Source organism: Gorilla gorilla, chromosome 6 (assembly GCF_029281585.2).
Source record: "Gorilla gorilla gorilla isolate KB3781 chromosome 6, NHGRI_mGorGor1-v2.1_pri, whole genome shotgun sequence".
In the NCBI taxonomy this organism is placed as follows: domain Eukaryota; kingdom Metazoa; phylum Chordata; class Mammalia; order Primates; family Hominidae; genus Gorilla; species Gorilla gorilla.
This window is the reverse complement of record NC_073230.2, coordinates 148,556,504-148,627,312: the sequence shown is the minus strand read 5'-3', so window position 1 is coordinate 148,627,312 and position 70,809 is coordinate 148,556,504. Positions and strand designations below refer to the sequence as shown.

The window sequence follows — 70,809 nt, the reverse complement described above, 5'->3', positions numbered from 1 at the left end:
GAGGGCTCCTCATTCTTCCAAGGCTGTGTCAGAATCCCCAGGGCTTAGGAGGGAAGGTCTACCGTGGCCATAGCTGACATCAAATCAGCGTGTCCCTCGAAGCCCAGCAGGTCCTGCTTCCTGGCTTTCACAAGATATGGGGTCTTTGCTGGTGCTGGGGTTCTGGGGACACAGGCCTGCCTCCCCTGGCCACTCTGCCATGTGATCCCTTTCAGGAGGCTATCAGTAAGTGGTGGATGGCCTTGTGGCACTTGAGGGGCCTCAGACCTTTCTGCCCTTCTCAGGCAGGGTGAGCCCCCTCACTTCACCACCTCTCCAAGGCTCTCTCCCGTTTCCTCTCTTTTTCCAGGACACCCTATAATCTCCTAGTGGCCTTAGGTTTTCAGTACAGACCAGCCTCATTCTCAGGCTGCTTTGCTGTCTGCCCCACTGAAATCCTGTAGGAAAGGAGGTACAAAGCCTGCCAAATTGCTTACAGTTAGGAAATATGTAGAGAGACAAAAAACTTTTTTTTTTTGAGACAGAGTCTTGCTCTGTTGCCCAGGCTGGAGTGCAGTGGCATGATCTTGGCTCACTGCAGCCTCCATTTCCCAGGTTGAAGTGATTCTCCTGACTCAGCCTCCCAAGTAGCTGGGATTATAGGCATGCACCACCATGCCCAGCTAGTTTTTGTATTTTTAGTAGAGACATGGTTTCACCGTGTTGGCCAGGCTGGTCTCGAACTCCTGGCCTCAAGTTATCCATCCACCTCAGCCTCCCCGCCTGCCTTGGTCTCCAAACACTTTTATATCAATGAATTATCCTGCCACCTGCCAGAGTGTGATGCTTAGACCTGAATCCTTTGTCTTTTCCCAATGAGTCCTTGAGCATTTCTGGAATGTTGGTGTTTACTGGACCAGGAAGGGGACAGCGCTGCAAGCTGAAATCTCCCTAGACATTTTATAGGAGGGAGTAAGTCCCCCAACCTCTGCTCATGTCAGCAGGTCATTAAAAACACTGCCCCACTATTACCAGAACTTTCCGTTTTCCCAAAGGAGCTGGGAATCTGAGTTGTTACATGAAGCTTTGCAATTTTTAATGCCGGCAAATAATTCAGATTTTTAATACAAAACGTCGTTTTGAGCCCAAACAAAACAAAACACATCTGCAGGATGGATTCAGCTCCTGAGCTGTCAGGTCACAATCCCTGATTTAAGCAACGCATTCAATGGCAGGGTGTCAGCGACTCAGCGACCCCATAAAGCACAAGATGCCATGAGCCCGAAGGAAAATGGTCACTGGATGGGACTCCTGAAGACAAATGACTCCGAATCAGGCAAAGGCCTTATTGGCTGGCCTGTTCCTCCCATGTGGAAGGAAATGTTCTCACCGCTTGCTAGGTGAGCATAGTGGGTGGGCCGTTGGGATGATGAGGAGGTGCAGAATGGGGAGGATGCTGGAAAAGGTATTTGCATATGAATGAGAACTTAGCCATAGGTGGGTTATAGGTTTCTCAGCCTATTCCTTTGGACTGGGCTTGAGAAATCACATGGCCTTCCCCCCAGTCTGCCACGTGGCAGAAATTAATGAAGCCACCTAAGATCTGCAACCAGGCTGCCCTTGTCTTCACGTTACTGTGGGACGCCAGGGAGGACTTAGTTCTTGGGAGAAAGGGCTAGGAAGAGGTGAATTATAATAACAAATATATTGAACCCAGGAGGTGGAGGTTGCAGTGAGCCGAGATTGCACCACTGCACTCCAACCCAGGCGACAGAGCAAGACTCTGTCTCAAAATAAATAAATAAATATCCACTACATTTTAATAAGTTAATCAAGTAAAACAAATTGTGAAACCAAGACAAAGAGCAGAAACACTAAGTACTGGAAGTGGAGGATGTTTTATTACATGATCGTATTTTGACACGTTCTCCTTCCTCAGTCTATTTTTGGCTGTTAACAATCCATTCGGGACATAGAGAGTTGCTGGTCAAAGGGCACAAAGTTTCCCTTAGGAGAAATAAGTTTTTTGAGATCTAGTGCACTGCGTAGTGACTATAGTTAATAATAATGTACAGTATTGTATATTTCAAATGTTACCACAAAAAAATAAGTATTTGAGGTGACGGATGTGTTAATTAGTTTGAGTTAATTATTCTACATTGTATACATATAATATCACTTTGTATCCATAAATATATACAATTATAGGCCAGGCCTAGTGGCTCACGTCTGTTATCCCAGCACATTGGTAGGCCAAGGCAGGAGGATCACTTGAGACCAGGAGTTCCAGACCAGCCTGGGCAACATAGCAAGACCCCATCTTTAAAAAAATATTTGAAAATTACCCAGGTGGAGGCCGGGCGCGGTGGCTCTCGCCTGTAATCCCAGCACTTTGGGAGGCCAAGACGGGTGGATCACCTGAGGTCAGGAGTTCAAGACCAGCCTCAACATGGAGAAACCCCGTCTCTACTAAAAATACAAAATTAGCTGGGCGTGGTGGTGCAGGCCTGTAATCCCAGCTACTCGGGAGGCTGAGACAGGAGAATTGCTTGAACCTGGGAGGCGGAAGTTGCGGTGAGCCGAGATTGCGCCATTGCCCTCCATCCTGGGCAACAAGAGCGAAACTCCGTCTCAAAAAAAAAAAAAAAAATTACGCAGGTGTGGTGGCATTGTCTGTGGTCCCAGCTGCTCGGGAGGCTGAGGTGGGAGGACTGCTTGAGCCCAGGAGTTGAGGCTGCAGCGAGCTATGACTGTGCCACTGCAATCCAGCCTTGGCAAAGAGCAAGACCTTATTGCTAAAAAAAAATTTTTTTTAATTAAAAAAATTCCAGCCTGGCCAATATGGTGAAATCCCGTCTCTACCAAAAATACAAAAATTAGCCAGGTGTGGTGGCAGGTGCCTGTAGTCCCAGCTACTCAGGAGGCTGAGGCGATCGTACCACTGCACTCCAGCCTGGGTGACAAAGTGAGACTCCGTCTCAAAAAAAAAAAAAAAAAAAAAATATATATATATATATATATATATATATATATATATATATATATATGATTTGTCAGTTTACAATAAAACAATTAAAAAAGCAATCAAATTCCCATTGCCAAAACCATGTGAGTATCACTATATGACCTACTGCTCTGCTCAGAGCCACGGAGGCTTCAAGGCCCTTCTTCCTGGGGTTCAGGCGGACACTGTCCTTTCTGTGGAGTAGCGGTGGGCGCTGCTGTCTGTTGAAGAAATGCCTCTCCACTGGCCCAAGCCCGTGCCTCTGTAAAGCCTACCTCTGCTTCCCTCTGGACCCTGGCTCTTCTTGCTAGAACAAGTCTCCCTGGCAGTTAAGGACCACACCTGGGTCCTGCCTTTGCCATGGGTTCCCAGTGATGTAACTCTTCCTCAACTCATTGCTATCATCCTCCTCCCAGGCCAGGTGAAGACACAGAAGCCTTTCCACCCTCAGCCCAACCCTGATACACAGCCTCTATGTGCAACCCCAAGTAGGGGACACAAATAGATCACTCAAAGCAGAAAGAGTGGGGATCGTCAGAAGACTCGGGCCAAGAGCTGTTCAGATCCCAGAGCCAACTGTGGGAAATGTCGTCAGTGATATTATAGCCCAGGGAGTGAGCCTTGGCTGGGTGAGTTCTTGGTCCACGCACATCAAGTGGTTTGAATCAGCAGATAATTTCTCATGGTCAAATGTTTTCCTCAGCTGCTCCAATGATTTTTCTAGAGAAGGAAGAGTCTGGAGGATTTAAAGGGTGTGGGAATGAGGGAAAGATCTCCTGAGGATGGGCAAGGTGACATGTCTTGTCTGCAGAGCCAGAGGCACAGCCTGCTCCTCGTTGGTGCCACAGGGCTTGGAGATTACTCTGTGAGGTTAGCAAACCCCAGCCTTTGTGAGCCAAATGCCAGTTCCTCTGCTGGCACAATTCGCTTGGGATTTCAGGGCTACACTGGCTATTTGCTTCCAGTCAATGCACAAAGCCAGAGATCTTGCCAAGGGGCAGTGTTTGATTCCAGGATCTGCCGTGGAAACTTCCATGTCTTGAATCAGGCCTCAGTGCTCTGATCAATCGCTAAGTATCCCCATCTTGGTCTCTGCCTTGAGGTACTGGTAAGGAGGTGTTTAGAAGACGCAGAAAGGGCTGGGCGCAGTGGATCACACCTGTAATCCCAGCACTTTGGGAGGCCAAGGTGGGTGGATTACTTGAGGTCAGGAGTTCGAGACCAACCTGGCCGACATGGCAAAACGCCTTCTCTACTAAAAATACAAAAATTAGCCAGGTGCGGTGGTGGTGCACCTGTAGTCCCAGCTACTCTGGAGGCTGAGGGACGAGAATTGTTTGAACCCAGGAGGTGGAGTTCATAGCGAGCCAAGATCTCACCACTGCACTCCAGCCTGGGCAACAGAGTGAGACTCCATCTCAAAAAAAAAAAAAAAGAAGAAGAAGAAGAGGAAAAGGAAGAAGAAGAAGAGCCCAGATGTTGAAGAAGAAGGGCCCAGATGTTGCAGAACCCACGTGGTGCAAAGGTTAGAAGCTCAGGCCTGACCCAGACTGACTAGGGCACAGCCTGGCTCTGTTACCTACTTCATCAGGATGGATTCATTTAACTTCCCATACCTTTATTTTCCTCATCTGTAGAACAGTACCAACTTTGTGGGGTGTTATAAGAAATAGATGAGGTCATATATGTATTTTTTTTTTATTTTTGAGGCAGAGTCTCACTCTGTTGCGCAGGCTGGAGTGCAGTGGTGTGATCTTGGCTCACTGCAACCTCTGCCCCCTGGGCTCAAGCGATTCTCCTGCCTCAGCCTCCTGAGTAGCTGGGACTACAGGCGCATGCCACCATGCCTGGCTAATTTTTTGTATTTTTAGTAGAGACAGGGTTTCACCGTGTTAGCCGGGATGGTCTTGATCTCCTGACCTCATGATCCACCTGCCTCGGCCTCCCAAAGTGCTGGGATTACAGGTGTGAGCCACGGCTCCTGGCTGTAAAACATTTATAGGAGACACCGAAATGTTATCATCCTTATTCTCCTAAATTCCACCCTTCTCTCTTGCTGTGTTTTCTGCCTCCCAGGCTTTGCTCACAGTAGATTTAGTGCACTGCAGATAATTCCACTGTTCTAAGGCAGCATCGCTAGACAGAAAGGGCCTTTCTTAACAAAGCTGCATTTTCCCCCTTCTGTGTGTGTTGTCGGGTTTTTTTCTAAATTGTGATAAAATACACAGAACATAAAATTTACCATCTGAATCCTTTTCAAACGTACATTTTAGTGGCATTCCTTCAGTATTTTCATATTGTTGTGCAACCGTCACCATCTCCTAAACTCCTTTCATCTTGTAAAACTGAAACTCTGTCCCTGTTAAACAACAATTCCCCATCTCCCCTTCCCCGGCTCCCTTGGCAACCACCCTTCTCTTTTCTGTCTCTATGAATTTGACTACTCTAGGGACCTTGCACAAGTGGAATCAAACAATATTTGTCTTTTTGTGGCTGGCTGATTTCACTTAGGATAATGCCAAGATTCAACACGGTTGTAGCACGGGTCAGAATGTCCTTGAGGTTTGTTTCTTTCACGTAAGATCTTACCCAAAGTGGCAGAAGAAGCTCATCAACTTCATCTCTTCAGCCTCCTAGCTCTCCTGCATTGGTAAACACCTGGTTTGAGGGGCAACAATTTAATTTGTTGCTGCATTGTTACATAACAAGAATCATCAATGTGCTAGCCAAGGATAGAAGGGTCTTCATCTTACCTTGACTCGGCCAATTCTATACTTTAGGGTCACTGCAATCCTCCATTATTTTATTTTTTTCTTATTTTTGGGGGGACAGAGTCTTGCTCTGTCACCCAGGCTGGAGTGCAGTGGCGCAATCTCAGCTCACTGCAGCCTCCACCTCCCAGGTTCAAGCAAATTATCCTGCCTCAGCCACCCAAGTAGCTGGGATCACAGGCGCATGCCACCACGCCTGGTTAATTTTTGTATTTTTAGCAGAGAGTGGGTTTTGCCATGTTGGCTAGGCTGGTCTCAAACTCCTGGCCTCAAGTGATCCACCCGCCTCAGCCTCCCAAAGTGCTGGGATTACAGGCATGAGTCACTGTACCTAGTCAATAATCCTCCATTCTTTATGCCAGTTTCTATATCAGGACTCTTCCCAGGGTAAGCAACAGAAAGCCTAACCCACGTTGGTTCTGGCAAAAAAAAAAAAAAAAAGGAATTCATTGTCTTATGTAACTGAAAGTCCAGCGTGAGAGGAAGGGTTCTGAGTACTGCCTGAACCAGGCACGTTGGCTGTGTCGTCAAGACAAGCACCAGGCCGGGCGCAGTGGCTCACACCTGTAATCCCAGCGCTTTGGGAGGCTGAGGTGGGTGGATCATGAGGTCAGGAGTTCGAGACCAGTCTGGTCAACATGGCGAAACCCCGTTGCCACTAAAAATACAAAAATTAGCCAGGTGTGTCGGCGGGCGCCTGTAATTCCAGCTACTCAGAAAGCTGAGGCAGGAGAATTGCTTGAACTCAGGAGGTAGAGGTTGGAGTGAGCGGAGATTGCGCCATTGCACTCCAGCCTGGGCAACAAGAGCAAAACGCTGTCAAAAATAAAATAAATAGAAATTAAAAATTAAAAAGAAATAAGACGAGCACCGTCTCTCTCCATATGTTGGCTTTGTTCTTCACCATGCGAGCTTTATTCTCGAACTCCACACCATGAGAAATTGGCTTCCAGCACTCCAGGCCAGTATCTCCTCATGTGTGAAGCCAGCAGAAAAAAGAACTTCTCTTCCTTTAATACTTCAAAGAAAGTCCTGGTCATGACTGGCACTGCCCCAGCATGGGTTCTGTGTCCATCTCTGAACCAATCATGGTGGTAAGGCCTGGGTCATCTGCCCAACCCTAGGTCACCTCCACCTAAATCAAAGAACTGAAAATGGGGAAGACATGATTCCCCCCCAAAAATCAGGCTGCTATTATAAGAGGAAAGGGGAAAGCTTCCTGGGGAAGAAAAGCTACATATGCACTGGAATAGTATGCATCTGTTTAAAAAGAAAAATGCTGATGTGTATATCCTGATTTGGAACAATCTCCAAGATACATTAAGTTAGAAGAAAGCAAGGTACAGAAGACATGTGGGTGTGGATGAGTGTATGTGTTTGTATAGATTTTTGGAAGGATACACAAGAAACAGTTAATGGTGTTTATCTCTATAGTGCAGACCTGGCAGTAGTAGGTCTGGAATGAAGGGTGGAATGAAGACTTTTTTTTCTGTTTTCTATCTTTCTGATGTTTAACTGCATACATGTGCATTTTCAGTGAATATCAACTAACCAGGCCCAACTGTTTAGTCCCATTCAGAATATCTATATTAGAATTTTTACCCTACAGAGAATGGAGACCACTAGGTAGGTGTGTGTAGGTATAGGTGTGTGGAGTCTGTGAACTGGAAGAGATTTTGATAGCAAGGCCCAGGGGCCTAGAGCAGGAGCTGGGGCAAAACAGAGGCCTCCATCACATTTTTTTGGTTGGAGGCAGAGGCTGGGGATACTTTCAGCTGAAAAGGGTAACTTGAGGCTCAGCTGTAAGAGCTCAAGACTGGGGATAGGGAGGGCTAGTCTCTGCGCAGGCCTGGATTTGGGGTCCAACGGGTCTTTGGAGGAGCTCAGAACAGCTGTAAGCCCACCCAGGCCCTTCCTTGGTACCCGGGCCCCAAAGCTGCCCCAGAAGTGCTTATTTTGCTTTGGCTATTAACATCACTCACCATTGCTTACGCGAGGTGATTAATGTTTATATGTGAGGTGGTTAATGTTTATGTCTAGCTATTGGGTTTTTTAAATAAAATTATTTTCTTTTTTGTTTTGTTTTGTTTTGATTTTTTTGAGACAGAATCTCGCTCTGTCACCAGGCTGGAGTGCAGTGGTGCGATCTCGGCTCACTGCAACCTCCACCTCCCGGGTTCAGGCAATTCTCCTGCCTCAGCCTCCCGAGTAGCTGGGACTACAGGCACGCGCCACCACGCCCAGCTAATTTTTGTATTTTTAGTAGATACGGGGTTTCACCATGTTGGCCAGGATGGTCTTCATCTCTTGATCTCGTGATCCACCCGCCTCTGCCTCCCAAAGTGCTGGGATTACAGGCATGAGCCACCATTACCCGCCTATTTTCTTTACAAAATGAAATAGAGACAGTGTCTCACTGTGTTGCCTAGGCTGGTCTCAAACTCCTGGGATCAAGCCATCTGTCCATCTCAGGCACCCAAAGTGTTGAGATTACAGGCATGAGCCACTGCACCAGGCCTATGTCTAGCTATCATGTAGCAGAAACATTCTGGAAATTGCTAAGAAATGTCAGATCAATTCCTGGGTATTGTTTCTGAGCTCAGGCCTAGGCATGGCGTCTGCTCCTGTGTGCTGATGTCATAAGGTGCTTCTCGGGTGGCAGGACCCTCTGAGCATAACCTTACAAAACAGGGACCCCTGGAGGAAAACCTGGACTCACCAGCCAGGAACTGCAAGCCATCTTCACTGACACCCCACTTCCCCAGACACATGAGAATCAAGCTGACAGGACTCAAAGGTTCCTTCTTCCTTCCACAAATTCATTCAACAATTAGTGTCGGCTAGGTACCGGGAATGCAGAGATGAATGACGTACTCAGCTCAGGCTCTCAGCTCAGTCGCCTGGTAGGCTCTTGTTCTCATTAGAAGTTCCTGAGGGAGAGACCCCATGCCTCACTCATCACAAAGGTAGACTAGGAACCAGCTCTGCGAATCAGAGGGGAATATGTTTAGCATTTCCTGATGGAAACAAAATCTACAGTCAAGAAAAAGCTGGGCCTGGCTAAAACACTGACTTTTGGAGGAGAATGATGCCTTAGGAACCATCCTGCCAAAAACCACTGCCTCATGCATTAGCCTTCTCCCTGGAGGGTAACAGGACCCGCGAGTCACAGAAAACTCAACTCACACTACTAAGGAAAAAAAACCAAATCTGATCAGATTTTTTGTTTCTATTATAAAACAGCAAAAATAAGCATGGATTTTCTTATTGTAAAACTAACACGTAGGCTGTTTTCATGTAAACAACATATAAATGTTTAAAATAATTTTTCTTTAGAATTTGGCATACTATTTACATGCTTCTAAGTACTTCTTAAATGTATGCAAAATAAATCCTTATGAACTTTTTTTCACACAAATGGGGTGACTTAATACACTCTGCAAACTTGCCTCTTGTGTCATTTCATATAGCTCCATCACATTCTTAACCTAGAATTCCAGAGCAGGCCAGGAACAGTGGCTCACACCTGTAATCCCAGCACTTTGGGAGGCCAAGGTGGGAGGATCGCTTGAGCCCAGGAGTTCGAGACCATTCTGGGCAACATAGTGAGACTCCTGTGTCTATTTTATTATTAAAAATAAATAAATGGGGGGGAGGGGGGAGGGATAGCATTAGGAGATATACCTAATGTAAATGACGAGTTAATGGGTGCAGCACACTAACATGGCACATGTATACACATGTAACAAACCTGCACGTTGTGCACATGTACCCTAGAACTTAAAGTATAATAAAAATAAATAAATAAACAAAAAATAGAATTCTAGAGTATGGAGTTACCACAATTATTTCATTATTCTATTTTGTTGTTGTTGTTGTTGTTGTTTATTTGTTTTCTGAGACAGGATCTCACTCTGTCACCCAGATTGGAGTGCACTGGAGCAATCATGGCTCGCTGTAGCCTTGACCTCCTGGCCTTAAGCCATCTTCCCGCCTTAGCTTTCTGAGTAGCTGGTACTATGGGTGCACATCACCATTAGCCCCATTGCTGATTTTTAAAAATTATTTTTTGTAGAGATGGTGTCCCACTATGTTGCCCAGGCTGGTCTCAAACTCCTGGGCTCAAGCAATCCTCCTGCTTCAGCCTCCCAAAGTGCTGGGATTACAGGTATGAGCCACTGTGCCCATCCTATTCTTCTACTGATGGACATTTAAATTGTTTTATTTATTTATTTATTTATTTATTTATTTTTTGAGAAAGGGTCACCCTGTGTCACCCTGGCAGTCTGGAGTGCAGTGGTGTGATCACAGCTTACTGCAGCCTTGACCTCCCAGGCTCAAGCAACCCTCCTGCTTCAGCCTCCCGAGTAGCTGGGGCTACAGGCAAGTGCCACCATGCCCAGCTCATTTTTGTATTTTTTGTAGTGATGGGGTCTCGCTATATTGCTGAGGTTGGTCTCAAACTCCTGCCTCAGGAGATCCTCTTGCCTCAGCCTCCCAAACTAAATTTTTACTACAATGCTGCAATGAACATCCTAGCACACACACTTCTGTGCCCTTGTGGAAGTGTTTCTGTGGAAGAAATTTCCAGAAGTGGAATTACTGGGTCAGAAGCTGTCTGAAATGGTAGAATTTGATTTTGAGGTAAAGAATACCCTATGAGTGAACACTCTGCAGACCAGAGGGGCAGAAAGTGATACACATGATTAATTATTCATGGTGAACTGTGAAGTGTGCTGGAGGGGATGCCGTTGGCTGGCCTGCTCAGAAATGTTCCAGTCACTGCCTTCCTGCTAGGACGGGAAATCTGCAGAGAAGGGTCCCGGCTCAGCATGTCCCTGATCCCACTGCTAGACCTCGGGAAGGCGTTTTTTGGGGGGTTTTGTTCTTGTTGTTTTTGTTTTCAAGACAGAGTCTTGCTCTGTCACCCAGGCTGGAATGCATTGGTACCATCTCGGCTCACTGCAGCCTCTGCCTCCCGGGTTCAAACAATTCTCCTGACTCAGCCTCCCGAGTAGGTGGGATTACAGGGGTGCGCCACCATGCCTGGCTAATTTTTGTATTTTTAGTAGAGACAGGGTTTCACCATGTTGGCCAGGCTGGTCTCAAACTCCTGACCTCAAGTGATCTGCCTGCCTCAGCCTCCCAAAGTGCTGGGATTACAGGTGTGAGCCCCCGTGCCCGGCCTCGGGAAGGGTTTTGATGGCGGCCTCAGGAGTAGTCATGAAGTGAACACACCACACACTGTGAGCACACAGCTGATGGAGAAGCCCTCAGAATCGTAGTAGGTGCTGCTCTGTAGAAAGAACAGCGCCCCCAGGTGTCGTGCAGATGCCACCACCTGTCCTCACGCAACCAGCGGCTGGCCTTTGCCTTTAGAGGAGAAGGCAGGGTTCAATTTCTCTTCTTCTGAAACTTGCCAGCAAATGTTTGCTGTCTAAACTTCTTCTTAACTAACGTTAATACAATATGACACAGTAAGACACCAGGTGAGTCTTAGTGAGTGAGTGTTCTCATTTGGGGAGTGACCAAAGGCCCATGGTATGGAATGGTGTAGAAGGACACTCCCAGAGCTAGCAGGTGGGCCTCCCAGCTAGTCAGCATCCACATCTCACCGTCGTTTCACTATTGCACCCACATTACTGAACTCTCCGTGCTGCCCCGAAAATGATAGGAACTGGCACAATGGCTTGAAAAATGGTCAAACAGTTGGGAAGTTTGTTGGAAATGGAAATGGAAAGGTTACCTACTGTGCAGTAGGAGAACAGGCAAAGGAACAACTCTAGACTGCAATTTTTATTTTTATTTATTTATTTATTTTTGAGACGGAGTCCCAGTCTGTGGCCCAGGCTGGAGTGCAGTGGTACAATCTTGGCTCACTGCATCCTCTACCTCCCGGGTTCAAGTGATTCTCCGGCCTCAGCCTCCTGAGTAGCTGGGATTACAGGCGCCTGCCACCATGCCCGGCTAAGTTTTGTATTTTTAGTAGTGACCAGGTTTCACCATGTTGGCCAGGCTGGTCTCGAACTCCTTACCTCAGGTGATCCGCACACCTTGGCCTCCCAAAGTGTTGGGATTACAGGTTCCAGCCACCATGCCTGGCCTGGACTGCGATTTTTAAAGGAGCCAAATAAATATTCTCATATTTCAAGTTTCCTCCACTTCCACACTCTCCATATTTTTGACTAGAAACTTCCTCGTTTTAGGGGGCTGTCCTGTGCATAGTAGGATGTTTGGCGGCATCCCTGGTGTCTACCCACCAGCTGCCAGTAGCAACCCCTGGCTTCCAGTTGTGACAACCAAAAATGTTTCCGGAATCACTTCCATATTCGAATGTTTGGTTTAGGAAGGTCTTGAGAAATAGCTCTCTGGAAGACCAAGCAGCAGCTGTGTGTCCTGCCCACAACCGTATTGGACTTTTGGTAACTATTTTTTTATGTGGAAATAATATGAAACATTTATTAGATATACTGGACAAGAACAGAACTAAATAATCCAACTCTACCGCAGCATTACAAAAAAATCATCCCTTCACCACAGTGTAAGATTTAAGGGCAACTGCTGAAGGATGCATGTTTTCTTTTTTTTTTTTTTTTTTTTGAGACAAAGTTTCACTCTTGTTGCCCAGGCTGGAGTGCAATGGCGCGATCTTGGCTCACCACAACCTCCGCCTCCCGGGTTCAAGCGATTCTCCTGCCTCAGCTTCCCAAGTAGCTGGGATTATAGACATGCGCCACCACACCTGGCTAATTTTGTATTTTTAGTAGAGACGGGGTTTCTCCATGTTGGTCAGTCTGGTCTCGAACTCCCGACCTCAGGTGATCGCCTGCCTTGGCCTCCCAAAGTGCTAGGATTACAGGTGTGAGCCACTGTGGCCAGCCAGATACATGTTATATAAAACACAGCAAGATTGCTGCGGCCCTGCCAAGTACTTCCAGTCCCTACCCAGGTCCTACTGAAATACTGGTGTTCCCAATTAGTTTTATTGAAATAATTTTTTTTTGAAACGGAGTCTAGTTCTGTCTAGTGCAATGATGTGATCTTGGCTCACTGCAACCTCCGCTTCCCGAGTTCAAGTGATTATCCTGCCTCAGACTCCTGAGTAGCTGGGATTACAGGCATGTGCCACCATGCCCGGTTAATTTTTGTATTTTTAGTAGAGACTAGGTTTCACCATGTTGGTCAGGCTGGTCTTGAACTCCTGACCTTGTGATCCGCCTGCCTCAGCCTCCCAAAGTGCTGGGATTACAGGCATGAGCCACCGTGCCTGGAGTAAGGGCTCTCTTTATCAGAAGGGCATTACGCTTGACCTCCAAATTTGGCTGACAATCTACTGATAAGATGCATAATCTTTGTGTTGCTCTGGTATTTTGACATATTTGCTGGGTCCTGAGCCACATCCTGGAAGGCCACCATAACTTCTGGATCCTGCATGGCTGCAAGAACCTCTGGATCACTAAGAATTTCATCGAGTCCAGGGATTCTGGCCATTCCAGCCATGCCCCCTCCCATTCCAGACATTCTTCTGGGACAATTACCAGGCACTCCCACAGGAAAGCCACTTGGAAAAGAGCAGTACTGAGCTCCTGACTGTCATCTGGCTTCTTCCTCCCTCTGGGCTCTCTCATGCTCTTCTTGAGCCTTCTTAACTCTTTCTATTCTTTCTTTGATCTCTTGCTCTTCACGTTTTCGCTCATACTTTCTCCGATGTTCTGCAATTTTCTGTGCCCCAGGTTGAACTTCTTTCAGCATTGCACTAGCATCTTCACCATAATCCAATTGAAGGGAAAGTCTGTGTGCTTTCTCTCGACACTTGTAAGGCTGAGCTGAATCAGGAATTATTTCTTTTCTTTTCTTTTTTGAGATGGAGTCTCGCTCTGTCACCCAGGCTGGAGTGCAGTGGCACGATCTCAGCTCACTGCAAACTCCGCCTCCCGGGTTCAAGCAATTCCCTGCCTCAGCCTCCGGAGTAGCTGGGATTACAGGCGCCTACCACCACACCTAGCTAATTTTTGTATTATTAGTAGAGATGGGGTTTCACCATCTTGGCCGGGCTGGTCTTGAACTCCTGACCTCGTGATCCACCTGCCTCGCCCTCCCAGTGCTGGGATTACAGGCGTGAGCCACCGTGCCTGGCACAGTCTCGGATGGCAGCATTTGGCTTCTATAATTTGACAAAGACACCAGCCCTCTTGGCATACAAAATGGCCAAGTGATGATTCAGCTTGATGGCATCTGTGAACAAGTCAATGGCTGTCTGCAGTTCACCATCATTTAGGGCTTCAATAGCAGCCACTTTCTCATTTGCCTGATCCATCATCTCTTCTGTTATCTCTGCATTCTCATCTCCCATTTCTTGAGGGGCATCAGTGCCTGGTTCAATCACACCTTCATTATCAATTTCTAGATCACTTTCCTCACTCGGTGGTTCGTCTGCCTTTAAGTCTTCCTCCACCTTCTTACTATCAGGTTTTTCTTCCTTGGTATTTTCTTCTGATTTAGCTTTCTGAGTAGCAGTTGGTACTTTACCCCCCATGCTCTCCACCCTTTCCCTCAGGAAATGCATTTTCTCGGCGTGCGGAACGCTCGGATCCTGCTTACACGTTTTCACAAAGGCCCGAAGCTCGTTCACTTTGCGGGGGTCCGTGGTCGGGAGGCGGTGGGCAAGGCTGAGGGGCTGCGGCCCGGTTCCGGGCCCAGGCGCTGGCTCGGCGTGACCGTGCAGAAGGCGACTTTTGGTAATTATTATTAGGCGTTTTCCCTCGTCCAGACCTGAGACCTGAATTCAGCCCCCATGGGACAGAGTGAGGCACCATCGACCTCACGGAGATATTTCAGGGCTGACGTTAAATGATGCACATGAACATGCATTGCGAATGAAGGTAAGGTAAGGACTAGAGAAAGCTACCTCCAGATTGCTTTTCAAATATGCCCAGACCTTGATTCACATTTTAGGGGATAAAAGCAGGGTTCTTTTTTTCTTTTCCTCACATTCTATGATCCAATTAAATGGGTATCCAAAGTTGTATGAATAATCATTGTTTCCTGTAGTTTTAAAACTGTATTTTCATTTTGGTTATTTTATTTATTTATTTTTTGGAGACAAGGTCTCACTCTGTCACCCACGCTGGAGTGCAGCGGTATGATCTCAGCTCACTGCAACCTCTGCCTCCTGGGTTCAAGTGATTCTCCTGCCTCAGCCTCTTGAGTAGCTGGGATTACAAGCGCGGGCCACTAGGTTCAAATAATTTTTGTATTTTTAGTAGAGATGGGGTTTCACCATGTTGACCAGGCTGGTTTCGAACTCCTGGCCTCAAGCGATCCACCTGCCTCGGCCTTCCAAAGGCTGGGACTACAGGGGTGAGCCACCGCGCCCGGCCCTGTATTTTCATTTTGATTAGGGCAAAAATGCAACCTTTAAATCTTTTTTCCAACTTTTATTTTAGATTCAAGGGGTACATGTGCAGGCGTGTAAGCTGGACATATCATGTGATGCCGAGTTTTGGAGTACAAATGGTTCCTTCCCCCAAGTGCTGAGCACAGTACCCTATAGTTCTTCAACCCTTGCCCTTCTCCCTCCCCCATCTAGGTGTCCCCAGTGTCTATTGTTCCCATCTTTATGTCCATAATTACCCAATGTCTAGCTCCCACTTAGAAGTGAGAAGATGCAACCGGCCAGGTGCGGTGGCTCACGCCTGTAATCCCAGCACTTTGGGAGGCCGAGGCAGGTGGATCACCTGAGGTCGGGAGTTCGAGACCAGCCTGACCAACGTGGAGAAACCCCGTCTCTATTAAAAATACAAAATTAGCCGGGCGTGGTGGCGCGTGCCTGTGATCCCAGCTACTTGGGAGGCTGAGGCAGGAGAATCGCTTGAACCTGGGAGGCCGAGGTTGCCGTGACCCGAGATGGCGCCATTGCACTCCAGCCTGGGCAACAAGAGCAAAACTCCATCTCAAAAAAAAAAAAAAGTGAAATAATGCATATTTGGTTTGTTTTCGGTTCCTGTATTAATTCACTTAGGATAATGGCCTCCAGCTGCATCCAGGTTGCTGCAAAGGACACGACACCTTTAAATCTTTATTTTCCCTGGTTTGGCTTTGGAAACAACAGGTTACAGCCTTTCTGAAGCCCCATCCCATTCTTCATTCTTTCCCAGTTTATTAACCCACAGGTGACACCAATGGCCTCTGAGAGCCTCGACCCTGGAACCCTGAGCAGACGCCCAGGAACCTGTGCCCGGCACATTCGCAGGGCAGAGCGAATTCACATCAAGCTCCCAAACACACATTGTTGTTGTTGTTGTGTTATGTAATTTCAGTTGTTATTTCATTTACAAGCTGTGAGCACACAGAGCCACTCTGGTTCTGCCCTTGGATCGCTGCTCGCGCGCTGCCGAGGCCCCCTGGGCATCCTGAAGTGTTGGGATTACAGGCGTGAGCCAACGCCCCCCGCCGGAATTGCTTTTGTTTTTTTTTTTTCCGAGACGGAGTCTCGCTTTTTCGCCCAGGCTGGAGTGCAGTGGCGCGATCTCGGCTCACTGCAAGCCCCGTCTCCCGGGTTCACGCCATTCTCCTGCCTCAGCCTCCTGAGTAGCTGGGACTACAGGCGCCCGCCACCACGCCCGGCTAATTTTTTGTATTTTTAGTAGAGACGGGGTTTCACCATGTTAGCCAGGATGGTCTCGATCTCCTGACCTTGTGATCCGCCCACCTCGGCCTCCCAAAGTGCTGGGATTACAGGCGTGAGCCACCGCGCCCGGCCCGGAATTGCTCTTAAGAGTCACACCTCCTGAGTCTCCTGCTCTCTCCAGCCTTGCGTTGCCTTTCTGGCCTCAAGGCCCCCCCGCCACCTGGAAAAAGTCCGCGTCCCCACGCAGTCTCTGCAAGCCTGGGTGCGAGCGAGGTTCCGCAGCGCTTTGCTTTCCTGTTACGCGCGGTCGCCCTCTAGTGACAACAAGGACGCACTGCTACGTTCGGACGCGAAGCCTTCCATCGCTGCGGCTCTGGGCTTTTGGTCTGCGCAGGAGAGCTCCGCGGCCCCAGAGTGCACCTCATCCGGGCCCTGGTGGGGAGCATCATTGGGTGCCCTTGGCTCTTCTGCAACACGCGGCCTGGGGCCGACTCCCCAGAGGAAGGCTGGTCTGATGCAAACACTGGATCATGTTGACTGAGCCCCCAGCGGCTCCAGAGCAGAAGACTTGTCTGGAAGTCCTGCGGGCTTAGGAAACCCCATCGTTTGTTGGCAGGTGGGAAAAGTGTTCAGAGATGGGGCCGGGTGCGGTGGCTCACACCTGTAATCCCAGCACTTTGGGAAGCTGAGGTGGGCAGATCACTTAAGGCCAGGAGTTCGAGACCAGCCTGACAAACATGGCGAATCTTCGTCTCTATTAAAAATACAAAAATTAGCCCGGTTTAATGGTGCACGCCTGTAATACCAACTACTTGGGAGGCTGAGGCAGAAGAATCGTTTGAACCCAGGAGGTGGAGGTTGCGGTGAACCGAGATCGCACCACTGCACTCCAGCCTGGGCAACAGAGCCAAATTCCGTCTCAAAAACAAAAACAAAAGAAAACTGTTCAGGGAGACAAGGATATCAGAGGGGGCTCCACCAGTGACTACGAGGCCTGTCCCCTGCCCTCCTTGAGGGCATCTCCATTATAGACCCTGAAGACAGGGAAAGCAGAACTCCTAGGTCCCAGAACAGTCTCCTCAGAGCTAGTCAGAACTACCTTGCCCCCCACCACCCTTCCCACAGGCACAGCCACAAGGAGCAAGCACCTTCTGCACCCAGCAAACCCAGCAAGCATCCAGGCAGGGTAGAGACTCCCAAGGGGAAGGAGGTTTTGGTGGCCAAAACAGACCCTGAGTTAGCTTAGTGGCCAGAGAAACTGAGGTCTGCAGAAGGCCAGGTGGGCCTGGTCAGCGCATCTGAGTCGTCACAGTCTTTGCCGAGGTCACCCCTTCAACTTTTGAAATACATTTTCTCCATCATCATTGTGAAGATCTCTCAAAACTGACAATAGCTTCAATGCCTGTTTTAGTTGATGTGTTTTGCCTGCAGAAACGTGAAAGTTTTCTGCCTGAATATCACAGTGTGCCATTCGCAAGTGCAATGATCAGACTAGCTGTCATGCTGGCTGAGTCAGGGTATTTAACTCTGGTATTAAATCTGGATAAAAGTCACCCATCATCTCAGTTTGGGGCTCTGAAGAATCAGGTGGAAAACAGCCCTCCCATGGCCTGTGAAAGCGTCCTGGGCAAAAATGCAGTGGAATCAATAAGCCAGCTGGTAGAGCTCCCGCCTGGAACCAGGGCTCCTTATGTTGTTGTTCATGAGTGGGCTTCAGGTTGTGACCCCCTGAAACTGAAATGTATAGGTATTTATTTACTAGGGAGAGGGTTCCCAACTTTTACTGGAGTTTCCAAGGAATCTATATACAAACCAATTTGGAACTACTTCCCTAGAAACTCCCATTACCCACAAGTGAAATAATAAACCGATTTTTCCTGAAGTGTAAAAGGTTCATCACGAAACTAGAATTGGTAGCAATGAAAGCAAAGCTTTAAACTTGACAATGGTCGATCTCCCAAGCTGGGCCTTGAAATTCCCATCAAGGTTACATATGTGGATTTATAAAGTGCAGTCTGAGCCCCCGTGATCACAAAATGGCAAATGATTTTGTCCTCGGGGGCCTGGTGTCTCTGATGGGTACTCAGTAGTAGGAGTGTCTATTCCCTTAGGGAGGAGAGCGGACCTCAGTGGATCCATGGACTTGGTCCCAAGATTGTTAGAGATGTTAGATTTGTCCCTTATTAGATCACCTCTATATATCGGAGGCAGTGACTCATGCCTGTAATCCCAGTACTTTGGGAGGCTGAGGTGGGCGGATCACTTGAGCTCAGGAGCTCGAGACTAGCCTGGGCAACTTGGCAAAACCTGTCTCTAAAAAAAAAAAAAAAAAAAAAAAAAAAAAAATTAGCCTGGTGTAGTAGCACACACCTGTAATCGCAGCTACTCAGGAGGCTGAGGCATGATGAGAACCATTTGAACCTGGGAGGCGGGGATTGTAGTGAGCAGAGACTGAGCCACTGCACTCCAGCCTGGGCAACAGAGTGAGACTCTGTCTCGAAAAAAAAAAAAAGAGAGAGACGGTCACATCTACAGAAGGGTTTTGTTCACTTCAGCCAGAGCTAAGTGATGGCTGACAATTTCCACTTGTCTGACGCCCTCATGATGTTTTTTTGTTGTTTTTTTGTTTGTTTGTTTGTTTTTTGAGATGGGGTCTCGCTCTGTTGCCCAGGCTGGAGTGCAGTGGCACAATCTCGGCTCACTTTAACCTCCGCCTCCTGGGTTCAAGCGATTCTTCTCCCTCAGCCTCCTGAGTAGCTGGGATTACAGGTGCCTGCCACCATGCCTGGCTAATTTTTGTATTTTTAATAGAGGTGGGGTTCCATCATGTTGCCCAGGCTGTTCTCGAACTCCTGAGCGCAAGTGATCCGCCCACCTCAGCCTCCCAAAGTGCTGGGATTACAGACAAGAGCCCCTGCGTCTGGCTTCAAGATGTTTATGATTAGGACCCAAACTGGTCCAACTTTCTTTCTCATTCTCCCATTCATCTGACCCTGATCCTCCTCTACTCTTCACCCTTAAAATATTTATATCTGCTTAGAATTCAGCAAAGCGAAACTCTGCATCCTGAAAACCTGAGCAGGCATTTTGGGCCACATGTTCATGGCAACATAATCTGGATCATATTCACGGGGTCTGTGGTAGGGAACGTTCTCACTTTGCATTAAGAAAAGGACAACCAGATACCAACTTTTAGAAAATGAAATTAGAAAATTTTAGCAAAGCATTTAAACTATTTTCTTTTCTTTTCTTTTCTTTTCTTTTTTTTTTTTTTTGAGATGGAGTCTCTCGCTCTGTCACCCAGGCTGGAGTGCAGTGGCGCAATGTCGGCTCACTGCGATGTCCACCTCCCGGGTTCAAGCAATTCTCCTGCCTCAGCCTCCTGAGAAGCTGGGACTACAGGCGTGTGCACCACGTCCAGCTAATTTTTTTCATATTTTTAGTAGATACGAGGTTTTACCATGTTGGTCAGGCTGGTCTCGAACTCCTGACCTCAAATGATCCACCTGCCTCGGCCTCCCAAAGTGCTGGGATTACAGGCATGAACCACCATGCCCAGCCTCAACTATTTTCTGAAGTAGATTTCCCCTGAAGCCAGAGGCTCCTCATCGGACATTTATTCTTCTCTAACTGACGAATGTGGCTTTTACTCTGGGGAGAAAAGCCTCTTTGTGGGCTGTGACCATTTTCCTCCAGCCACCTGACTCCTCGTATTTGACAGGCTGGTGATCATGTTATGCTTGTACCACAAAGGACTGTGCAGATATCTGACCAGATATTCTCGCTGCTTGAAAAGCGCATGTCTGATTCAACCCCGCGTGGTGCCGTCATGAAACCCTCCTCCCCAGCCAAGCCATATGCATGGATGTTAGTGTTGATGTGTTGTAGTGTTGTTGTGTGCCCCCAATCTCCCTTAAAGGCCATGGTTATTGCCAGAGTTATTAACCTGGGCCAAGGAGGGTCTGTCCTCACAACTCTCACTTTCAGCGGAATGAGGGAATTTCAGGCTTTTTCTGGGCCACAGTTGATTTGCACCCTTGAAGGTGGTCCCAACAGGTACAGAAGAGCTTGGCACAAAATGCCCATGGATAGCAAGTCCTGGCTGGGTGGTTCCCCCTGCCATTGCCAGTTTTGGGTTAATAGGGGCACAGAGGGCTGGATGTGTGATGGGAGGTGGGGTGTAATCCTGAGCCCCTAGAGAAAAGGGATATGTGGTTTGGATTAAGGTCCAAAGGAGGATCTGGCCTTGAAGTGTGCTGGTTTTGGGGCCTGCAGGATGGAGTGACTGTAATTTGGGAGCAGGGTGTGGGGAATCCCTGGATTCTAGGGCTGCTCCCTTTTGGGGTGTGTGAGTGTCCCTGGAGAGGCACGGTGGTCATGTGAGACCCCTCCTCTGTTTCACACAGGCAAGTCCTTGAGTGTTCAGAATCCTCCCAATATCCAACAGCTCTCAGGAAGCAGCCTCTCCTGTCCTGAGGTGGGCAGAGGAGATGGAAAGAACAGGTGAAGGCAGGTGAGAGGGAGCCATCACAGAAGCAAGACAGGACTGACACGCACCAGGGCCTGGCTGGGCAGTGGACCTCAGACTGAGGACATGCAGAGGTGGCCAGGCCAGTTCAGTCCCGATAGAGCCAACTCCAGGGCCCGAGAGACCATCAGGCAAAACTGACCCCCCAGAGGGCTGTGGCGCCGCTGAGGCTTTGCGTCTCCCCTTTAATCCTGAGCAGCCCAGGCTGCTTGCTGCCTCCAGCCCTGCTATCTACCCTGACATCCAGCTTTCCTGCAGTGGCCTGACTTCCCTGGGAGGACCAATCTCTTAGATCCAGGTGGAACCAGAATCTGGTGGGTTTGAAATGAATTCAGTCTCTTTGTCCTCATCGAGCTCCACACAGTCGGGCCAAAGTGGGTAGTCAGGGTCTTGTGAGGAGACCCCCACATCTTCCTCTGCAGTCTAGCAACCCATTGGGGCCCGGGCACAGGCTCTAGGAGAGGGGCTGTTCACCAGGGCTGCGCATTCAGCAGAGCAGGCTGTGGGCTGCTTAGCCCCAGCAGGTGCTATTCACCCAGTGCAGATGTGAATGACATCCCTGGAGTGGAGCAACTCATCATCCCTGCTCCTGACAGCAGTGACAAAAACACCCCGCTGATGGGTAGAGAGAGTCTGGTTTAAAATCAGCCCTTTCACTTTCCTATTGAGGCATTACCCCCCCAAAAAAGAGAGATTTTCTGCTTCCTCCTCTGAAGAGGGCAGTTGGACTTTTTATCCTGAAAATGGAAGTGTGCCTAGCCCCAGGGGAGAGTTGAGTGTTTTGTTTTTAAAAGCCTAGACTCATAAAATAATAATAATACAGGACGTTTGGAATCAAGGAAGCTTCCATGGGTTGAGAGCTAAGAATAGCCCAAGGATGGAGGAGGCTGATGGGACAGGTGTTCCCAGAGGGCCTGGGGAGGTGGCAGGCCCCCAGACTGGGGAGGGTGTGAGTGAAGGATGCCTGTAGGGGGTGGCCCTGAGAGTGTGGGCAGGTGCAATGGCTGTCAATGCCACATAAAGGGCAAGGGGATCTACATCCTAAACAGTGAAAGACCAGTGCCCGGAGACTACATCTACATCAGGAAGAAGAAGCAGCAAAATTCTGACCCACAGCCCAAGAGTGAGCATCCTTTTTCAGGACATTAATAAGCCCTGGGGTCCTTGTTTACTCTCTTGGGAGGAGGGGGTCCCAGAATGCACACATAGTGAAGTTCTCATGTATCTTTACAAATGAGGGCTGGAACTGGATACAGTGTAACTTGGGGAAATAAGGAAGGTGACACTTCTCATACCTGAGAGTTGAGAAGCACACTACTACTCATCACTGACTTTTAGGAGCCCTGTCCACCAAAAGGACAACAGTAATGCAGAAATAGGAGAGGAAGTTGATAGGATTCAACCAACAAATAGTTCATCTCCACAGCTGTTTCCTGAGGTTCGGTGGGGTTGGACTTTAAAGAAAGTGAGATCAGGAGCCAGGCGTGGTGGCTCACGCCTGTAATCCCAGCCCTTGGGAGGCTGAGGCAGACAGATCACTTGAGGTCAGGAGTTCGAGACCAGTCTGGCCAACATGATGAAATCCCATCTCTACTAAAAATACAAAAATTAGCCGGGCATGGTGGCACACACCTGTACTCCCAGCTACTCAGGTGGGTGAGGCAGAAGAATCGCTTGAACCCAGGAGTTGGAGGTTGCAGTGAGCTGAGATCATGCCACTGCACTCCAGCTTGGGCGACGAGAGCAAAACTCCATCTCAAAAAGAAAGTGAGATCAGGGACATCAGGGATAGCACGCTGCAGACACGATGGTTGAGCTAGGAGATCTCCCTTTAAAAACTCTCCCCTGGCTGGGCAGGTTGGACAATACCTGTAATCCCAGCATTTTGGGAGGTTAAGGTGGGAGGTTCGTTTGGAGGCCAGGAATTTGAGACCAGCCTGGGCAACATGACCAAGACCCTGTCTCTTAAATTTTTTAAAAAAAATTAGCCAGGCATTGTGCTATGTCCCTGCAGTCCCAGCTACTCAGGAGGCTGAGGCAAAAGGATTTCTTCAGCCCAGGAGATAAAGGCTGCATTTATTTTGATTGCACCACTGAGCTATGATCACACCACTGCACTCTAGCCAAAGTGACAGAGCAAGACCATGTCTCTTAGACAAAAATTTAAAAATAAAATTTAAAACTTCCTTAAAAATCTCTTGCTTAAAAAACTAAGCACATGGGCTGGGCACAGTGGCTCACGCCTATAATCCCAACACTTTGAGAGGCCGAGGCAGGTGGATCACCTGAGGTCAGGAGTTCAAGACCAGCCTGGCCAACATGGTGAAACCCCTCTCTACTAAAATTACAAAAATTAGTTGGGAGTGGTGGCATACACCCGTAACCCCAGCTACTTGGGAGGCTGAGGCGGGAGAATCACTTGAACCTGGGAGGCAGAGGTTGCAGTGAGCTGAGATCATGCCACTGCACTCCAGCCTGGGTGATACAGTGAGACTCTGTCTCAAAAAAAAAAAACCAAACAAGGCCAGGCGCCGTGGCTCACGCCTGTAATCTCAGCACTTTGAGAGGCCAAGGCGGGCAGATCACTTGAGGTCAGGAGTTCAAGACCAGCCTGGCCAACATGGTGAAACCCCGCCTCTACTGAAAACACAAAAATTAGCCAGGCGTGGTGTCATGTGCCTGTAGTCCCAGCTACTTGGGAGGCTGAGGCAGGAGAATCGCTTGAACCCAGGAGGTGGAGGTTGCAGTGAGCTGAGATCACGCCACTGCACTCCAGCCTGTGTGACAGAGTGAGACTCCATTTCAAAAACAACAAAACGAAACAAACAAAAAAGCCAAAGCAGATGGTCACCAAATCACATGTATATCCAAATACAAGATCATTCATATAAGGTGGGGGAGATACTGCAGCACGGCCTCTCCTTCTACCTGCAGGGAGTTTTCTGAAGGCAAGAAAGAGCCATGATTAGGCAGAACAGGAACTGGAGAAATCACAATAGATGAGGGGACCCTTTGGTGAGGCAGTAGCACTAAGACTGCGGGAGAATAGTAAACTCTAGACCAAGCAGGCAGGATCTGGTCTAAGAGGCAAGGTGGAGTAGACGGTTTTCAATGGCAGGTTTTCACAACAGGCTAATGGATTCAGCTTTAAATGAGAGGGAAAAAGGGAAGGGAATGGCTAGGAACCATGTTGGGACAACTGAGCCAAGCTTCAGGTGAGACTGACCTAAGGAAAGTCTGGCAGGAAATGGAGTTCAGGGCCTAGGCAGACTGGCCCTATGCTGAGGGGTTAGACAGGGAAGCTGCTGTGTGTTGAGTGTATTCACCAGAATTCATGTGTTGGAAATTTGGTCCCCAGTGTGGCACTGTTGGGAGGTGAGGTTAGTAAGAGGTGACTAGATCATTAAGTGAAATCAATGCCTCTCTTGACAGCATAAATGGGTAAATTATTGCACTCACTTGCCCTTCCCCTTTGCTGCCATGTTATGATGCAACATGAAAGCCCTTACCAGAAGCTGCTGCCATGCCCTTGGACTTCCCAGTCTTTAGAACTATAAGAAATCACTTTCTTTTCTTTTCCTTTTTTCATTTTTTATTTTTTTGAGACCAAGTCTCATTCTGTTGCCCAGGCTTGAGTGCAGTGGTGTGATCTTGGCTCACTGCAACCTCTGCCTCCTGGGTTCAAGTGATTCTCCTGCATCAGCCCCCTGAGTAGCTGGGATTACAGACATGTGCCACGACATCAGCTAATTTTTGTATCTTTGGTAGAGATGGGGTTTCACCATATTGGCCAGGCTGGTCCTGAACTCCTGACCTCAAGTGATCTGTCTGCCTTGGCCTCCCAAATTGCTGGGATTATAGGCATGAACCATTGCACCTGGCCTTTTCTTTTCTTTGTGAATTACTCAGTCTCAGAATACCTGGCAGGTATTCTGCTATAGCAACAGAAAATGGACTAAGACAGAAACTGAGGAGAGACTCCCAGCCACCTGCACATTAGTGGTGAAGGACCCCTGATACTTCCCAGGCCAGCTGTCCCTCACATATTGGTTTAGGGTTTCAGTGTTAGGAGCCTGGCAGTGGGTGGCATGGGGCAGGCATGAGTCCCCTGCGTCTCAGGGAATCAGAGTATCTGGTGTCTCTATCTTGGGCAGTGCTAGAGAAGCTTGCCAAATTCTTGTATTTGGGAGACCTTATATTCTACTCTTTTCTCCACTCCTCCCCACTTTTCCCTGAAAATGATTGCTTCATGGCTTTTTTTCCTGATTATAGAAATAATTACCACCTTTGTCTTAAAACACACATGAACACATAGCTGTTAATATATTTGATTAGACTACAATTTTCTACATTTAGTCATGACTTTCTGGTGGTGTATTCTAGGCCCTTTAATTAGATTTTTGCAAGGCTTGTTTGATTTGGGGGATACATAGGCCTCAAGACTCTTGAACTAGCAAATCTCATTCATAATGAGCTGATTCAGTTCAGAGGGGAAGAAGATACTATTATCCTTAAATCTGAGACCTCTTCACCAAGGTGCTCCTGGGCACTTGTGCCTCCTCCCTTTGCTACCCTCAGTCTCTGGTGACAGGAGTCCCACACAGCCTGGCAGGAAAAGTCTGTTACACACCTGTGATGCAAGGAAGTGCTTTTCCTGGTCTCGTATATCCAAGCCCAGCCCTACTCCATTGCTCCCCCAGGTCTCCTGGTCCTGCTACCTGCTCCCATCTAGGTCTTTCCAAGTGTTGAGCCCCAGACTCGACAAAGTCAGCTAACCCTGGGGACACTAATGCAGAGGAGAATTAGGTCTGTCCCCCATATCCCTGAGTCACAGCTGTCTATCCACACCATTACAATCCCACAAGTGCTGCACTGGACAGGAAAGGATTCTGGGGATGGAGCTTCTAAAAGGGAAGGTTTTGTTTTGTTTTGTTTTTTCTTTTGAGACGGAGTCTCACTCTGTCACCCAGGCTGGAGTGCAGTGCCACAATCTCGGCTCACTGCAAACTCCACCTCCCGGGTTCAAGCGATTCTCCTGCCTCAGCTTCCTGAGTGGCTGAGATTACAGGCGCCTGCCACCACGCCCAGCCAATTTTTGTATTTTTGGTAGAGATGGAGTTTCACCATGTTGGTCAGGCTGGTCTCAAACTCCTGATCTCATGATCCAGTTTTTTTGTGTGTTTGTTTTGTTTTTTTGTTTGTTTGTTTTTGAGACGGAGTTTCGCTCTTGTTGCCCAGGCTGAAGTGCAATAGCATAATCTCAGCTCACTGCAACCTCCGCCTCCTGGGTTCAAGTGATTCTCCCGCCCCAGCCTCCCGAGTAGCTGAGATTACAGGTGCGTGCCACCAAGCCTGGCTAATTTTTGTATTTTTAGTAGAGACGGGGGTTCACCATGTTGGTCAGGCTGGTCTCGAACTCCTGACCTCATGTTCCTTTTCTTTTCTTTTCTTTTCTTTTTTTTTGAGATGGAGTTTCCCTCTTGTTGCCCAGGCTGGAGTGCAATGGCATGATCTCAGCTCACTACAACCTCCACCTCAAGGGAGGGCCTTTGTTTCAACACGCAGATGTCTCAGGGAGCTGTTTTCCTGCTGGGCCGTGGCTCTTCTCCAATTCTCCCGGGATAAGCTTGCGTGTATTCAGGTGGAATGTTTTCTCAGTCCCTGCCTTACCCACACTCTTGACCTAAAGCTACCTTTTGTTCCTCCCCTAGAGCTGCCTAGCTCTCTCTCCTCTGCCTCGCCCAGCTGCAGGTGGATCCTCCACTAAAACGAGGTTGCCTCGTCACTCCCAATGGATGGCTGATGTCTCAGAAAGTTACAGGGGATGGGGGTCAGGGGTGCGGTGTGGCTGAAGGAACTGGAAAGTGAGGCTTAGTCTGTTAGTAACGGGAGCAACATCTATACCTCTGCCCCAGCCCATGACCTGCATGGACTCAATCAGCGGGAGACTGGGGATGAAACATTCGGGGAACCAGGAGGACTAGGGGAGCATAAAGCAGCAAAAGGGGAGAAAAGATGTGTTTGGGAGCCGGAGCTGCCCAATGACATGCTGGCTTTCCCAGTTAGGAGCCGTGCAACCCTGCACAAGCTCCTCAACCTCTCTGAATCTCAGTTTCCTCACCTGTGAAGTAGGGATTTTAGTTATTATGAAGAGTAAACGGACCCAACAGCCGAATGTCATGCTTGAACCCTGATGGGAACCTGGTTGGAAAAAAAATTAGAAAAATTTAAATTTGGTCTCCAAAATTTCACCTGGCTCGGCGTTATTGTTCATTTCTTTGGTGTGAGAATGGCATTGTACTTATGGAAAACACGTGTATTCTTAGCAGATGCACGCTGAAATATTGAAGGGTGAGGCTTCGTGAGGTCGGCAGCTCACACTCAGATGGTTCCATAACAACAGAGAGAATGTTTGCACAGAGATGGAGAGAAGGACAAGAACGATGTGTGAAATGCTAACTGTTGAATCAAGGTGGAGGGCGTTCACGTGATCACCATTTATTCTTTCCATTTTTCTTAATGTTTAAAAATGTGTCAACCAAAGATTGAGGGGGGGAAGAGAGACCAGGTGGGTAAAGCACTCTGCACAATGCCCCATTCAGCATAATTTATTTAATAAATATTCACTAAGCTCCTGGCGGAGACATCAGTCAAGAACCAGGGATGGCGTGTCAGATACTGATCTGGGGATGCAGTGAGGATTTCTAGGGGGCCAGAGACAAGCATTAAAGGGTGAACAACCATGTGCACGTGCTGAGCACAGACTGTGGAGAATGCTAGGAAGACAGCTGACAGGTGAGAGACCAAGGTGGGGGCTTAGGCGGTGTGAGGGGATGTCACACTGGCTTGGGTGCCCTCTGAGCCTCTGAGCAGGTGGAATGTGAGCTGGGTATGGGCTGTGCCAGGGAGCTGGCTGTGCGGAAACCCCTCTCCTTACTCATCTGTGTCTCCAGGGCCCCTAGAGGGGCCCAAGATGCCACGGGGATGACATCAGCCAAGAACCAGGAGTGGGAATGTTTGCCTCCTCTCTGGGGAATTAAGCTGCAATTTAATTTATGCTTGTAGAACTCAGTCTGTTCGGACAGACCAGATACCATCAGCCACCCTTGACCAGTGAACCTCATGGTGTGGGGCAGGAAAAATGACGAGGATTCCTGCAGGGCCACCTCCTGGAACCAGCCAGTGATTTGGAACTGGCATTAGAGGAAATGTTAGTGGTATTTCATCCAGGCCCTGACAGTGTCCAAGACACTTCTCAGTAGCACAATTCACAAATGAAAAGATGTTCAGCTTCATTCATAGTTAAAGAAATGCAAGCTGGAATTCAATATTTTTGCCCATCAGATTGGTAAGGACTAAGAAGATTGATGATACGGAGCGATGGGGCGGCCACAGGAACAGCCCTCTCATCCTTTGTTTGTTGAGCCTCTTGTGGGTAATTTAGCAGTACCCATCACATTCAAAATTCTGACCACCCTTTGGCTCAGCAATTTCATTTTAATGATTCTATTCTGAAGATATTTCAGAGATGTGATTTTTAAAAACAATATATACAAGGATGCTCACTGAATTATATCTATATCATGTTCAGCATTACAGTAATTATGTCACCCAAATGGAAACAACTCAAACGCCCATCAGGAGACTTCTTAAATAAATTACATATAGGAAAACATTTAATATGAGTGAAGTTTTGGAAATAAAGATATTTATATATATAATAACAGTACAGGTTAGTGTATATATTTGTTTAAAAATCTTGAAGACTGCATACCAAAATGTTAATAACAGAAATCTCTGGGGCATAGAAAACAGGGGACCTTTATTTTCTACAGTATGCACTTCTGTAATATCTACATTTTGTATTGCAGACATGCATTGCTGTTGCAAGCAGAAAACAGGATTTTAAAGTGAGGGAAAGAGAGAAAAGGATGAAAGGAAGGATCATGGTAGATATTTGTTCTTTTTTGCCAGCCAACATCTGAACCCCCTTGAAACATTTGGGTAATTCACCTATCTTAGGATGTCCCAATTTAGAAGTTGTAAATGGCCTTCTGGTGCCAGGCTGCTGTGCTGTGTCACAGGAGGTATACAGAGACTCCATCGAAGCCTGGCCCTCACCCCAAGAGAGACATGGAGCCCAGTGAGACTTGGGTTTTCGGCCACTTGCAATCAGTTCCTCCTTCCTTCCTTTTATCCACCTTCCCTTCCCTCCCCCTTCCCTTCCCCTCCCCTTCACCTTCACCTTACCCTTACCCTTACCCTTACCCTCACCCTCCCCCTTCCCCTTCCCCTTCCCCTCACCCTTCCCTTCCCCTTCCCCTTTCTCTTCCCCTTTCCTTCCCTCCTCTCCCCTTTACTCTCTTTCTCTCCTTCCTTTCTTTTTTTGAGACAGGATCTCACTCTGTTGCCCAGGCTGGAGTGCAGTGGCACAATCACAGCTCACTGCAGCCTCAAACTCCCAGGCTCAAACAATCCTCCCGCCTCAGCCTCTCTAGTAGCTGAGACCACAGGTGCATGCCACTGCACCCAGCTAACTTTTTGATTTTTAGTAAAGACAAAGTCTCCCTATGCTGCCCAGATTCAAACTCCTGGGCTCAAGTGATCCTCCTGCCTTGGCCTCCCAACGTGCTGGGATTACAGGTGTGAGTCACCATACCTGACCCAGAGTCTTAAATGATAAGGCAAAAAGTGGAGGAGGTATGAGAAGGATACTCAGGGTCTCGTGAAATCCACAGAATTGAACAAACAAGCTTTAGGAAGGGCTGAGATCGGACAAACTCTGGGGCCCAGAGCAGGAGTTTCTGGGCTTTCTCTCTAGGGAGCTGCCCTACTAGGAGCTCTGACAACACTCGGCTCTGGGTCTCTCATATCTAGTGTCAAATTCCTGCAAAGAAGAACCTAAGCTCAGGAGAAAGATCTGGGCTTGAAGGTCACTGACATATGGTGGGTGAGAAGCTCTGCAGCAATTTGCGAAGGAACAGCCAGGGAGGCAGAAGGAGAGCTGGTAGAGGTGGTGTCAGGAAGGCCACAGGCCACAGATGAGTGGGTTTTTGAGAGGAGGAAGAAATGATCATAATGTCAAAACCTGAGAGATAAAACGAGCACTGAAGAGCATCTGCAGGCCGGGCACAGTAACTCACACCTGTAAGCCCAGCACTTTGGGAGGCCGAGGCGAGAAGATGGCTTAAGGCCAGGAGTTCAAGACTAGCCTGGGCAACATAGCGAGACTCCTCCATCCTTATAATATATATAAAATATAACATATATATATTTTTTTTTCCAAAAATGGAAAAAAATCATTTGCTGGGTTTGGTGACTTGTACCCTTGCCAAGGAAAATTTTGGCAGACAAATGGGGGCAATTACCTTGTTAAAGAAGGTTGGTCATGGCCCGGTGTGGTGGCTCACGCCTGTAATCCCAGCACTTTGGGAGGTTGAAGCGGGCAGATCACCTGAGGTTAGGAGTTCAAGACCCTGTCTCTACTAAAAATACAAAAATTAAGCGGTTGTGATGGTGCACACCTGTAATCCCAGCTACTTGGGAGGCTGAGGCACGAGAATTGCTTGAACCCAGGAGGCCATGGTTGTAGTGAGCCGAGATCACGCCACTGCACTCCAGCCTAGGTGACAGAACAAGACTCTCTTTCAAAAAAAAAAAAAAAAGGTTGGCCATGACAAGGAAGAATAGAGAGGGTGTTAGCAGGAGGAGGATACTGGGCCCAAAGAGGCATTTAAAACTTGAACATGTTGAGTGATGCCCTTGACTGATGAGGAATGAGCAGAAGCCTCGTAGTGGTGGAGAAGGACCCTTTGGTGAAGCTTTCCCAGGTGATTTTCTGCTAAAGTTTTGGCTTTCTCAAAACACTCTCATAATAAGCAGATGTTATTGCTCTTTGGCACCCTAGAAAGCCAACAAGCAAAATGCCTTGAGCATCCCAAAAAACTGTTGCTGTGACTTCTGCTCTTGACCTGTCCACTTTTGCTGTGGCTGGGCCACTTCCACCTCTTGGGAGCCATCGCTTTGTTTTTTGTCTTCAGGATCCTACTGGTAAAGCCACGTTCCATCTTCTGTTACAACTCTTCAGAGAAATGCTTCAGGATCTTGATCCTACTTGTTTTAAATTTCCATTGAAAGTTCTGCTCTTGGCTGCAGCTGATCTGGACGCAATGGTTTTCCATAGAGTAGAAACTTTGCTCAACTTTAATTTTTCAGTCAGAAAAGTGTAAGCTGAACCAATTGAGACGTCTTTGGTGTTGGCTGTTGTTTGTGCTGTTAATCGTTGGTCCTCTTCATGAGGGCACAAACAAGATTAATTATTTTACTCAAAAATTGATGTGGATGGTCTGCCACTGAGGGCTTTATCCTCAACATTGTCTCATCCCTTCTCTTTTTTTTTTTTTTTTTTTTTTTTTTTTTGAGATGGAGTCTCCTTCTGTCACCCAGGCTGGAGTACAGTGGCACAATCTCAGCTCACTGCAACCTCTGCCTCCCAGGTGCAAGCGATTCACGTGCCTCAGCTTCCTGAGTAGCTAGGATTACAGGCACCCACTACCATGCCCGGCTAATTTTTTGTATTTTCAGGCACCCAAGTAGCTGGGACTACAGGCGCACGCCACCATGCCAGCTAATTTTTTGTATTTTAGTAGAGACAGGGTTTCACTGTGTTGCCCAGGCTGGTCTTGAACTCTTGAGCTCAGTCAATCCGCCCACCTCGGCCTCCCAAAGTGCTGGGATTACAGGCGTGAGCTGCCGCGCCCAGCTTAATTTTTGCTTTTTTAGTAGAGACAGGATTTCAGCATGTTGGCCAGGCTGGTCTCGAACTCCTTACCTCAAGTGATCCACCTGCCTCGGCCTCCCAAAGTGCTGGGATTACAGGCTGAGCCACCATGCCTGGCCTCATCCCTTCTTAAAACGAGTTTTCCATTTGCAAACTGCTGGTTTCTTGGGGGCATTGTCCCCATGAGCTTTTCATAAAAATATCAATGATGTCACCATAAATGCGATGATTATTCTTGCTTCAAATTTAGCAGAATCCTTGTTGCTCTGACAGGAGCTCTTTTCAAACTGATGTCTTATCCTTCTTAGTGCCTCAAACTAGATCTTGTCGAGACATGTGATAACAAGTTAGTACAAATTTATTTTGGTGCCAAAAAATTTTCAAATCCATGCATAGTTTTTTTCATAGTATGAATTTTCCATGAACCGTTTGAAGACCGCTTGTATAGAAAAAAACAGTATATATAGGGTTTGGTGCTATCCAAAGTTTCAGGCATTCACTGGGAGGTCTTGGAACTATCCCAGTGGATAAGGGAGGACTACTATGCTAAAAACTATCCCTTGTTTAACTGAAATTCAAATTAAACTGAGTGGCCTGCATTTTATCTGCCAACCCTACCCTGGGGGCACTTAAAAATACCGGAGGCCAGGCGGGGCGCGGTGGCTCACGCCTGTAACCCCAGCACTTTGGGAGGCCGAGGCGGGCAGATCACGAGGTCAGGAGATCGAGACCATCCTGGCCAACATGGTGAAACCCCGTCTCTACTAAAAATACAAAAATTAGCCGGGCGTGGTGAGGTGGGTGCCTGTAGTCCCAGCTACGCAGGAGGCTGAGGCAGGAGAATTGCTTGAACCTGGGAGGCGGAGGTTGCAGTGAGCCGAGATGGGGCCACTGCACTCCAGCCTGGCGACAGAGCAAGACTCCGTCTCAAAAAAAAAAAAAAAAAAAAAAAGAAGAAGAAGAATTGCTTATCCACGCCCTGTTTCTTTTCTCTTAGCGTTACTCAGTGGGGGAGTCCTCCCAAGTATGATGGAGAGTCCTTTCGAAACCCTGCTGGACTGTCAGGACAACCAACTGGGCTACTTTTCCACAGGTCGCCCCAATTCCTTTGGATTCTGATTTCTCTGAGGTCCCAGGATCCAGACAGGCTTGGCCAATCCTTCCCCGCCCAAACTGTAACTCTCAAAACCAACACCCCGGCATAGGGCTGGAGGGGAAAACGGGTGAGGTCAGAGACAAAGAAGAGGGAAGGGTCAGGCGGGGCTCCGGGTTCCCTGCCACAAGCCTCCGCTGGTGTTCTGCTTTTCTCCCGAGAGCTCCCGCCCACCCGGCAACCCTCGCCTGGCCCCGCTGCCCTTCTCAGCTCCCTCCCAGTGCCTGGTGGAGGCCGGGGCTGTGTCCCGAAGGGGGGCGGGGCAGCAGAACCGCAGCCACAACCAATCACAGCGGGGTCCTTCGGGGAGGGGCGTGGCCTGACAACTTCGGCGACGCGGCTGGACCAATCCGGACGCAGGAGAGCGAAGCTCCTCTGCACTGGGCCCAGGTGCGCTCCTCAGCGTCTCCGGGTGGCGGGGCGCGCGGGATGGAGGAGGCTTGGGAGGCTGCGCCCGGAGGCCAAGCCGGGGCAGAGCTCCCAATGGAGCCCGTGGGAAGCCTGGTCCCCACGCTGGAGCAGCCGCAGGTGCCCGCAAAGGTGCGACAACCTGAAGGTCCCGAAAGCAGCCCAAGTCCGGCCGGGGCCGTGGAGAAGGCGGCGGGCGCAGGCCTGGAGCCCTCGAGCAAGAAAAAGCCGCCTTCGCCTCGCCCCGGGTCCCCGCGCGTGCCGCCGCTCAGCCTGGGCTACGGGGTCTGCCCCGAGTCGCCGTCGCCGGGCCCCGCCTTGGTCAAGCTGCCCCGGAATGGCGAGGCGCCCGGGGCTGAGCCTGCGCCCAGCGCCTGGGCGCCCATGGAGCTGCAGGTAGATGTGCGCGTGAAGCCCGTGGGCGCGGCCGGTGGCAGCAGCACGCCATCGCCCAGGCCCTCCACGCGCTTCCTCACGGTGCCGGTGCCCGAGTCCCCTGCCTTCTCCCGCCACGCGGACCCGGCGCACCAGCTCCTGCTGCGCGCACCATCCCAGGGCGGCACGTGGGGCCGCCGCTCGCCGCTGGCTGCAGCCCGGACGGAGAGCGGCTGCGACGCAGAGGGCCGGGCCAGCCCCGCGGAAGGAAGCGCCGGCTCCCCAGGCTCCCCCACGTGCTGCCGCTGCAAGGAGCTGGGGCTGGAGAAGGAGGATGCGGCGCTGTTGCCCCGCGCGGGGTTGGACGGCGACGAGAAGCTGCCCCGGGCCGTAACGCTTACGGGTGAGTGCTCACCTGCGCCTGCAGCCGACGCCGCCAGGTCGGGTGGACGTAGCCGAAACCCCCACACCCGCCCAGCCCTGGACCGCTGGGCAGCTGACCGACTAAGGGACCCAGTTGGCCATCCCGATCCCCAACCCGATCTGGCCTCTCGGGCTTACAATCAATAACATTCCTGTCTACGTAACTGTAATTCACATTGTTGCGGTGTCTCACGCCTGTAATCCCAGCACTTTGGGAAGCCGAGGCGGGCGGATCACCTGAGGTCAGGAGTTCGAGACCAGCCTGACCAATATGATGAAACCCCGTCTCTACTAAAAATACAAAAATTAGCCTGGCATGGTGGCATGCACCTGTAATCCCAGCTACTCGGGAGGCTGAGACAGGAGAGTCGCTTGAACCCGAGAAGCGGAGGTTGCAGTGGGCCGAGATCATGCCATTGCACTCCAGCCTGGGCAACAAGAGAGAAACTCCGTCTCAAAAAAAAAAAAAGAATAAAGCCACTCCCCTTCTCATCCTCCCCTACCCGCACTCCCGAACTTTCAAATTCCCTCTTAGCATGCGTAGCACCTTTGAGAAGTAGCAGTGGAAGGAACTCCAGATGAGGGGAAGTCATTCAGGATCAGGTGGCAGGGGTGGCAGCCCAGATCCCCCCATCCCTGCACTGCCAAGGACTTTCTGGAAGGTCCAGGCTGCTGCTTTCTTTCCACCACACTGAGGAACATTTAGCCCCAAACACTCATCCATTCAGTAGATACTGAGTGGGACCACAGGGTAGATATGCCAGTAGTATGTGTGGCTGGTTTTTCATTTTGTGGTGTGGGGGAGGGGGAGCTTGACACAGAAGAAAGAGCCCACAAAAGATACAAACAGTCCTGGATAAGAAGCCTGGAGGGAGTAGTTGGTGAATTTGGGGGCATGGGATAGCCAATTTTTTTCTTTTTTTCTTTTTTCTTTCTTTTTTTTTTAAGAAATAAGTTTTACGCTTGTCACCCAGGCTGGAGTGCAATGGCACAATCTCGGCTCACTGCAACCTTCGCCTCCTGGGTTCAAGCGATTCTCCTGCCTCAGCCTCCTCCCGAGTAGCTGGGATTACAGGCCCCGGCCACCATGCCTGGCTAGTTTTTGTATTTTTAGTAGACAGGGGGTTTCATCATGTTGGCCAGGCTGGTCTGGAACTCCTGACCTCAGGTGATCCAGCCTCCTCAGCCTCCCAAAGTGCTGGGATTACAGGTGTGAACCACCGGGCCAGCCAGAAAGCCACATCTTGAAAGGTGAGTAGGAGTAGGGGGTGCTAGGGATCCCTGCTAGGTAGAGAGACTGGAAGGAGCAACGGCCAGGAGGGATCAGAGCCCCGCCCAGCAGGCAAACTGGTAAAAGCTTGGCTGATTGAGAAGCAGGCCAAGCCCACTGACAGGCACCAAATTCCCAGGGCCTCTAGTTGAGAGGTTCTTAGACAGGGCTAGGGTTCAGGGGCTTGGATCACTCAGGAACTTTTGCAGAGTTTGATGTGAGCACATTTTCTGTGTGATGGAATATTAGTTTTCTATTGCTGTTGTAACAAATTACCACAAACTTAGTGTCTTTAAGTGACACAAATGTATTATCTTACAGTTCCGTAAGTCAGAAGTCTGTAATGCCGGCTCACTGGTCTAAAATCTTTTCAGTGGGGCTGCATTCCTTTCTGGGGGTCTAGGGGAGACTCCCTTTTCTTGCCTTTGCTAGCTTCTGGGCTTTTCTTAGGTCAAGCCCTTCTCTATATTAAAATCCAGTGTTGTTGGTAGAGTCCTCCTGCTGCCACTTCTGATGCTCACCACCTGTCTTCCTCTTCCATGTATAAGGATCCTGAAGCTGGGCACGGTGGCTCACGCCTGTAATCCCAGCACTTTGGGAAGCCAAGGCGGGCGGATCACTTAGGGTCAGGAGTTCAAGACCAGCCTGACTAACATCATCAAACCCCATCTCTACTAAAGATATAAAAATTAGCCAGGCATGGTGGCAGTCACCTGTAATCCCAGCTGCTTGGGAGGCTAAGGCATGAGAATTGCTTGAACCCGGGAGGTGGAGGTTGCAGTGAGCTGAGATCATGCCACTGCACTCCAGCCTGGGCGATAGAGTAAGACTCAGTCTCAGAAAAAAAAAAAAGGGCCGGACGCGTTGGCTCACACCTGTAATCCCAGCACTTTGGGAGGCCGAGGCGGGCAGATCACAAGGTCAGGAGTTCAAGACCAACCTGGCCAACATGGTGAAACCCCGTCTCTACTAAAAATACAAAAAATTAGCCGGGCATGGTGGCACGCACCTGTAACCCCAGCTACGCAGGAGGCTGAGGCAGGAGAATTGCTTGAACCCAGGAGGCGGAGGTTGCAGTGAGCCGAGATCACACCACTGTACTCCAACCTGGGCGACAAAGCAAGACTCTATCTCGAAAAAAAAAAAAAAAAAGAATACCTGGCTTCTTTCTCCAGAATATAAAGTTGGAACTTAAATGTTGTGGTTTATGTTGGCATCCCAGGCTGAGGGGGTGGATGCTGGGGTGAGGTGGGTGAGATGCTGGTGTGCTGTGTCTGTGGTTCTGAGTTGGGTTGGTTGGGATGGTCTCCACTAATCTGATTATCCTGTTTGCCCCCATCCCAGGGCTACCCATGTACGTGAAGTCCCTGTACTGGGCCCTGGCATTCATGGCTGTGCTCCTGGCAGTCTCTGGGGTTGTCATTGTGGTCCTGGCCTCAAGAGCAGGTATGGTGTCCCTGCAGTCCCCATCCCCTCTCCCTGCTGCTCCACTACTGGGGCTGTGTTTCCAGCCCTTAAAACACCTTAGAATTAGAAAGAGACACTGGGAGATGCAACATGAAGACATGGTGCTTGATGAGCAAAGTTAAGGAAAATTGGTGCCTTCCTCCCACTGGACACGGCTTGTGCCCTGATAAGCAATCAGATGCCAGCTGCCACCCCGGGGACTTTGTGCCCTGCACAGACTATAAAAGCTCCCTGGGGCCCTGCCCACCCTGAAGTTTGCCAGTTCCATGCCCCTTCATTTGAGGCAGCAGCCAGGCTTTGTTTATTTAATGCAGCTTACCCTGCAGCTCACCAGCAGTCTCTGTGCTTGCAGGAGCCAGATGCCAGCAATGCCCCCCAGGCTGGGTGTTGTCCGAGGAGCACTGTTACTACTTCTCTGCAGAAGCGCAGGCCTGGGAAGCCAGCCAGGCTTTCTGCTCAGCCTACCACGCTACCCTCCCCCTGCTAAGCCACACCCAGGTGAGAAGGGGGTGGCCAATCTAAGGGGGTACAGATCCTTCTAGACCACAGAATCCTAGCACTGGAAAGAAGCTTAATGATTGAGTCCAGCTCTTCATTATAGAAGTCACCAAGGTGTAGAGGAGTAGCATGACCATAACTTCATGCAGCCTCTAACTCCTGTGCTCAGGCAATCCTCCTGCCTCAGCCTTCTGGGTAGCTACAGGCATGTGCCACCATGCCCAGCTTTAAAAAAATTTTTTTTTTGGCCAGGCACAGTGGCTCACACCTGTAATCCCAGCACTCTGGGAGGCCAAGGCAGGCGGATCACAAGGTCAGGAGTTCTAGACCAGTCTGACCAACACAGTGAAACCCTGTCTCTACCAAAAATACAAAAATTAGCCACACATGGTGGCGGGTGCCTGTAATCCCAGCTATTTAGGAGGCTGAGGCAGGAGAATTGCTTGAACCTGGGAGGCAGAGGTTGCAGTGAGCCGAGATCACTCCACTGCACTCCAGCCTGGGCAACAGAGCAAGGCTCCGTCTCAAAAAAAATAAATAAATAAAAATAAAAATAATTTTTTTTTAAGGGACAGGGTCTCACTATGTTGGCCAGGCTGGTTCAAACTTCTGGCCTCGAGTGATCCTCCTTCCTTAGCCTCCCAAAGTGCTGGAATTACAGGCCATGAGCCACTGCGCACAGCCAAGCACTTATGTTTTTAATCATTGGTTTCTGGGTCATCTTTTGATAGGCTGGGCTTGGCTGGACAGCTCAGCTTTAGAATGCAGATTGCCAGGGCTTGGTTTGAGGCTGCAGGTTGGGTTTGTGTAGAATATTCCATCTCCATGGGAGAGGGAGAGGAGTGGATGTTTGCTGAATAGTAATCTAGTCAGTGGGTTTGAGAGCATCTACAAAAAGGGACCAATAGACAGGATCCAGTCCTTGGCATAATTTTGTTTTCCTTTTTTATTTATTTATGTGTTGTGTCTCACTCTGTTGCCCAGGCTGGAGTGCAGTGGCATAATCTCGGCTCACTGCAACCTTCACCTCCCGGGTTCAAGGGATTCTCTTGCCTCAGCCTCCCAAGTAGCTGGGATTACAGGCATGCGCCAGCACACCTGGCTAATTTTTGTATTTTTAGTAGAGATGGGATTTCTCCATGTTGGTCAGGCTGGTCTCAAAATCCCCACCTCAGGTAATCCGCCCGCCTCGGCCTCCCAAAGTGCTGGGATTACAGGTGTGAGCCACTGCGTCCAGTGTTGTCCTTTTTTTTTTTTTTTTGAAACAGGTCCTCACTCTGTTGCCCAGGCTGAGTGCAGTAGTGCAGTCATGGCTTACTGCAGCCTTGAACTCCCAGGCTCAAGCAATCCTCCCACCTCAGCCTCCTGAATAGCAAGGACTACAGTCATGTGCCACCACAACTGGCTAATTTATTTTTTGTAGAGATACAAGTCTTGCTATGTTGCCCAGGCTGGTCTCAAACTCCTGGACTCAAGCGATCCTCCCACTTTGGCCTCTCAAAGTGCTGGGATTACAGGTGTGAGCCACTGTGCCTGGCTTTTTTTTTCCCCCCATTTAAAAAAATTGTGCGCCGGGCGCAGTGGCTCACGCCTGTAATCCCAGCACTTTGGGAGGCCGAGGCGGGCGGATCACAAGGTCAGGAGATCGAGACCATCTTGGCTAACACGGTGAAACCCCGTCTCTACTAAAAATACAAAAAATTAGCCGGGCGCGGTGGCGGGCGCCTGTAGTCCCAGCTACTCCAGAGGCTGAGGCAGGAGAATGGCGTGAACCTGGGAGGCGGAGCTTGCAGTGAGCCGAGATTGTGCCACTGCAATCCTGCCTGGGCTAAAGAGCGGGACTCCGTCTCAAAAAAAAAAAAAAAAAAAAAAAAATTGTGTTAAAATACACATAACATAAAATTTACCATCCTAGCCATTTTAAGTGTACAGCTGAGTGATATTAAATACATTCATAATGTTGAGCACCTATAACCACCATCCATCTCCTGAACTCTTTTTGTCTTGTACAACTGAAACTCTAACCCCTCTAAACACTAATTCCCCATTTCCCCCGCCCCCAGTCCCTGGCAGCCACCAAGCTGCGTTTTCTCTCCTCTCTTTGGTTTGGACTATTCTAAGAACCTCATACAAGTGGAATCGCACAGTATTTGTCTTGTTGTGACTGGCTTATTTCACTTAGCATCATGTCCTCAAGGCTCACCCATGTCGTAGCCTGTATGAGAATTCCCTTCGTTTTTAAGGCTGAATAATATTCCATTGTGTGTATGCACCACATTTTGCTTATTTGTTCACTGGTCAGTGGACAGACCCTTGGGTTGCTTCCATGTTTGGGTTGTTGTGAATAATGCAGCTATGAATTTGGGTGGACAAATATCTCTTCGAGACCATGTTTTCAGTTCTTAGAGTATATACCCAGAAGTGAGAATTGCTGGATCACATGGTAATCCTATTTTTAATTTTTTGAGGAATTGCCATACTGTTTTCCATAGGAGCTGTGCAATTTTACATTCCCAGCAATCCTTGGCTTAATTTTACCTGGGGGCAGGTGCCAGGAATTTATATTAGCTGTTCTGGTACGTATGAAAACGCAGCACTCCTTCCGTCAGTGCTTTAATGAGTGTGTATTAAGCACTTACTCCGTGTTTGGCAAGGGGGTTCAATAATGAGCCAGAATAGCACAGCCCCCACCTTGACTAAGCTAAGACAGCAGTGAGTGAGGCAGACATCAATCAGGAAATCACAGAAATAGATGTTTAATGACCACACTGATCTGTGCTGTGAAGGGACGGTGCACAGGGCTACGAGAGTAAATGACAGGAGGGTGTGACCTGAAGGTCAAGGTGAGCAAGGCAGCATGTGCCTTTCCAAAAACATTCAAGAAAAGATAGTGAGGCTGGGTGCAGTGGATCGCACCTATAATCCCAGCACTTTGGGAGCCTGAGGAGGCAGGCGGGTCACCTGCAGTCGGGAGTTCAAGACCAGCCTGGCCAACCTAGTGAAACCCTGTCTCTACTGAAAATACAAAAATTAGCCAGGCATGGTGGCATGCACCTGTAGTCCCCACTACTTGGGAGGCTGAGGCATGGGAATCACTTGAACCCAGAAGACAGGATGCAGTGAGCCAAGATGGCACCACCGCTCTCCAGCCTGGGTAACAGAGTGAGACTCTGTCTCAAAAAAAAAAAAAAAAAAGATAGTGACACTGGGCCAGAGAGCCTTCTGGAATCCTCTCTTCTCTGTTCCAGTCTGGACCTGTTGCTCACCAGGCCTGCTGTGCACAGCTGTTCTGGAATTTCTATGTACCTGCATCCTCAGTATGCCTTTTGCCTCCCTCCTCCGTGGGATTCCCTGTTTCCTAGATCGCATGTCTTTTCGTTGGTTTCACCTCAGTCTCCTCAGTGGAGTCAGAGTTTTGCCACCTTGCCCAGGCTTGTCTCAAACTCCTAGACTCAGGCGATCCGCCTGCCTCAGCCTCCCTAAGTGCTGGGATTACAGACATGAGCCACTGCGCCTGGCCTCAATTTCTTGAGACCTTTCGTGCTTAAAGAACTTTTATTCTAACCTCCAAGCTAACAATGGCTTGGCTGGTGTGTAGGAAAAACACTCAAACTGTCTTTCTTCTGTTCTTACACAACAACAACAATCAACCCAGAAAGCTTTGTGACCAAATGTGTTTTTTTTTTTCTCTTACGCACGAAGCAGTGGGCACCAGCTGGGTGTCCTGTAATTTAATTCAATTCTGATGCTGTTTTCCCGGAGATAGCTTCAGATCCCACAGTTTGAGGGTTCAGTCCCTAAGGCTGCCCAGCTTCAGACACCCGTCACAAGTCCAGGCCTCTGGAACTTCTGAGTGGCTGGCTTCAAGTTTGGGCTCCCACGTTCCCTCTTTGGGTTTGATTAATTTGCTAGAGCAGCTCACAAAACTTAGGGAAACACATTTACTGGTTTGTTACAAAGGGTATTTTAAATGATACAAACACACAGCCAAAGGAGATGCACAGGGTGAGATCTGGAAGAGTCCCAAGCGCAGGAGATTCTGTCCACCCCCCCAGCACGGGGATGAGTTCTTTTTTTTTTTTTTTGAGATAGAGTCTTGAGCTGTCACCCAGGCTGGAGTGCAGAGGCGCGATCTCATCTCACTGCAACCTCCGCCTCCCGGGTTCACGCCATTCTCCTGCCTCAGCCTCCCAAGTAGCTGGGACTACAGGCGCCCGCCACCACGCCTGGCTAATTTTTTGTATTTTTAGTAGAGATGGGGTTTCACTGTGTTAGCCAGGATGGTCTCGATCTCCTGACCTCGTGATCTGCCTGCCTCGGCCTCCTAAAGTGCTGGGATTACAGGCGTGAGCCACCGCGCCCAGCCTGGGACAAGTTCTCACTCACCTTCCTGTTAGCCTCTATGTGTTCAGCCTATCCGGAAGCCCCCAAACCCTGTCCTGTTGGGCCTTTTGTGGAGACTTCGTTGGACAGGCATGACTAAAGCAGGGACAACTGTGTCAAGATTTGATTGGGCAGAAAGGATTTGATCTCATACTAATAGACTAGGCAGGAAACCCAGCGAGGCCTGTCTGCTCCAATAATTCTTGGCCTGTCTCTGCAGCATTCCTTCCTTCAGAGATGGGCCAGGACCCTCCCTAGAATAGGGTCTTATGACCCACAGCAGATTAGAGTCTTGCCTTGGGCAGAAGGTCAGAGAGAGAGATTCTATTTCCTAGGTTTGGGCCTGCATCTGAGGCCTGGAGCACCACAGCATTATAACAAATCCTGTGTCAAGGGCTATGGGAGTTATGAGCCAGGAACTGTGGACAAGAAATTTATTTTATTTTATTTTGTTTTATTTATTTATTTTTTTGAGACAAAGTTTCACTCTGTCGCCCAGGCTGGAGTGCAGTGGGGCGATCTCGGCTCACTGCAACCTCCACCTCCTGGATTCAAGCAATTCTCCTGCCTCAGCCTCCCAAGTAGTTGGAATTACAGGCGTGTGCCAACATGCCCAGCTAATTTTTTTGTATTTTTAGTAAAGATGGGGTTTCACCATGTTGGCCAGGCTGGTCTCAAACTCCTGACCTCAAATGATCCACCTGCCTCAGCCTCCCAAAGTTCTGGGATTACAAGTGTTAGCCACCATGCCCAGCCAAAAACATTATTTTAGATAGAGATATGGAGATAGAGACATAGATATCATAATATCACATCTGGGTATAGAATTCTAGGTAGAAAATCGCTTTCCCCCAGAATTCTCCGTGACTGTCAGCTCTTAGTCTTGCCATTAAGAAGTCTGAGCCAAGGTGGGGCACAGTGGCTCATGCCTGTAATCCCAGCACATTGGGAGGCCCAGGCAGATGGATCACTTGAGGTCAGGAGTTCGAGATCAGCCTACGCAACATGGTGATACCCTATCTCTACTAAAAATACACACAAAAAAAAATTTAGCTAGGCATGGTGGCACACACCTGTAGTCCCAGCTACTCGGGAGGCTGAGGTACTAGAATTGCTTGAACCCAGGAGGTGGAGGTGGCAGTGAGCCAAGATTGTGCCACTTGCACTCCAGCCTGGGCGACAGAGTGAGACTAGGTCTCCAAAAAAAAAAAAAAAAAAAAAGTCTGAGCCACTCTGATTCCCAGTTCTTTGTATGTCATTCATTTTTATTTCTTCTCTGGAAAATTTTAGTGTCTTGTTTGTTGTCAGTGTTCCGAAATTTAATAATATGCCCTGTGGGTCTTTTTCTTCTTCATTTACATTTTTGCTGCCTTGTTTCTAATTTTTAGAACTGTTTTGACCTTTCAAATGTTCCTTTTTTATGGTGTCCTGTTCTTGTTTCATGGATGCCATCTTTTCGGTCTTGAACTCCTGACCTCGGGTGATCTGCCCGCCTCTGCCTCCCAAAGTGCTAGGATTACAGGTGTGAGCCACTGTACCTGGCTGATGCCATCTTTTCTTATCTCATTGTGGATGCTGGTGTTTTTGAAATTTTCCTCTGCTCCCTGCATTAGCTCTGATTTTTTGTGTGTACTTTTTATTCTGTTTATTGTTTGTCTTTTGCATGTTAGAAAATTTCCTCAAATGTTGTGATCCTCAGCCGCTGTCATTGAGAGTAAAGTACTATATTACAGATTAAGTGTTCTATGTCGGGTGGGAGGGTGCGGGTGAGGCTGAGCTTTTTTAGAGGCAGGCTTTACCATATGGGAATCAGGCAGGGACTCAGTCATTTTCTTAGTGATGCTGAGCTGTCATCATTGCGCGGATAGGAGGGGGTGGTTTCACCTCTAAGTGTGTAGCACTTAAATATCCTTCCCTTTTTATTTATTTATTTTTATCTTTATTTTATTTTATTTTATTTTTGAGACAGAGTCTTGGTCTGTCACCCAGGCTGGAATGCACTGGAGCAATCTCAGCTCACTGCAACCTCTGCCTCACAGGTTCAAGTGATTCTCCTGCCTCGGCCTCCTGAGTAGCTGGGATTATAGGGTCGAACCACCACACACAGCTAATTTTTGTATTTTTGTAGAGATGGTGTTTTGCCATGTTGGCCAGGCTGGTCTCAAACTCCTGGCCTCAAGCAGTCCACCCACCTCGGCCTCCCAAAGTACTGGGATTACAGGCGCGAGCCACCGCATCCCCTTCCCTTTTTAGTATCAACACCTTCACCCTTAACTGAACCCGGTATCCTGGATTCTAAAAGCCTCTGTGGTTCATCTTTCCGAATAGCTCTGCCAGTTAGTTACCTCGCTGCATGGGGAAGATGAGTGAATCTTTGGGCTAGGGGTGGAGGGTCCTAACTGTTTCTTTTACAGACTTTCGACCAGTCCTTTTTCCCGTACATTGACCTTCAGAAGGACCTGTTGTCTCTAATACTTAAGCTTTGGGGGCATCTCAATTCAAATTGGGGTATTTCTTGGCTTTCTCCCAGGTGTCTATCTGTCCTTTCCTTGAAAACCACTGAGCTTTCTCAGCTCTATGAGGCTGTTACAGTTGTCCAGCTTCCAAAATGTTGATGTTTCTCATCTGATGTTGTCTCTTCCCATTCTTTTTTTTTTTTAATAGACACTGGGTCTTACTATGTTTCCCAGGCTGGTCTTAAACTCCTGGGCTCAAGTGATCTTCCTGCCCTGGCCTCCCAAGGTGCTGGGATTGCAGACATGAGCCACCGCACTCAGCTTCTCTTCCCATTTTTTTTTTTTGTCCTTTTTTCTTTCTATTTTTTTAAAAATTCTATTTTTATTTAACAGTTTTAAATATGAATGAGTTTAAATCATTGAATGCTTTTTATGCATCCAGTGGGATGATAGTATCTTTTTTGTTTCTCCTTTTAATCTCTTGTGGCGGTTTGTTTGTTTGTTTTATTCCTGGCTTCATGTGGTCAAGTCTACTTAGTCATAATTTTTTTCCCCAAATATTTCTGGACTTGACTTGTTAATATTTCACTGAAGATTTTTGCATGCATGACGTTTTGTTGGACTGTCCCTACCTGGAATCAAAGTTATTCTGCCCCACACAATAGGGAGGGGAGGGAGTTTCTAGCTTTTTTTTCTTCTGGAATTGTTCCTGGAAGTGCCTGCCATGCATTGCAGAAGGATTAGGTGTCCAGGCTCTGTCCTGGGATTAGGGGTCAGGAACTGCCACACGTCAGGTGACAGCTCCGAAACAGTCTGTGGCCTGGTATCCCCACCTTCTGTATTGTGCTTCCCAGCCCTTTATCCCACCCACTTTGGCTGTCATATCCACACCTCTCTGAGACACACACCTCCTCTGAGACTCACCTCTGTTTGTGCCACCTCGCCTGGGGACAGACAATGAGTGAGAGTGGAGGGACAGAGCCCTGAAGAACTGGCCACTGGGCCTGTCCTGCCAGCTGCCTGCAGTGCCTGACGTCTCTTGCCCTGGAGGAGCCAAGAGGAGCCCTCCTGAGAACCCCTAGGGACTCTTGCGAGAACAGGACAGGAAGTGAATTCTTTTTTTTTTTTTTGAGACCGAGTCTCACTCAGCTGTCCAGGCTGGAGTGCGGTGGCACGATCTCGGCTCACTGCAACCACCATCTCCCAGGTTCAAGTGATCCTCCCATCTCAGCCTTCCGAGTAACTGGGGTTACAGGCACCTGCCATCATGCCTGGCTAATTTTTGTATTTTAGTAGAGACAGAGTTTCACCATGTTGGCCAGGCTGGTCTTAAACTCTTGACCTCAGGTGATCTGCCCACCTTGGGGTCCCAAAGTGCTAGGATTACAGGCGTGAATCACCGCTCCCAGCCAAGAAGTGAATTATTGAACACACATGCCAGTATCTCTTATTGCTGTATATTTTTCTCATTATTAAGTAATACATTCACTGCAAAAAGTCTGGAAAACATGAACATTTAGAAAGAAAATAAATTTTACTCATTATCTCGTACCTAAAGATAAGCACTAACAAAATATTTTGGAATATCTACTTCCAGGCTTTTTTCTATGATATGTAACTTTTTCTTTAAAACAAAAATGGAAGTCCGGGCCCGGTGGCTCACACCTGTAATCCCAGCACTTTGGGAGGCTGAAGCAGGTGGATCACCTGAGGTCAGGAGCTCAGGACCATCATGGCCAATATGGTGAAACCCTATCTCTACTAAAAAAAAAACACAAAAATTATCCAGGTGTGGTGACGGGGAACTGTAATCCCAGCTACTCAGGAGACTGAGGCAGGAGAATCGCTTTAACCTGGGAGACAGGGGTTCCAGTGAGCCGAGATCGTGCCATTGCACTCCAGCCTGGGTGATAGAGTGAGACTCTGTCTCAAAAAAAAAAAAAAAAAAAAAAAAGGAATGTGCTGTTTCCTAATCTGGTTTTATTTTATTTTTGTTTTTGTTTTTTTTAGAGACAGGTCTCTGTTGCCCAGGCTGGAGTGCAGTGGTGCCATCATAGCTCGCTGCAGCCTCGAACTCTCCTGGGCTCAAGCAATCCTCTTGCCTCAACCTCCCAAGTAGCTGGGACCGCAGGCATGTGCCACCACACCCAGCTAATTTTTTATTTTTTGTAGAGATGAAATCTTACTATGTTGCCCAGGCTGATCTCAAAATCCTGGCCTCAAGCGATCCTCCCACCTCAGGCTCCCAAAGTCCTGGGATTGTAGGCATGAGCCACTGCACCTGGCTTTTTCTGTTTTTCTAACTTTTGTTTAAATCTTTGTTAGTTTGACAGGGGAAAAAGAAGACTGGCTTTGCATTTCTTGTATTTCCACATAAGGCCAGACCATGGCTCATACTGGTTTGGCTGTCTGGAAATAGTCTTAGAATTGCTTATCCATAGCCGGGCGCAGTGGCTCATGCCTGTAATCCCAGCAATTCGGGAGGCTGAGGCGGGCAGATCACAAGGTCAGGAGATCGAGACCATCCTGGCCAACATGGTGAAATCCCGTCTTTATTAAAAATACAAAAAAATTAGCTGGGCATGGTGGCACACGCATGTAGTCCCAGCTACTTGGGAGGCTGGGGCAGGAGAATCGCTTAAACCTGGGAGGTGGAGGTTGCAGTGAGCCAAGATCACACCACTGCATTCAAGCCTGGCAACAGAGCGAGACTCCGTCCAAAAAAAAAAAAAAAAAGAATTGCTTACCCATGCCCTGTTTCTTTTCTCTTAGCATTACTCAGTCTTTTTCTTGTTGATATGTAGGAGCTCTTTCCTTTGGTTGTCCACCTCTTATGCAGGGAATATCCTTATGCTCTTAGGCACACTTGTGCTATAAGGAATCTCTACTCCTTATGCCCCACAGTGTCCTGACCTTGTGCTGGAGACTGGGCATGCAGGGGTGCGGAACGCATGGCCGGGCCTCAGGGTCCAGCAGGAGCCCTCAGATCTTCCTCCTAGTCCTGTAGTCTTCCATTTATTAAAGAAGTGAAACCTGTTTTCAAATCTTATTGTATTAGCCGGGCGTAGTGGCTCATGCCTGTAATCCCAGCACTTTGGGAGGCCGAGGTGTGTGGATCATCTGAGGTCAGGAGTTTGAAACCATTCTGGGCAACATGGTGAAACCCCATCTCTACCAAAAATACAAAATTAGCGGGACATGGTGACGCATGCCTGTGATCCCAGCTACTTAAGAGTCTGAGGCAGAAGAACACTTGAACCCAGGAGGCAGAGGTTGCAGTGAGCCGAGATCGCGCTACTGGGTGACAGAGCAAAATTCTGTCTCAAAAAATAAATAAGTAGGCTGGGCGTGGTGGCTCACACCTATAATCACAGCACTTTGGGAGGCCGAGGCAGGCAGATCACTTAAGGTCAGGAGTTCAAGACCAGCCTGGTCAACATGGCGAAACCCCGTCTCTACTAAAAATATAAAACTTAGTTGAGTGCGGTGGCACACGCCTGTAGTCCCAGCTACTCGGGAGGCTGAGGCAGGAGACTCGCTTGAACCTGGGAGGCAGAGGCTGCAGTGAACAAAGATTGCACCACCGCACTCCAGCCTGGGTGACAAAATCTTATGGTATTAGTTTACTGGGGCTGCTATAGCAAAATACTGCAGACTGGTTAGCTTCAACAAGCTGACTTTCTCACAGTCCTGAAGGCTGGAAGTCTGAGATCAAGGTGTCAGCAGGTTCTGGGTTTCCAGAGGCCTCTCCTTGGCTTTCAGGTAGTGGCCCTTCTCCCTGTGTCCTCACATGGCAATTCTGTGCCCTCCCATCTCTAGTGTCTCTCGGTATGTCTAAATTTACTCCTCTTGTAACAACCCCAGTCACATTGGACTAGGGGCCACCCGAACAGCTTTATGTGCATTTAATGTTTAATCGCTCTTTAAAAGCGTGACTCCAAGTACGGTCACATTTTGAGGTACTGGGGGTTAGGGCACCCACATATGAACTTTAGGGTGACAGAATTCATCCCGTCACACTTATGGAATCCCAACACTTAAAGACTGACACATGTGACATTTTGACTTGTATCAAATTGTTTTATAAGTTCAAAAGAGACCACTATCCTTTTCACTCGCGTCCGTGTGAAGAGACCACCAAACAGGCTTTGTGTGAGCAACAAGGCTGTTTATTTCACCTGGGTGCAGGCGGGCTGAGTCTGAAAAAAGAGTCAGCGAAGGGAGATAAGGGTGGGGCCGTTTTATAGGATTTGGGTGGGTAGTGGAAAATTACAGTCAAAGGGGGTTGTTCTCTGGCAGGCAGGGGCAAGGGTCACAAGGTGCTCAGTAGGGGAGCTTATGAGCCAGGAAAAGGAATTTCACAAAGTAATGTCATCAGTTAAGGCAGGAATTGAAGGGGTGGGTTGCCCCTCCACACCTGTGGGTCTTTCTTGTTAGGTGGAACGAGAGACTTGGAAAAGAAAAAGACACAGAGACAAAGTACAGAGAAAGAAATAAGGGGGCCCAGGGGACCAGCGTTCAGCATATAGAGGATCCCGCCGGCCTCAGAGTTCCCTTAGTATTTATTGATCATTCTTGGGTGTTTCTCGGAGAGGGGGATATGGCAGGGTCATAGGATAATAGTGGAGAGAAGGTCAGCAGATAAACACGTGAACAAAGGTCTCTACCTCATAGACAAGGTAAAGAATTAAGTGCTGTGCTTTAGATATGCATACACATAAACATCTCAGTACCTTAAAGAGCAGTGTTGCTGCCCACATGCCCCACCTCCAGCCCTAAGGCGGTTTTTCCCTATCTCAGTAGATCGAACGTACAATCGGGTTTTATACCGAGACATTCCATTGCCCAGTGACGAGCAGGAGACAGATGCCTTCCTCTTGTCTCAACTGCAAAGAGGCATTCCTTCCTCTTATACTAATGCTCCTCAGCACAGACCCTTTACGGGTGTCAGGCTGTGGGAGGGTCAGGTCTTTCCCTTCCCACGAGGCCATATTTCAGACTATCCCATGGGGAGAAACCTTGGACAATACCTGGCTTTCCTAGGCAGAGGTCCCTGCGGGCTTCCGCAGTGTTTGTGTCCCTGGGTACTTGAGATTAGGGAGTGGTGATGACTGTTAAGGAGCATGCTGCCTTCAAGCATCTGTTTAACAAAGCACATCTTGCACTGCCCTTAATCCATTTAACCCTGAGTGGACACAGCACATGTTTCAGAGAGCACGGGTTTGGGGATAAGGTTACAGATTAACAGCATCTCAAGGCAGAAGAATTTTTCTTAGCACAGAACAAAATGGAGTCTCCTATGTCTACTTCTTTCTACACAGACACAGCAACAATCTGATCTGTCTTTCTTTTCCCCACAAGGAATAGGCCATTTTCACTTCTTTTGTGATTCTTCACTTACTTCAGGCCATCTGGATGTATATATACGTGCAGGTCACAGGGGATATGATGGCTTAGCTTGGGCTCAGAGGCCTGACATTCTTGTCTTCTTATATTAGTAAGAAAAATAAAATGAAATAGTGGTAAAGTGTTGGGGCGGCGAAAATTTTGGGGGGTGATACGGAGAGATAATGGGTGATGTTTCTCAGGGCTGCTTCGAGCGGGATTAGGGGCAACATGGGAACCTAGAGTGGGAGAGATTAAGCTGAAGGAAGATTTTGTGGTAAGGGGCGATATTGTGGGGTTGTTAAAAGGAGTATTTCTCCTATAGAATGTTTGGTGGTGGCCTGGATGCAGTTTTGTATGAATTGAGAGACTAAACAGAAGACACAAGGTCCAAATAAGAGAAGGAGAAAAACAGATATTAAAGGACTAAGAATTGGGAGGGCCCAGGACATCCAATTAGAGAGTGCCTAAGGGGGTTCAGCCTAATTACTTGCTTGGTTGGCAAGTTTTTAGGCTCTATCTTTGAGCTTTTTTTTGTTTTTTGTTTTTTTTTTTTTGATGTTGTCATATACCAGGCCAGATTGATTTAGGTAAAAACAGCACTGTTCATTTAAAAATATACAGAGTCCCCCCTTCCCTTTTTTTTTTTTTTTTTTTTTTTTTTTAGCAGTGAGTAAGTCGAGGCCTCGGCGATTTTGGAGGAAAGAGAAATGCTGCAAAGCTAGCAATTGTTTGTTAAAGAAGGATTAGAAACGGCTAGGAGAGATAGGAGAGAGTGAGTGAGATTGACAGTGTGGTGGAGATAGCTGGGGAGAGGTAGAGCGTGGCATAAGAATGGGAACAAGAGTAAGAGTGAGTATAAAAGTAAAGAATAGGACTTCATCAGGGTGAAAGTATTGGAGTGTACTTTGTCACTGAAGATCTTCTATCCACTTAAAGAGAGACTTAAGGGTGGGGATTTGAGGTAAAACCAGGAGCCACTAAATAACAAGAGCCTGAGAAACTGCTTGGGTGATTTGACTGATAAAGGCCGGTCCATTATCAGACTATAGAGGTGGGAAGGCCAAACCGAGGAATTATGTCTGACAGAAGGGAAGACATGACCGCAGTGGCCTTCTCAGACCCTGTGGGAAAGGCCTCTACCCACCCAGTGAAAGTGTCTACCCAGACCAAGAGGTATTTTCGTTTTCTGACCCGGGGCATGTGAGTAAAGTCAGTTTGCCAGTCCTGGGCAGGGGGCAAATCCCCGAGCTTGATGTGTAGGGAAGGGAGGGGGCCTGAATAATCCCTGAGGAGTAGTAGAATAGCAGATGGAACACTGAGATTTTTTTGAGGATAGATTTTTACGATGGAAAGGAAATGAGAGGTTCTAAGAGGTGGGCTAGTGGCTTGTAACCTACGTGGAAGAGGATATGAAATGATGACAGAATAGAATGGGCCTGTGAGGCTGGAAGGAGATATTTTCCTTGGTCCAAGAACCATTTACCTTGTGTGGAAAGAGATTGATAGGTGCAAGTTTGAGTGGGGGAGTAGGTGGGAGTGGCCAGATGAGAAGGAGAAAAACTGCCATGAGGGATAGAAGTTGGAATGCTAGGTGCTTTTTTAGCTACCTTATCAGCATATGCATTGCCCTGAGCAATGAGAGGTCTGATGCCTTTTGATGGCTGCTTGCAGTGAATGACTCTAGCTTCCTTCCTTTCTTTTTTTTTTTTTTTGAGACGGAGTCTCACACTCTCGCCCAGGCTGGAGTGCAGTGGCACCATCTGGGCTCACTGCAAGCTCCGCCTCCCGGGTTCACGCCATTCTCCTGCCTCAGCCTCTGGAGTAGCTGGGACTACAGGCACCCGCCACCATGCCCGGCTAATTTTTTATATTTTTAGTAGAGACGGGGTTTCACCGTGTTAGCCAGGATGGTCTCGATCTCCTGACCTTGTGATCCACCCACCTCAGCCTCCCAAAGTGCTGGAATTACAGGCGTGAGCCACCGCGCCCGGTGACTGTAGCCTCCTTTGGAAGTAAAGCGGCTTTGAGAAGAGTTTTTATTAAAGAGGCATTAATGATGGAGGACCCTTGCATAGTGAGGAAATTTCTTTCTGCCCATATAACAGCATGGTGGTGCAGGATATGGAAGGCATATTTAAAGTCAGTATAAATATCGATGCATAGTCCTTTTGCAAGAGCAAGGGCTCGAGTGAAGGCAATGAGTTTGGCTTGTTGAGAGGTAGTGGAGGGGGGCAGAGCAGTAGCCTCAATGATAGGTGTGGAAGATAGTATAGCATAGCCTGCCTTTGCTGGTGAGTGGCGATTAGTCCTGGTGGAACTGCCATCAATAAACCAAGTGTGTTCAGGGTGAGGAACAGGAAAGAAAGAAATATGGGGAATTGGAGTGAGTGTCAGGTAGATCAGAGAGATATAGTCATGGGCGTCAGGTGTGGTATCAGGAATAATGTGGGAGGCCAGATTGAAGTCCGGGCCAGTAACAATGGTAATTGTGGGAGACTCAACAAAGAGTGAGTATAGCTGAAGGAGCCAGAGGGCAGAAAGCATATGTGTCAGGTGTGAGGAAGAAAATAGATTTTGGAAGTTATGAGAACTGTAGAGACTGAGTTGAGCATAGTTTGTGATTTTGAGGGCCTCTGAAAATATTAAAGCAGTGGCAGCTGCCACACACAGACATGAAGGCTAGGCTAAGAGAGTAAGGTCAAACTGTTTGGACAGAAAGACTACAGGGCACGGTCCTGGCTCTTGTGTAAGAATTCCGACCACAGAGTCCTGCACTTTGGCTGTGTGTAATGAAAAAGGTTGGGATGAGTTAGGGAGAGCTAGTGTGGGAGCAGCTTTTAGGGCTGTTTTTTAAGGAATGGAAAGGGGAGTGGGGAAAGGATTTAGGATTTATGGGGTCAGCTAGGTTTATCTAGAATAGAATAATGGGTTGTGGAGGCAGGTATTGAGGATAGGAGAGTATATGGGTTTGGCACCACAGGGTGGATAGGCAAAACAATTTGGTTGATAAGGCGCAGATCCTGAACTAACCTGTAATGCTTGTCTGGTTTTAGGACAGGTAAAATGGGGGAATTGTAAGGAGAGTTTATAGGTTTTAAAAGGCCATGCTGTAACAGGCGAGTAATAACAGGCTTATAAAGCGTGCTGTGTGATGGGATATTGGCGTTTAGCGGGGTATGGGTGATTAGGTTTTAATGGGATGGTAAGGGGTGCATGATCAATCACCAAGGAGGGAGTAGAGGTGTCCTACCCTTGTGGATTAAGGTGGGGAGATACAAGGGGAGAATGCAAAGGAGGCTTTGAACTGGGGAAAAGGGTGGCAATGAGATGTGGCTGTAGCCCAGGAATAGTCAGGGAAGCAGATAATTTAGTTAAAATGTCTTGACCTAACAAGGGAGCTGGGCAGGTGGGGATAACTAAAAGGAGTATATAAAAGAATGTTGTCCAAGCTAGCATCAGAGTTGGGGAGTTTTAAGAGGTTTAGAAGCCTGGCCGTCAACACCCACAACAGTTATGGAGGCATAACAAACAGGCCCTTGAAAAGAAGGTAATGTGGAGTGGGTAGCCTCCGTATTGATTAAGAAGGGGATGGACTTACCCTCCACTCTGTAAGAGTTACCCAAAGTGTCTGTGATGTTCCAGGAAGCTTCTGAGGCAACTGGGCAGCGTCGGTCATCAGCCGCTAAGTCAAGAAGATCTGGGAAGGAGTCAGTCAGAGAGCCTTGGGCCGGAGTTCCAGGGACTCTGGGGGTGGCTGCTGGGTGAGTTGGACAGTCTGATTTCCAGTGGGGTCCCATACACATGGGACACGCCTTAGGAGGAATCCTGGGCTGCGGGCATTCCTTGGCCCAGTGGCCAGATTTCTGGCACTTGAAGCAAGATCCTGGTGGAGGAAGTCCTGTGGGAACGCCTGGCCGCGGCGGCTTAGGTGTGTGCGGCTTAGGCATTTTGAAGTTCTTGTGTGCTGGAGGTGCGGCTGGGTTTTGTCTCACAGCAGAGGCAAGTAATTGTAACTCAGAAGTGCGTTGCTGTCTGGCTGCTTCTACTCTATTATTGTACACCTTGAAGGCGAAGTTAATTAAGTCTTGTTGTGGGGTTTGAGGGCTGGAATCTAATTTTTGGAGCTTTATTTAATGTCGGGAGCGGACTGGGTAATAAAATGCATATTGAGAATAAGATGGCCTTCTTTCTGACCTTTCAGGGTCTAGGGCTGTAAAGCGTCTCAGGGTTGCTGCCAAACGAGCCAAGAACTGGGCTGGGTTTTTATATTTGATGAAAAAGAGCCTAAACGCTAACTGATATGGGAGAAGTCGGATAAAGAAAAACCTTGACCATGCCTTTAGCTCCAGCCACCTTTTAAGAAGAAATTGCTGGGCAGGTCGGGGAGGGCTAATCGCAGAACGAAACTGTAAGCCGCGTCGGGTGTGAGGAGAGGAGGTGATAAAAGGATTATAGGGTAGGGGAGCGGAGGCTGAGGAAGAATTGGGACCTGGCTCGGCCTGGTGAGGAGCAACCTGGGGAGGAGAGGAGAGGTCAGATGGGTCTGTAGAAAAGGAAGATTGGAAAGACTCAGCAATGCTTGGGGTTGGGACTGAGGGGACAGGTGGGAGGGAAAGAAGCAAGATTTGGGACTAATTGCATTGGGAACAGAGACTAGGGAGGGACTGATGTGTAAAAGAATGCCTGGACGTCAGGCACCTCAGACCGTTTGCCCATTTCATGACAAGAATTACCTAGATCTTATAGGATGGAAAAATTGAAAGTGCCGTTTTCTGGCTATTTGGAACCATTGTCAAGTTTGCATTGGGGTCAAGCAGCATTGCAGAAGAAAATAAGGCATTTAGGTTTTAGGTCAGGTGTGAGTTGAAGAGGTTTTAAGTTCTTGAGAACACAGGCTAAGGGAGAAGAAGGAGGAATGGAGGGTGGAAGTTTGCCTATAGTGAAGGAGGCAAGTCCAGAGAAAAGAGAGGGTAGAGACATGGAGAGAAGGTGGGGGGATGCTTGCGCCCCAGGACAGTGGGAAAGGGGTAGACACACAGAGAGAAGGGATGAGGGGTGCTTGCCCCCCAGGACAGTGGGAAAGGGGTAGAGACACGGAGAGAAGGGGTGGGGGGTGCTTGCCCCCAAGAAAAGCGGTGCTTGCTGCTAAGGGTAACGACCAAGGCAGGCGTCCCTGCGTGATCAGACACCTCTGAAACGTGGGTGAGTAATCAAGTAGGCATCCCCGCGTGATTAAACACCAAGGGAAGACTGTTTTCCCGAGTCCGTAACTGGCGATGGAGTTTTGGGTTCACGGATAAAACGCGTCTCCTGTCTCTACCAGAAAAGGAAAGGCACTGGAATTAAGAGAAGGGAGAGATTGAAAGATGGCACCAAGATTGAAAGGAGAAAGAGGTTGAGGGATAGTGAGAGAGGTTGGAGAAGAGAGTAAAAAGAGGCCGCTTATCCAATTTAAAATTGGTGAGATGTTCCTTGGGCTGGTTGGTCTGAGGACCAGCGGTCATAGGTGCAAAGAGCAGGAGGACAGGGGATTGATCTCCCAAGGATCCCTGATCCGAGTCATGGCACCAAATGTCACACGCATCCGTGTGAAGAGACCACCAAACAGGCTTTGTGTGAGCAACAAGGCTGTTTATTTCACCTGGGTGCAGGTGGGCTGAGTCCGAAAAGAGTCAGCGAAGGGAGATAAGGGTGGGGCAGCTTTATAAGATTTGGGTGGGTAGTGGATAATTACAGTCAAAGGGTGTTGTTCGCTGGCGGGCGGGGGCAGGGGTCATAAGGTGCTCAGTGGGGGAGCTTTTGAGCCAGGATGAGCCAGGAGAAGGAATTTCACAAGGTAATGTCATCAGTTAAGGCAGGAACAGGGCATTTTCAGTTCTTTTGTGATTCTTCAGTTACTTCATGCCATCTGGATGTATACGTGCAGGTCACAGGGGATATGATGGCTTAGCTTGGGCTCAGAGGCCTGACAATCCTAAAGTCCAAACAGCCCTGTGATGTGAAGATAATGATTCGTTTTTCTCTTTCATCGATAAGGAATCTTGTGGCAAAGAAGAGCTCAGTAACTTGCCCTTGATCAGAGTGTCAGAGAAGATATTTGCACCAAATGCCTGGCTCAGAAGCCTCACCCCAACACTGCTGCTGTGGTTTCAGTGTGTCCCCCACATTTCTCTCTCTCTTTTTTTTTTTTTAGATGGAGTCTGGCTCTGTCACCCAGGCTGGAGTGCAGTGGTGCGATCTCAGCTCACTGCAGCCTACCTCCCAAGTTCAAGCAATTCTCCTGCCTTAGCCTCCTGAGTAGCGGGGATTACAGGTCCCAGCACCATGCCTGGACAATTTTTGTATTTTTTAGTAGAGACAAAATACAGGCTGGTCTTGAACTCCTGACCTCAGCTGATCCACCTTCCTTGGCCTCCCAAAGTGCTGGGATTAAAGGCATGAGCCCCCTCGCCCAACCTCCTTCTCTTTTTTTCAATTGACACAGAGTCTCGCTCTGTCACCCAGGCTGGAGTGCAGTGGCAGGTCGCCATTTAGTTCACTGCAACCTCTGCCTCCCAGGTTCAAGCGATTCTGGTGCCTCAGCCTCCCAAGTCGCTGGAATTACAGGCTCCTGCCACCACATGCAGCTAATTTTTGTATTTTTAGTAGAGGTGGAGTTTCACCATGTTAGCCAGGCCGGTCTCAAACTCGTGACATCAAGTGATCTACCTGCCTTGGCCTCCCAAAGTGCTGAGATTACAGGTGTGACCCACTGCGCCCAGCCGTCTTTTTTTTTAGACAGGGTCTTGCTCTGTTCCCCAGGCTGGAGTGCAGTGTTGTGATCATGGCTTGCTGCAGCCTCCACCTCCCAGGCTCAAGCAGTCTTCCCATCTCAGCCTCCTGAGTAGCTGGAACCACGCCTGGCTAATTTTTTTGATTTTTAGTACAGACAGGGTCTCACTCTGTTGCCCAGGCTGGTCTCAAACTCCTAGCCTCAAGCAACCTTCCCATCTCGGCCTCCCAAAGGGCTGGGATTACAGGCATGAGCCACTTCTCCTGACCCAGCCTCCAAAACTGTAAGAAGTAATTTATTTTCCTTATAAATTACCCTTTCTGTGGTAATCTGTGACAGCAACAGAAAACAAACTAAACAGACCAGGACGATGATATTGGAGCCACCAACAACGTCGGGGCCAGGTCCCCTTGCAACCCCCATGGCAGGCTTAGGAAACAGTGGCTGGTATCTTCCCATTTTTCCCATGTAAAAATCTGCTGGAGGGCCGGGCTCAGTGGCTCATGCCTGTAATCCCAACACTTTGGGAGGCCAAGGCGGGCAGATCATCTGAGGTCAGGAGTTCGAGACCAGCCTGGCCAACATGGTGAAACCCAGCCTCTACTAAAAATATACAAATATGGCCAGGCGCGGTGGCTCACACCTGTAATCCCAGCACTTTGGGAAGCCGAGGCGGGCGGATCATGAGGTCAAGAGATCAAGACCATCCTGGCCAACATGGTGAAACCCTGTCTCTACTAAAAATACAAAAAATTAGCCAGTGTGGTGGCGGGTGCCTGTAGTCCCAGCTACTCGGGAGGCTGAGGCAGGAGAATCGCTTGAACCTGGGAGGCGGAGGTTGCAGTGAGCTGAGATTGCACCACTGCACTCCAGCCTGGGCAAGAAGAGTAAAACTCCGTCTCAAAAAAAAAAAAATCTGGAGGTGATGTTTTTCAGTGAGCACAGATTACTGTGTAACCAGGAATAACATTTATTTTCTAAATGTTCCACAAATAATATATGCTGTGAATGGGGGAATATGCCAGGGCACCAGTAGCCTGTGAGGGCAAGAGGAGCTCAGTAGGGATCAGTTTCTGCTCAGCGCCTGGGCTGGGCCCTGAGGTGTTGTCGTTGAGATGGGAATGGGCTGTGCAAAGAAAGCACCCCAGGCTCCTGTACCAAACGACTCAGACTGGTTGTATCTGCAAATTGAAGGCCTGTAGGAATGTAGGTGGGACCAAAGGTGGTCTCTAGAGTGCCTAGAGTTAGGGCCAGGAGCCAAGCAGGGCAGGAATCATATTGTTGCAGGGACATAGTTCATCCCATTACTTACTTATGGAATCCCATCGCTTAAGACTGATGAACATAGCATTTTGTCCTGAGACAGATGGATTGAGCACAGCAAATGCCAACAGGAAGCCAGTAAAATGGGCCTCACATCAGACAGGTTCACCTCAGATGAGCTTAGACCTCCTTGTTGCCAATGGGGGGAGGTGGGTTTAACTATCCAAATTGGAAACAGAACCTGAGATAAAGAATTTAACAAAAAAATGCATACAGCATCAATCATTTGAAACATAAGTAAATCTGCAGAAAACATATAGTCTGGGTAAACCCCTTCCCTGCAAAAAGATCAACGCTAAGATTCAAGATCCAGGCAGTTAAAATCTGGAATATAATGATTGTGGAACTCTGGGATTTTACTGAGTTTGGGACAAGGACCGGAAGCTCCTGCAGGTGCTGAGGCAGGGTGGGGAGGACAGGACACACACGCAGAAGCAGCGCGCACAAACCCCAGGAACGCACCAGGGCCAGGGTGCCCAGAGGTACAGGATAGACGTGGCTCATCTTCCCAGAAGCCTGTTTTGCTCAGGATTAGGGAAAAGTAGGAAGTTGTAAGTGCTCACCATTAGTTTAATAACAGCTTTGCTTTGCAGAGTGGAGGAGGGAGGAAGCTACCTTAACAGCACACACTGAACTTGAGCCCAATCCTAATTTCAAAAAGATTAAACCATGAATACATTTACATCCTAGGATTAAGAAAAGTAATTTGAAACATTTTAATATTAAAACAGACATGGATGAAGATAGAGAGTAGAATGGCGGTTGCCAGGGCAGCGGGGGATGGGGAGTTGTTTAATGAGGACAGCTTCAGTTTGGGGAGGTGAAAAAGTTCAGGAGATGGATGGTGATGATGGTTTTACAACAATGTGGATATACTTCATGCCCTTGAACTGTACACTTATCATGGTTAAAATGGTAAATCTTGTCATTAAACTTTTTCTTTCTTTCTTTTTTTTTTTTTTTTTTTTTTTTTTGAGACAGGATCTCTTGCTCTCTCACCCAGGCTGGAGTGCAGTGGTGCAATCATGGCTCACTGCAGCCTCGACCTCCCGGGGTCAAGCCATCCTTCGGCCTCAGCCTCCTGAGTAGCTGGGAGTACAGGAGCGTGCCACCACACCTGGTTAATATTTGTATTTTTTGTAGAGACAGGGTCTCACTGTGTTACCCAGGCTGGTCTCAAACTCCTGAGCTTGAGTGATCTGCCCTCCTCAGCTTCCCACAGTTCTAAGACCACAGCTGTGAGCAGCCATGCCTGGCCGTGAATTTTTTATCACAATTTTTAAAAAAGAAATGTATGAAGGCATAGGAAATAATTTTCTATAATTTTAAGATGTAAAATATGAGATTTTCAGTCCATTCTGCTCAGGATCACATTCCCTCTCCCCATATTAGTGGAAAAGTTGGAGAATCCGCAGTTTAAGGAGGCCTCAGGATCTTTTGCACAGAGCAGTCCTTTTAGCCATAAATTACTTAGTAGTTCCCGGAGTTTATTTATAACTCTGAACAATGCCTTCCCTACACCACCATTTTTGCTAACAATGAGATCAGGAGTCTCAAATGCGAGGAAAAGAAGAATGGAATGGAGTGGGTGGGTCTAGGCGGGGCTGGGCCTCGGGGGAGGCCTTCAGCTCCTGTCACCAGGAGGCCCAGAGGGGAAGGGAGAGAGAGGCAGATGGCTTGGGGCTCTGACAGAAGGACAGGGTCCTCTTGAGGTTGCTGTAAGCATCAAAGGGGCTCATGTGTGTAGAAGGCAGGTCACAGGCTTTGCCCACCACACGTCAGACGCGAGAGGACATGGGATGAGTGTGTACTAGGTGGCCCTGGCTTTATATGTTAGTATCTCAAGCCTCATCACAAGCGTCTTGTTTTACAGACGACCACACAGCGGCTCTGAAAGGTTGGGTAACTTGTCTAAGGTCATGTGGCTCACAAGTCATGGAGCCAGAATTTGCATATGGGGTAGCCTGGCTCTATCTCAGCCCTGGAAGAGGCACTGAGCCCTGGTGTGCCTTCCCAAACAGGCAGCTGAGTGCTCCCAGGAAGACGGTGTTGGGCCGCTCAGCCCTCTGACTCACACCTCAGAGCAGCCTGGGGCCCTCCCATCCTCTCCAAGTTTCCCTGCCCAGCCCCACCCTGGGCCCCAGTGTGTCCCCGAAGCACCAGCCAAGGAACAGCTGCCCAGTGTACTTTCTCTGTTCCGTCCACTCACCATTCTCCATTTTCCTATGCACTCTGGTCTTTAGGATTCAAGAAGGGTAAGATTAGCAACCTTCGGCCTGGGAAGTTGCCCCTGACTTCTCTCTGGGCTGTTAACTGACTGGTGCTAACCTTGAGGGACAGAAGATGGGTTTTCCGTGACACTCCTGGGATACACAGTGGCCTGGTGCCTGGTCTCACTGTGGCTCTTGCTGATTTTTGGCAGTGAGCACGGGGAGGCAGTTTCACTGAGCTGACCTACTGTGCGCTGGGTTATCATAGTGTGATGTTGAGTAAGACAAGCTCCTGGCCCGCACCAGGTTCACCAACTAATACAGGAAAGTGACAAGGAGGCAAGCCATTAGAAGGCAGCACATGAGTGGTGGCACGCACCAGCAGTCCCAGCTACTTCGGAGGCTGAGGTGGGAGCATCGCTTGAGCCCAGAGGTTCAAGGCCAGCCTGGACAACGTAGTGAGATCCTGTCTCTTAAAAAATAAAAAAGAGAGGCTGGGTGCGGTGGCTTATGCCTGTAATCCTAGCACTTTGGGAGGCCGAGGTGGGTGAATCATCTGAGGTCAGGAGTTCAAGACCAGCCTGGCCAACATGGTGAAACCCCATCTCTACTAAATTGGGCGTCATGGCAGGTGCCTGTAATCCCAGCTACTTGGGAGGCTGAGACAGGAGAATTCCTTGAACCCGGGAGACGGTGGTTGCAGTAAGCCGAGATTGTGCCACTGCACTCCAGCCTAGGTGGCTGAGCAAGATTCCGTCTCAAAAATAAAAATTATAAAAATAAAAAAGAGACAGCTCTATTCTGTGAAAGTTGTGGAAACCAAGGGGAGGGAGGAGCACCTATTTCACCTTGGAGAGGGTCAGCCCAGTGTCCGTTAAAAAAGCAACCTTTAGGTCAGTTCTGAAGGATGGATGAGGTGGCAGCAACAGGACAATCATCACTCTAATTCCCAGGGCTTGTCTTTGTTGACTTAAACCATTTTCTTAGGGAAGAAGAACTGAGCATATGCGAAATTCATTTATACTGCTCTGCTCCTAACCTGCCTCAGTGTGAATATGTGCTTCTTGACATTGTTGTGAGTGATATGTACTTGCTAGTGTAGTCTTTTTTTTTTTTACATGGCATGATTTCATATTTACATTTTCCTGCATAAGGACATTTTCTATACACTTGTCATTTTTAATAGCACTATAATTTTCCATCATGTTGACATCCTATAATTTACCTTGTTATTTCTCGATTGCTGAGCGTTTGGGGAGTTTCCAGTTTTTCTTCACAAATAGCACCGTGTTATCTTTAGATAAGTTCATTTTTTTCCCTTTATATTCTTGGATTTATTTCTCAGTGAAATCACCCATTTGAGCAGGAGTGGTGGTGCTGCTCTTGTCACATAGCACCAAACGACATTTCAGAAAGAACAAGCTGATGCGGGCTGTGCCGGCATCACTGCCCCCTCCACCACGTCCCCACCCTGGGACTTAAAAGATTTAAACTTTTTTTTCCAAGTTAAAAAATCGTGGCCGGGCGCGGTGGCTCACGCCTGTAATCCCAGCACTTTGAGAGGCCGAGGCAGGCGGATCACGAGGTCAGGAGATCGAGACCATCTTGGCTAACACGGTGAAACCCCATCTCTACTAAAAATACAAAAAATTAGCCAGGCATGGTGGCGGGCGCCTGTAGTCCCAGCTGCTCGGGAGGCTGAGGCAGGAGAATGGCATGAACCCAGGAGACGGAGCTTGCAGTGAGCCGAGATCGTGCCACTGCACTCCAGCCTGGGCAACAGAGCGAGACTCTGTCTCAAAAAAAAAAAAAAAAATCTTGGCCGGGTACAGTGGCTCGCACCACTAATTCTACACTTTGGGAGGCTAAAATGGACAGATCACTTGAGGCCAGGAGCTCAAGACCAGCCTAGGCCAACATGGCGAAACCCTTCCCTACTAAAAATACGAAAATTACCTGGGTGTGGTGGTGCATGCCTGTAGTTCCAGCTTCTCAGGAGGCTGAGGCGGGAGAATCGGTTGAACCTGAGAGGCAGAGGCTGCAGTGAGCCAGGATTGTGCCACTGCACTCCAGCCTGGGTGACAGAGCAAGGCTCCATCTCAAAAAAAAAAAAAAAAATCTTAAATATATACTTTAAAACATTGTCTTTTTTGCTTTAATTCATTGTTAAAAATAGTGTGACATTGAGGGCAAATATTTAAAAGAAAAAATTCTCCTCTAGGACCTCTCCAGCATACTTACTTTGGTTTTTGTTGTTCCTGCACATCTGCATGTATTATTACTATTATTATTATTATTATTATTATTTTGAGATAGAGTTTCCCTCTTGTCAGCCCAGGCTGGAATGCAGCGGCGCAATCTCGGCTTACTGCAACCTCTGTCTCCTGGGCTCACGCAATTCTCCTGTTTCAGCCTCCCAAGTAGCTGGGATTACAGGCGCCCGCCACCATGCCCAGCTAATTTTTTTTTTTTTTAATAGAAACGGGGTTTCACTGTGTTGGACAGGCTGGTCTCGAACTCCTGGCCTCGGGTAATCTGCCAGCCTCGGCCTCCCAATGTGCTGGGATTACAGGCATGAGCCACCGTGCCTGACCACCTCCCTCGCTTTCTGAGCTTCCTTGTTTCTTTGCCCACTCAATGCCCACTGAGCATCGCTTAGTGGTGTTTGGCGTTCACATCCCTTTGGCTGAGACGGGGTCACCCTCATTTTGGCCCCCAGCCCTGAGCACAGAACCTGGCACCCAGCAGGCATCCAATCCAGCTTTCAAGGTTGTTTTGTTCTGCAAGCGCTGGCTTGAGCGGATCCTTCTGGATTGGCCAGCTGGGATCCTGTGGAAGCCCAAGGGAATGCGTACGCCCCAGGTAAGCCACGCCAGTGTCCAGGGGAGTGACCAGCTTACTTTTCTCCCTCAGGACTTCCTGGGCAGATACCCAGTCTCCAGGCACTCCTGGGTGGGGGCCTGGCGAGGCCCCCAGGGCTGGCACTGGATCGACGAGGCCCCCCTCCCGCCCCAGCTGTGAGTGACCACGGGCTTTTCTCCCTCCTCTGCTGTTCTGGATCCTCCATTTCTCCCCAGGCTCCACCTCCTTGCTGCTCCCCTAGCCTGGAATGCCACTTGGAAAGCAACCCACGCCCATGCTCGCGGCCTGGTGCCTGATTAGACCCTGTCGCTTCACTCTTTATTTGGGTTCCCAGCACGTTCACCCAAGCAGGGTTGTCACCCCCATTTTACAGATGCAGGGTCAGCTGCCCAGGGAGGTTTGGGGATTCATTCAGTGCCCAGGCCGGTAGAGGTGACAGGCACACAGGCTGGAGGGTCTGGCTGGGAAGCAAGGCCCCGGCACCCTAAACACCTCTCCTCTTTCCCCTCCCACCCTTCCCCAGACTCCCTGAGGACGGCGAGGACAATCTGGATATCAACTGTGGGGCCCTGGAGGAAGGCACGCTGGTGGCTGCAAACTGCAGCACTCCAAGACCCTGGGTCTGTGCCAAGGGGACCCAGTGATCTGGGCTCTGCCTGGTCCTCAGCCTGCCAGGCAGATGCAGCACCCCCTACAGGGGAGGCCAGTTGAGAGCTTGGGCAGCCTCTTCCTGGACCCAGTTATCCAGGTCTCCCTGCTCTGCTCAAGGGGGCCACATGAGCGAGCCTAGGAGCTGGACTTCAACCCAGGAAGATGCATCCGAGGGAAAGGAGATTTTCTATGGCCTCGGGCCTGAGTGCCAATATTAGTCTCCAGCTTCTGTGGATGATCGGTTCGATGACATTGGGATGGTTGTTTAGCATTTCTGTGCCTTGGTTTCATTAAAATGACAATTTCCCCCTAGAGGAAAAAGACAGGGTTAACAACCACAGCGGATTCCAATCTGGGTTCTCATTCCGGCTCATGGAAATGAGTCTGCCGTTGTTCAGTGGCAGTGGGACTTGGCAGGGATAACGTCATTGCTGTGAATTCTATTTCAGGCAGCTGGGTGTACATCGGACGCAGCCTACCGGCAGCCTCTGTGGAAAATTAACCAAGGAAAAGGAGCGGTCAGCCCTGGAAGGAGGGGAGAGCAAGGTTTTCCTTCCCCACCCTGAGAGTTGGCAAAGGGTTGGCAGACAGGAAGGTTCTGGGTGGAGATCCCGCATGTGGGCTGGCCAGCCCCTGGCACGCTGATGCCCAAGGGTGAGACAAGGCAGAGAGGACAGGGCCACCTGGCAGGAGAAGCCAGGAGAGCACCCCAGCTTGGTAGGTGGAAGCTGAGGAGTCTGAGTGAGAAAGGAAATCAGAGAAATGCGGGCAGGTTCCAGGCAGCTCTTCTACCCACAGCTGCAGAGACGACCAACCTGAAGATGTCTCCATGCTGGGGTGCAGTGAAGACCTTCAGGCTGGAGGATGTGGCTGACAGAGTTGTGTAGTCCCTTGAGTCCAGCTAGACCTCCAAACAGCAGGAGCCTGGGCCTGCGTGTTGGCTTGGTGCTGAGCACGCACTCAACTGGCCCCTGCAAGCCAGCCTTCCCTCTAAAGTCAGACCATGCACCCAGATCCCTCCCAAACAGAAATCCTTATTGGTGCATTTGAACCAGTAATGGGCTGTCTGGGAGAATGGGATGGAGAGTCCTAGATGGGAGAAATTTCTCACACTCTATTTTTCATTAGTATTATTATACTTTAAGTTCTGGGGTACATGTGCAGAACGTGCAGGTTTGTTACATAGGTATACACATGCCATGGTGGTTTGCTGCACCCATCAACTTGTCATCTACATTACAAATTTCTCCTAATGCTATCCCTCCCTTCTCACACTCCTGAAAGTAATAACAAAAAGGGAAATGGAGGCTGGGCACGGTGGCTCATGCCTGTAATCCCAGCATTTTGGGAGGCCGAGGTGGGCGAATCACAAGGTCAGGAGTTCGAGACCAGCCTGCCAGCCTGGCCAACATGGTGAAACCCTGTCTCTACTAAAAACACAAAAAATTAGCTGGGCGTGGTGGTGGGTGCCTGTAATTCTAGCTACTCGGGAGGCTGGGGCAGGAGAATTTCTTGAACCCAGGAGGCGGAAGTTGCAGTGAGCCAAGATTGTGCCACTGCACTGCAGCCCGGATGACAGTGCAAGACTCTGTCTCAAAAAAAAAAAAAAAAAGGACATGAAAATTCCCTGGCTGGATGTGAAATGGGTGGCTCGCGTGGGGCAGGCGCCAATCAAAATACATCCTATGTGGGCAGGAAGCTGTGTATGTTACCGCCCCCATCCCCTGCCATGTGTTCCCAGGATCTGTGCCTGGAGAAATGACACATCTGTAGGTTATGAGTATACAGAACCTTATCTAGCCTCCTCAGTACCTTTTAGAGAAGGGAAGTGTTGTACTCAGTGTTACCCAGCTAGAAAGTGGAAGGTCTAGAATGAAACCCACTTGCTGTCTGACTCCAAAGGCCGCACTCTTTCCATCCCAGCACGCAGTAGAGGAATCTAGAAAGGTATTAGTGGCAGCAGAGTGGGAAGCCATCAGGTGGAGTGAGGGAGAAAGGAGGTACCAAGTTGTTTCACACTTGTGATAATCCACTCCCTCGGTTATCTGTTGCTTTATAACAAAAAAAAATTTTTTTTTGAGGCCAAGTCTTGCTCTGTCGCCAGGCTGGAGCGCAGTGTCACTGTCTCAGCTCACCACAACCTCCACCTCCTGGGTTCAAATGATTCTCCTGCCTCAGCCTCCTGAGTAGCTGGGACTATAGGCATCTACCAGCATGCTCAGCTAATTTTTGTATTTTTAGTTGAGATGGGGTTTCACTATGTTGGCCAGGCTGGTCTCGAACTCCTGACCTCAGGTGATCCGCCTGCCTCGGCCTCCCAAAGTGCTGGGGTTACAGGCGTGAGCCACGGTGCACGGCCTGCTTTATAACAAATTGTCCCCAAACTTAGCAACAACTATTTGTCCCAGACAACTGTTTTTCCCCCTTCATTCTATGGATTGACCGGGCAGTTCTGCTTTAGATGGTATTGGATGGAGCCCTGGAATGGCTGGAAAGTCCAAAATGGCCTGACTTACTCAGCCAGCAATGCGGTGCGGGCTCCTAGCTGGGGCCTTAGTTCTCCTGCACCTGCGGCTCTCCATATGGCTGCTTGGGCTTCCTCATAGCATGGCAGATGGATTACGAGAAGGAGCATTCCCAAATAAAGGACCACATAAGCTAGATCTCTGGAGGGCTAGCCTCAGAAGTCACCCAGTGTCACATGGGCCACATTTTATTGGTTACAGGGCCAGCCAGTTTGAAGGGGAAGAGAAATATGTCTCTGTTTATGCTGTGTCCAGTGCTAGCTTGCTACCTGCTCTCCCAGTTCCAGTGCTCAGGGCAGCACTGGCAGAACAGAAGTACTTACTGAGTTAAAAACAGCAACATCCAAGACAATTGTTAACTTTTAAAACTGTCTCCCATCCCAGAAGGTATAACTAAAAAACTAATAATAAAAATAATAGTAATAAATAATAATAAAATAATAAAAATAAAACTGATTGTGTCTGAAATATCAATTTAAAAATGGCTTTGTAAGTCCCTGTGGGACTTCTGAATTCATCAAGATAATTGTTAATGGCCAGGCGCAGTGGCTCACCCCTGTAATCCCAGCACTTTGGGAGGCCAAGGTGGGCAGATCACAAGGTCAAGAGTTCGAGACCAGCCTGGCTAACACGGTGAAACCCCGTCTTTACTGAAAATACAAAAAATTAGCCGGGCGTGGTGGCAGGCGCCTGTAGTCCCAGCTACTCGGGAGGCTGAGACAGGAGAATGGCGTGAACCCAGGAGGCAGAGCTTGCAGTGAGCTGAGATCGCGCCACTGCACTCCAGCCTGGGCGACAGAGCAAGACTCCGTCTCAAAAAAACAAAAAACAAAAACAAACATTAGCCAGGCGTGGTGGTGGGTGCCTGTAATCCCAGCTACTCGGGAGGCCGAGGCAGGAGAATCGCTTGAACCCGGGAGGCAGAGGTTGCAGTGAGGCAAGATTACACCACTGCACTCCACCCTGGGTGACAGAGTGAGACTCCGTTTCAAAAACAAAAATAAACAAAAAAAATTGTTAATAGAAAAAAGCTTAAAGAATAAGGATATAGGCCGGGCACAGTGGCTCACGCCTGTAATCCCAGCACTTTGGGAGGCCGAGGCGGGCGGATCACAAGGTCAGGAGATCGAGACCATCCTGGCTAACAGGATGAAACCCTGTCTCTACTAAAAATACAAAAAAAAATTAGCCAAGCATGGTGGCAGGCGCCTGTAGTCCCAGCTACTCGGGAGGCTGAGGCAGGAGAACGGCGTGAACCTGGCAGGTGGAGCTTGCAGTGAGCCAAGATCGTGCCACTGCACTCAAGCCTGGGTGACAGAGGGAGATTCCGTCTCAAAAAAAAAAAAAAAAAAAAGAATAAGGATATAGAGGAAGAAAATATTTTTGTACAGGTGTATAATATTTGTGTTTTAAGCTAAGTGTTATTACAAAAATGTCAAAAAGTTAAAAAAATTTATGAAGTTACAGTAAGCTAAGATTATTGAAAGAAAATGACTTTTCATAAATTAGTGTAGCCTAAGTGTGCAGTGTTTATAAAGTCTCCAATAGTGTAATGTCCTAAACCTTCACGGTCACTCCCCACTCACCCAGAACAACTTCCAGTCCTATAAGTGCCCCATACAAGAGTACCATTTTTAATTTTTTGAAGCAGAGCCTCACTCTGTCACCCAGGCTGGAGTGCAGTGGCACAATCTCTGCTCACTGCAACCTCCACCTCCCAGGTTCCAGTGATTCACCTGCCTCAGTCTCCGAGTAGCTGGGATTATAGGTGCCCGCCACCAAGCTGGGCTAATTTTTGTATTTTTAGTAGAGACAGGGTTTCACCATGTTGGCCAGGCTGGTCTTGAACTCCTGATCTTAGGTGATCCACCCACCTCTGCCTCCCAAGGTGCTGGGATTACAGACGTAAACCACCACGCCCAACAATTTTTTTTTTTTTTTTTGAGACGGAGTGTCCCTCTGTCACCCAGGCTGGAATGCAGTGGTGCGATCTTGGCTCACTGCAACCTCCACCTTCCAGGTTCAAGCAATTCTCTGCCTCAGCCTCCCGAGTAGCTGGGATTACAGGTGCTCGCCACCACACCTGGATAATTTTTGTATTTTTAGTAGAGACGGGGTTTCACCATCTTGACCAGGCTGGTCTTGAACTCCTGACCTCATGATCCACCCGCCTCAGCCTCCCAAAGCGCTGGTATTACAGGTATGAGCCACTGTGCCCGTCCAATTTTTTTAAATTTAATTTTTAAACAGCAGCCATGCTAATCTCTGTATTGTTGCAATTTTAGTATATGTGCTGCTGAAGCAAGCACTATTTATCTTTTAAAAAACTTTTTATTTTATTTATTATTATTATTTTTTGAGAAGGAGTCTTGCTCTGTCACCCAGGCTGGAGTGCAGTGGCGCAATCTTGGCTCACTGCAACCTCCGCCTTCCAGGTTCAAGCAATCCTCCTGCCTCAGCCTCGAGTTGCTGGGATTACAGGCATGAGCCACTGCGCCCAGCCTATTTATCTTTTACACCATATTTTTACTGTACTTTTTCTATGTTTAGATACACAAATACTTACCATTGTGTTACAGTTGCCAACAGTATTCAGTGCAGTATATTGGAGTCAAAATTAAAATATAGAGACAAATCTCTAAAGTTCTCATGTTATTTGGGATACCAGAATTGCAACTTCAGGCATACAAACAGACTGACTGGTCTTCAATGTGTCCAAAGAACAAAGAGGAGGTTTTATAAAAAGGAGAAATGTTGGCCAGGTGTGGTGGCTCACACCTGTAATCACAGGACTTTAGGAGGCAGAGGCAGGAGGATCGCTTGAGCCCAGGAGTTTGAGACCAGCCTGGACAACATGGTGAGACCCCATCTCTACAAAAAAATAAAAAATAAGCTGGGCGTGGTGGCCCCCAGCCTGTAGTCCCAGCTGCTTGGGAGGCTGAAGATGGAGGATCCTTTGAGCCTAGGAGGTTGAGGCTGCAGTGAGCCATGATTGTACACCTGCACTCCAGCCTGAGTGACAGAGCCAGACCTGTCTGTCTGACAAGAAAAGAAAGGAGAAATGTTATGCATTGTTTTTCCAGGAAGTCCATTAGCACTCGTAGAGTGTTGGGGAGCTGGCATGCTCTGATTGGTAAGTGGCTTCAGTAGGTAAAACTAGATTTAGAGCTGCAGCAGGTTGTTTCAGAAGCCATTAGATAAAACTGGTTTCAGGTGGCAGCAGGCAGCTTCAGCAGCCAGGCTTGCAGAGAATTACATTCTTGGAGCTGTGTTATGTGCCCTAAGTGCTTTTTCCCCCTAGCTTCTCAACTGTTTTAACTGGGTCTGACAAGAATGGCCCAATTCAAAAGGCTGGGTGCGGTGGCTCACACCTGTAGTCCCAGCACTTTGGGAGGCCGAGGTGGGCAGATCACTTGAGGTCAGGAGTTCAAGACCAGCCTGGCCAACATGGTGAAACCCCCGGTCTCTACTAAAAATACAAAAATTAGCAGTGTGTGGTGGTGGGTGCCTGTAATCCCAGCTACTTGGGAGGCTGAGGCACGAGAATGGCTGAAACCCAGGTGGTGAAAGCTGCAGTGAGCTGAGATCATACCACTGCACTCCAGCCTGGGTGACAGAGCGAGACTCTGTCTCAAAAAAAAAAAAAAAAGAATGACCCAAGTCATATGATGAACTTGCACAAGTAACATGCTGTACAGGTTTGTGGCTTAGGAGTAATAGGCCATACCATATGGCCCAGGTCGGTAGGAGGCTCTAACCTATAGGTTTGTGTAATTAAATGATGTTTGCACAATGATAAAATCGCCTAACAACAAATTTCTCAGACATTTCCCTGTTGTTAAGTGACACATGACTATTTAAAATGTATTTGATCTGAAACTATCTCTTTCGAATGCTATTTTATTGGGTTTTAACGTTATGCTGACTTCATTAAAAGAATAAGGACTTTCTGTTATCTAAGCTCTGGAGTAAACACCACTGATGTGTTTGGCAGGGAAGGCAAGGAAGTGCTCAGAGTCTAGCAGGTCCTGTCAAAAGAGCTGAGGACCAACCCGAAGAGGCTGTCACTGACCAAAGGCAGTTTTCTTTTTAAATTAATTAATTTTTGCTTTAAAAAATCCTTTTTTCCTAGGATTACTGTGATTAAATTAAGGATCTTCAGATGAGATGAGCCTGGGTTACCCAGGTGTACCCAACGTAATCACAAGCGTCCTTATAAGAGGGAGGCAGGCAGGTCAGGGGGTGAAGGAGGAGGAGGTTGGATGTCGGAAGCCGATGTCGGAGGAGGAGGTTGGATGTCGGAAGCCGATGTCGGAGAAGGAGGTTGGATGTCGGAAGCCGATGTCGGAGGAGGAGGTTGGGTGTCAGAAGCCGATGGTCGGAGGAGGAGGGAGGAGTCAAAGATGCTGCATTCTGGCTTTGAAGGAGGAGGGGACCAGGAGCTATGGACTGCAGGAAGATTCCAGAAGCTGAAAAAGAGGCTGGGCGCGGTGGCTCACGCCTGTAATCCCAGCATTTTGGGAGGCCGAGGAGGGCGGATCACTTGAGGTCAGGAATTCGAGACCAGCCTGGCTGACGTGGCAAAACTCCGTAATACAAAAAATTAGCTGGGGACAGTGGCAGTCACCTGTAATCCCTGCCACTCAGGAGGCTGAGGCACGAGAATCACTTGATTCTCTACCCAGGAGGAAGAAGTTGTAGTGAGCCGAGACTGAGCTACTGCACTCCAGCCTGGGCGACAGAGGGAGACTCTCTCTTAAAAAAAAAAAAAAAAAAAAAAAAAAAAAAAAACCCTGGAAAATGCAAAGAATGGATTCTCCCCTCAAGCCTCCAAGGGGGAACGTGGCTCTGCTGACACCCTGATTTTGGCTCAGTGAGACTGCAGACTTCTGGCCTCCCCAGTGGAAAGGTACAAATTTTGCGTTGTTTTGAGCCTCTAAGTTTGTAGCAACA

At 48.6% G+C, this 70,809-nt stretch overlaps 1 protein-coding gene and 1 pseudogene across 1 annotated transcript; one reads left to right on the top strand and one right to left on the bottom strand.

Annotated features, from left to right (window-relative positions):
- Nucleotides 1-13,343: 13,343 nt before the first annotated feature.
- LOC101141656 (putative protein FAM10A4) lies at nucleotides 13,344-16,747 on the bottom strand (annotated as a pseudogene).
- A 16,446-nt stretch (nucleotides 16,748-33,193) lies between these two features.
- KLRG2 (killer cell lectin like receptor G2) lies at nucleotides 33,194-64,946 on the top strand. Its single transcript, XM_031013234.3, has 5 exons — nucleotides 33,194-34,031; nucleotides 36,666-36,767; nucleotides 37,141-37,286; nucleotides 62,732-62,835; nucleotides 63,204-64,946. Exons 1-5 carry the CDS (start codon nucleotides 33,275-33,277, stop codon nucleotides 63,322-63,324), a joined length of 1,230 nt encoding a protein of 409 aa, XP_030869094.1. The 5' UTR covers nucleotides 33,194-33,274; the 3' UTR covers nucleotides 63,325-64,946.
- Nucleotides 64,947-70,809: the final 5,863 nt, after the last annotated feature.

Coding starts and splice junctions, on each gene's coding strand:
- KLRG2 (XM_031013234.3), top strand. CDS start 33,275: ATGGAGGAGGCTTGGGAGGCTGCGCCCGGAGGCCAAGCCGGGGCAGAG. Junction 34,032..36,665: donor CCGGGCCGTAACGCTTACGG/GTGAGTGCTCAC, acceptor CCCCCATCCCAG/GGCTACCCATGTACGTGAAG. Junction 36,768..37,140: donor GGTCCTGGCCTCAAGAGCAG/GTATGGTGTCCC, acceptor CTGTGCTTGCAG/GAGCCAGATGCCAGCAATGC.